Source organism: Dasypus novemcinctus, chromosome 14, assembly GCF_030445035.2.
Source record: "Dasypus novemcinctus isolate mDasNov1 chromosome 14, mDasNov1.1.hap2, whole genome shotgun sequence".
In the NCBI taxonomy this organism is placed as follows: Eukaryota; Metazoa; Chordata; class Mammalia; order Cingulata; family Dasypodidae; genus Dasypus; species Dasypus novemcinctus.
The window spans coordinates 87,103,620-87,175,708 of NC_080686.1; the positions used below are offsets into that span (position 1 = coordinate 87,103,620).

Sequence of the window (72,089 nt, forward strand, 5' to 3'; positions counted from 1 at the left end):
GTTAAGAACCCCTGCTCTGAGGTACAACATAATCCTTATGCTCATGGAACTTATAGTCTATTAGGGAAGGTATAAGAAAAAAATAAACAAGAAAAATAATTATAAATTGTGAAAAGAGCCACAAAGGAAGTAAAGTGTTGAGATAGACAATAATGGAGTTGGGACAGGGAGAAAGGGGCCAGATCCTACTTTGCATGGGGTAATAAAGGAAAGATTCTTTGAGGAGGATGTTTCAGCTGAGACAGGGTGTTGGGAGTGGGATGGCAGGGAGATCCTTCCAGGAGAAGAAACAACACGTAGGCTCTGAGGTGGGAGAAGAGCTTATCAAGTTCAAGGACCTGAAAGAGGATGAGTGTGGTTGGTGCATAACAAGGAGAGTGGGATGAGATGAGACTAGGAAGACAGGTAGTCTTAGATCATGAAGGCCTTATGGGTTCCTGGTAAGAAATTGGATTTTAGCCTAAGTATAATGGAACCCACCAAAGGGTCCTAAATAAGTGAAGGACTTTATCTGATTTGCTGCTGAGTGGAGAATGGACTAGACAGCACAAGAGTGACAGTTAGAAGGTTTTATGGTTGTCTTTGAAAAAGGCAACGTTGGCTTGGACCAATCATCAGCTGTGGAGAGAGTAAGACATGGGTGGAACTGGGAATTGATAATACTTGAAGAAGGATTTGGTGTGGAAGGTGAGGAAAAAGGGAGAAATTAAGGATGACTTCTAGATTTCAATTTAAATGCATACAGTCCAATGGATATTATAGTAATAAATATGTAAAATCATTACTATTTACTCAGTTTTTGTTAGGTTAGGTTCCAGTAACAAATTAATACCCCTTCCCCCATTCTCTGTGTCTTACACAATAAAGGTTTATTGTGGCTTCTTCAATCAGGATCTGGGCTAAAGAAGGCAGCCTCTCTCTGGGACGTGCCAATCTTGTGGCAGAGGAAGAAAAGCTGTGGTGGAACTGTACAATAGCTCTGCAAACATCTGTTTGAAGTCACACATGTCTCTTCTGCTTACATTATAGTGACAAAAGTGAGTCACACAAGCCTGATATCAATGGGGATAAGGCAGTATCATCATCTCACCTGGTGGGAATGCAAATAATTTGGAACAATAATATAATATACCCAAATTTCAAATTATATTATGGGATTCATCACTAGGCATAGACCTCTATGCCAAGAATTTCTATGTGCCTTACCATAAAGATGACAAGGTGATGTTTTAGTTTACTAGACTGCTCAAGCAAATACCATGAAATGGGCTGGCTTAAACAATGGGAATTCATTAGCTTATGATTTTGAGGCTAAAAGAAAGTCCAAATCAAGGCATCATCGAAGTGATGCATTCTCCTCAAAGGCTACAGTGTTCTGGGACTGGCTGTTGGCAACCCTTGGTTCCTCTATCCCATGGCAAGGCACGTGGCAGCAACTCCTGGTTTCTCCCTTCTCTTCTGAGTTCCATTAATGCAGCTTCTTACTTTCTTTTTTTCTTTTAACAAATCAATATTATTGATACATATTAATAAAGCATACGATTCATCCAAAGTATACGCTCAGTGGTATTTGGTATAAACACATAATTGTGCATTCATCACTTCAATCATTATTTGAGCATTTTCCTTATTTCAATAATAATAATAAACAGAAAACAGAGACTTCTTACTTTCTGTGGCTTTCTCTGTCTGAATTTCGTTCAGCTAGTGATAGGATTAAGACCCATCTTAACTGAGATGGGTCACATCTTAACTGAAGTAGCCTCATCAAAAGGTGCTAGTTACAATGGGTTCACACCTACAGGAATGGATTAAATTTAAGAACATGTTTTTCTGGGGTAGTTACAGCTTCAAACCACCAGAGATGGCGTCTGGAATTTGGGAATGAGTAAATATTTCATTAATTCTTCTGAAGAGAGTAAAAATAGTCAGTTTTTCTTTTTTTCTTTTTCTTTTAAATTTATTTTTGAACACATTATGAGTTTCTAAAATATAAAATTACAAAAAATGTATGCAGTGGAAAGTCTCCTCTTATTTCTGGGCCTCAAATAGTGACCCTTTGTTAACCCAGTGTTAGTTTTTGTGTATCTTTCCAAAGATATTTTATGTATATATAAGAAAATATATTCCTTTCTCTTCCTTTTTTTTTTTGAACAAAAATAACTTTCAAACACACTGCTCTACATCTTGCCTTTTTCTCTTTTCTCTTACCAATATATCATTTTACATCAGTACTTAAAGAGCTTCCTCTTTATTACTTTTTAAAAAATTTAATTGTGACAACATATATGATATTTGCCATTTTAACCATTTTTAAGTGTGCAATTTAGTGGCATTAATTACACTTACAATGCTGTGCTACCATCAGTCCTCATTATTTTTTATAAGTACATAATATTTTATTGTGTGGATGTTCCATACTTAATTAACTATTCATAACAAACCAACCCAAACTTAGCATAAAATCAAAGCCATTTTCTTACACTCAGAGATTCTATGGGTCAAGTTTTTGGGCTTGGCACAGTAGAAATGGCTTGTTTCTGTGTTGTGATGTCCAGAGTTGTTTTAGTTTGCTAAAGGCTGCTGGGAGGGAAGCGGACTTGGCTCAATGGATAGAGTGTCCGCCTACCACATGGGAGGCCCGTGGTTCAAACCCTGGGCCTCCTTGATCCTCGTGGAGCTGGCCCACGTGCAGTGCTGATGCGTGCAAGGAGCGCTGTGCCATGCAGGGGTGTCCCCCATGTAGGGGAGCCCCACGTGCAAGGAGCGCACCCCATAAGGAGAGCTGCCCGCGCGAAAGAAAGTTCAGCCTGCCCAGGAGTGACACCGCACACATGGAGGGCTGTCTCAGCAAGACGACACAACAAAGAGAGACACAGATTCCTGGTGCTGCTGACAAGAATACAGGTGGACACAGAAGAACACACAGTGAAGGACACAGAGAACAGACAACTGGGGTGGAGGTGGGGGTGGGGGGAGAAATAAATAACAGATCTTAAAAAAAAAAAAAGCTGCTGGGAGCAATATATCAGAAATAGATTTGCTTTTATGATGGAAATTTATTGGGTTAAAAGCCCTCAGTTCTGAGGCTGTGAAAATGTCCAAATCAAGGCATCATCAGAAATGCTGTCTCACTGAAGGTTGGCTTCTGGCAGTCCTAGACTCCTGTCATGTGGCAGGACATAGTGATGGCTCTGCTGGTCTAGTCACTGCCTTCTCCCTCAGGCTTACTTTCTTCCCGAGCTCAGCTGTGAGAAATCAGGCATATGGATCATCTCGCCCCTCTCCTCCAGGCCCCCTCTTCTTTTTCAATCTCTTGGGAGCCTCTTTCTGAGCCTCTGTGCTCTGCTGATTCTAGCCTCCGGCTTCCAGGACCTCTCTTTCAGATCTTAGGGTTTCTCTGTCTTTGCTGCTTTTTCCTGTACATCTGCTGCTTTTAGTCCTTCATTTTTAAAGGACTCCAGAAAAAGATTAAGACCCATCCAGGGTCACCCATGGTGACCAAAGCCTTAATCAAAGGCCCTTAACAGAAGTAATTTAATCAAGAGTTCCCACCTAACAATAGGTTTCCATGCACGGGAATTAATTGATTAGCTCTAAGGACATGATCTTTTCTGGGATCCACAAAAAGCTTCAAACTGTCACAGGAGTTTTAGCTGGGAAGACTCAGATACCTGGGGTGATTTAAATGGCTGAGAATTCTTTGCTTACAAGTGTGATGTCTGACCTAGGATGACTAGAATTCTGGGTTCAGTTGGGACTGCTGAACAGAGTGTCTACACAAGCCCTCTTCCTATGACTTGTATTTCTTACGTTGTTGTGGCTAAATTTGCAGAGGAAGGAACTCAGGAGGGATATACAGAGAGCAAGCATTCCAGGAAACCCGGGCACAAAATGCAAGGCTTTCTCTGACCTCACTCTGAAATCATGCGGTCCATTCCACCTCATTCTATTGGATATAAATGATTCATGAAGGCAGATTAGATTCAAGGGAAGGGGAATTTAACTAAACTTCTTAATAGGGGATTGTCCAGCTCACTCCAAAGAAAAGCATGTGGGATGGTGTCATGGCCATCTTTGGAAAACACAGTCTGCCAGAGACTCCTCCCCCCAATATTTTGTTTATACAAAAATGCAGCAATGAATAATTAACCTTGTACAAGTGTTACTATAGGATGAATTCCTAAAGTGGGTCAAAGAATGTTGGTATTTATAACTTTGTATATAATGTCAAATTGTTCTAGAAGTTCTAGCTGCTTACATGTTCATCAACATTGAATAAAGCATGCATTTCCTTAGGAAAAGCTGATTAGCCAACTTATTAGTGACCTTAATTACACCTGCAAAATCCCTTCACCTTTGCCATACAATGTAACATAATCACAGGAGCCATATTCCATCATATTTGCCATATTTAAGTGGTTAAAGGCAAGTCACAGGTCCTGCACACACACTCAAGGGTGAAGGATTATATAAGGGCATGGAGACTACAGGGCAGAAATCCTACCCTAAGTGTGTCTACCAGAAGCATGTTTATCATATTTTTTTAATATCTGCCAGGGCTAGTCCTCTAATTACTTTTCTTTTTCATAATTTTCATGGCAGTTCTTGCTTATTTTTCTACTTAAATTTTAGAATCTGCTAAAAAATTAAATCTGATTTAAAAAATAAATCCTGTTGACATTTTTATTGGGATTGAATTAAATGTATGATAAACTTAGGAGAAATGGCATGTTTGTAATGATGAAATCTTTCTACCTAAGTACTTGGTCTTTACAGAACTTAACTTCTCTGCAGGATTCAACACTCTTCAACCCTCCTTATCAGTAAGCTAAAGGGCCAGGGAGTTTTACAGACATCAGTGTCTCCTGGTTTTCTTCCTGTTCCTCTAACTGCTCATTCATAGACTTCTTCCCTAGATCTTTTATTCTCCTACTCTCATAATTGTGAATTCCCCTCCTCATGTTAAATTCTACAGAGAAATCAAGTTCTGTAAAGACTGAGGAAAGTTAATTCATGCCACACTCTTGGATCAAAAGATTCAGCATCAGAAAGATATTATTTTTCCCATGGGGCCACCAGACAACTCTGCCTTGATGTGTAATAGACAAATGCAACCTGGCCCAAAATGGAACTCATCATTCCTCCCAAATATACTCTTCCTTTGCCTTGATGGTAACACCAGCATCATCATTTTGCCATTTTGCCTTTTTTCCCATCATCCTTCACATCCCATCAGAAGGCCCTTTTGATCTTTCCTCTTGACCATTCCTGGATCCATCCTTCCTACCTGGCTCTACCCAGGCTTTAGTTCATGCTTTCATGGCCTCTTACCTGAACAAATGCCTTTGCCTCCTGCAGTTACTCAGTCTTTATTCGTTGGACCCACATTACATGCAGGGACTGTGCTGGGCACTGATGGTCATGAAGGTGAACAAGGTACAGTTCCTGTCCTCAAGGAAATGATAGGCTAGGTGGGAGTTAGGTAAACAGGAAAGTCTGAAACAGTTTAAGTGCAGGTAAATGTGGGGTAATGAGTGTCAGTTTGGGTTCAGGAAAACAGAAACTATTCTGGATATTTGCAGCACAAAGGGTTTAATACAAGGACTTCAGTGCTACAAAGCCTCAAGAGTAGAAAATTGCTAAAATACAATAATGGAAAAGAGACACACAAATGATCCTTAATTATTTGTCCATTTTTCTGTTTTCAGCAGAATCTGACCTTGATTATGTTACCTGTAACTTCAGAGCTAAAGGGACCTTAGAGATAACAAGGCATCTCCATTATGGATGAAGATATTGAGGCAGAGAAAAGCAATTTGTTTATTTTTCGTTTTCCAAACTGGTTGTTGATAGAGCCAGAACGAATAGCCAGATGTCCTGACGCCTGTAACCGGGCTCTTCTCGAGCACAATTACAGCGAGAAGGACAGTGTTGGGTGGTTCAAGTAAAACAACCAGGGACATTAATGACATGACAATTGGCTTTGACAGTCCAGGTCACAGTGGGCACTATGAAAATCTAGATAAAGGGTCAGCAAACTAGGGCCTGCAGCCAAATCCAGCCCGAGGCCTGTTTTTGAATATAGCCTGTAAGCTAAGAATGGCTTATAATTTTTAGAGGATTGTGAAAAAAAAAACTAAGGAGGAAGGAGAAGAGGAGGAGGAGCAGGAGAAGAAAAAGAAGAAGGAAAACAAGTAGAAGCAGGAAAAGGAGGAAAAGCAGGAGGAAAATTAGAAGTGACAGAGATTGCATGTAACACACAAAATCTAAAATATTTACTATCTGGTTATTTACAGAAAAAGTTTGTGACCCCTGGTCTATTATCATTCTAGAACACTTGGCAGAAAAAATTCTACCAATACACTTTGACGGCCATAGTCATAGATCTTAAAAATTATGTTGCTCAGCCTTCTTGTGGCAGTTTTAAAGCATGTCTTCAAATTCTTTGGCATTCTTTGCATGGAGAGTTAAGAGTCTGGGCCCCCTTCTCTTGAATCTAGATGGGTGTGTGGTTTTTCACCCAACAGAGCAAGGGGAAAGTGACTTCTGATGACTTCTGGTGGCATGGGTCAAAAGGGAATATTGGAAACCTGGGTGTGCTCTGTAAGTCACCCACTCATCCCAATTTCCTGCCTTCTTGGGAAGAAGTGAAAAGGGAGGGCCCAGAATAGAAAATGTTCCTGGCAAATCACAGCACCCATCCACCCCCAGCCATTCCCATGCCTCCAATTCAAGCAGCCTAGCTCTCAGGGAGGACAAGCAAGGGTGTGTGGTGCCATGGAAGGCAGTGGAAGGACAAGCAAGGGTGTGTGGTGCCATGGAAGGCAGTGGAAGGACATCTTGAGGAAGAAGAAGTGGTTCATGTTGTCAAATGTTTCTGAGAGTGCATCTCGATATAGAAACTCTGATCCCTAGAGACCAGCATAAGTTCAAGAATAAATGTATACAAAATGAACCCATTTCCTCTTTTTGAATGTTATGAGACTGCTTAGAAAGGAGAATGCCCAGAGTGTGGTGCTTCTTGATTTCACTGTAGCAACTGGCACAGACCCTCATGATATGTATGTGTGTGAGATGGAGAGATACGGCTGTTCAATCACAGCGGCTGTTAAATCACAGCGGCTATTTCCAAGACTGGTGAAACTACCACACTCCAAGGTGCCAATTCACAGATGGAGAACTTGCTGATGGATTTTGTCCCTTGGTCCCATCCACTTCAATATATTCTCTTGCTAACTTGAATGAAGACCCAGAAAGGAAGCTTTTCATATCTAAAGGTGAAAGAGAGATGACAGAAACAAGATACCAAAAAATCTTGAGAGGCGTGAAAGAGAGATGGAAACTAGGACAATCTGTAATATTGATGAAAATGTGAAGTCAGATACCTATGCCTAGATTTTAAAAAAAGTAATTCAACATGATAGGAAGCTGGAAATTCCAGCCTTTTAGTTGACAGGGTGCATAATATAGGTCAAGGTCAACAGTAGGTCATTATTGTTCCAAATCATCAAGTCACTCCCGCCCCCCAGATGGCTCCCTCATCTGTTTGCCCGTTATTTTATTCATTGTTTTTGCTTATTGTCTGCTAGTTGTCTGTTCTTACTTTAGGAGGCAGTGGGAACTGAACCCAGGACCTCCCATGTAGGGGGTGGGCACTCAACTGCTTGAGCCACATCTGCTCCCTGCTTGTTTATTTTTTCTCATTGTCTGCTTATTGTTTGGCTTGTTGATTTTGCTCATTGTCTGCTTGTTGTTTTTGCTCGATGTCTGCTCGTTTGTTTGTCTTCTTCAGGAGTCACCAGGGACTGAACCCAGGACCTTCCATGTGGAAGGTGGGTGCTCAACTTCTTGAGCCACATCCGCTCCCAATTCACTCTTAATATATAAATTAAAATATAATTTATTAATATATATTAAGTGTTCAGCAAAGGGGAGGGTATGGGTTGTCCCGTGTTCTGTACTGTTTGTACCACTTCAACTGTGTACTCTTTATTTCTGGTTCCTGGGTTTTGAGAAGGACATTGACATTCTGGAAGCTTTCAGAAGGAGAAAAGGATGGCAAAAGGCTTGGAAATCATCGTGGAACTCTCAGAGGTACTGGGCAGTTCATTCTGAAGAAGAGGACTTATAGCAGAAGGTACAAGAGCCATCTTCCAATATTTGTTTTTATTTTTTTTTTAAAGATTTATGTATGTATGTATGTATGTATGTATGTATTCCCCCCCCTCCCCTTCTCCCGCCCTGCTGTTTTTTTTCTGTCTATGTTGTGTCAATTGTACCACCTCAGTTCCTGGTTTCTTTTCTTTTTTTTTTTAATTTTAAAAAAAGATTTTATTTATTTATTTATTTCTCTCCCCTTCCCCTTCCCTACCCCGGTTGTCTGTTCTCTGTGTCTATTTGCTGCATCTTTTTTGTCTGCTTCTGTTGTTGTCAGCAGCACAGGAATCTGTGTCTCTTTTTGTTGAGTCATCTGGCTGCAGTGAGCTCTCCGTGTGGGAGGCGCTATTCCTGGGCAGGCTGCACTTTCTTTCGCGCTGGGCGGCTCTCCTTACGGGGCGCACTCCTTGCACGTGGGGCTCCCTTACGCGGGGCACACCCCTGCATGGCAGGGCACTCCTTGCGCGCATCAGCACTGCACATGGGCCAGCTCCACACGGGTCAAGGAGGCCTGGGGTTTGAACCGTGGACCTCCCATGTGGTAGACGGATGCCCTAACCACTGGGCCAAGTCCGCCTCCTCAGTTCCTGGTTTCTGCTGTGCTTCATCTTGACTCTCGCCTTGTCTCTCTTTTGATGAGTCATCATCTTGCTGCATGACTCAGTTGCACGGGGCACTGGCTCACCACATGGGAACTCGCATGGGCACTTGTGCTGGCATTGGTTCACCACATGGGCACTTGCACGGGCACTGGCTTGCCGCGTGGGCACTGGCTTGCCACGTGGGCATGCTTTCTCTTCTTCTTTTTCACCAGGAGGCCCCAGGGATTGAACCCAGGTCCTCCCATATGGTAGGTGAAAGCTCTATCACTTAAGGCACATCCGCTTCCCCATCTACAGATATTTGAAGGGCTGGAGTGTGGAAGTGGAATTAGACCAGAATTCATCTTGCATTTTATATCTCCTGGGATCAGAACCGGATTGATGAGCAGATATCATAGAGAGGGAGTTTTGAGCACGGCCCAGTGAAAAGCTTTCTCCCAGAGCTGTTGTTAAATAGTCTGCTTTGTGTCACTGGGCACCAATGCCAATGAGATCAAAGCAGAACCTGAATGATCAAGTATTAGAGATGTTGGAGATGAAAGAACTTTCCTTAAGTAGGGAAGGAGGTTTTTTCACCATGGCCTGGAAGGAGGGGTGACTAGAACCCAGTGAGGAAGCTACACAGAGAGGGTCAACTGCTCATGTGGTCTTCAGAAGAGGGAAGCAGCTACCCTGTGGCCTGGCAAGGAGGCGTCAGCAGGAATAAATACTGTTCTGGTCATCCCTCCCACTGACCAGAGCTACCCAGAAGCTAGAGGTAAGGGAGCTCCCAGATGCAGTTCATATGGGCCAGCCTCGCATGGCACATGGGATGGAGAAGGTGGGAAGTAGATATGGAATAGCAAATGGAAAATATCCAACCCAGCGTGGCTGCCAAGGTGAGAAGCTTGCTCAAAGCAGGGCTTCTGGAGTGGCACCCTTGCTTATCTCTGTGCTCTCTTTTATGAGTTCTTGCTGGTATAATCTGATGTCTTCTCATATTTTTATAATGAAGATAAATGATGTCAATGTTCCCTTTCTAATATGTAAGTCACCCCTCAGTGTGGTGCAGCAAATTTTCAATGTAGATGCTCTAAATTAAAGTTAGTCCATTATTTACTATGAGTGTGAGACCAAAACGCAGATGACATACAGGATCATGAAAGAATTTCCCCAAATTCTTCTGGGGTTCATATTTACCCCTAAAGTAGGAGTTCTAAAACATGCATCTTTGACATTAGTATTCCCTGAGATGTTTTAGGATTTTACAGACTTTGGTTTCCACTCTTGGAGATTCTGGTGTAGAAAGCCTGGGTTGAGGCCTGCGAATCTGTTTTTTTAAGTGCCCCAGAATCTATCAAGGGCAACAGGTGCCCTAGACTTAGACCACTTAGATAAACTCTATAGACTCACGGCTTCCATATTGTTTGAAGGGAATCTTTTATTAGTTTCAGAGGTGCCTTCTTCTACAGCTTACCTAGTTCTGCTTCCAGTAAGTGGGATTTTGATTGTAATTAACTCATGAAACACAGTATTGTGTGGACAGGAAAATCTATTCATTTTAGTTAACCTGCATAAGTGTATCCATTAATTTAATGAACCACTATGACGTGGCAATCACTGAGGTAGGCACCGGAGATAGAAAAATGAATGAATGTTAATGCAAGGATTCAAGGATTTAGTCTAGTGGGAGGGACAGTTCTGCAAACAAATAATTCTAGTGAAACCAGTAGCATGACAGAGGCATGCAAATGGAACCTCAGGAGTAGAGAAAGGGGTGATTTGGGGGGTGGTGCTCAGAGAAGCCTTTACAGGGCAAACGCATTTGAGTAGGGCCTTGTAGGAAGAGGAGGGGTTCACCAGGCAGACAAGGAAGGGAAGGGCATTCCAGGCAGTGGGGCTAGGACTTGAAAAGGCCCAGAGGCATGACGTTAGCTGGCTAGCTCAGGGAACTGCAAGTGGTCTGGTGTGGCTGGAGCAGAGGCTGTGGGTGGCTCGTGATCAGGCTTTGGGGTGGCGGGGGGGACGACGACGACACCTGGTTATCACCTGCTCTGCTGCAATGGGAGTGAGTTTGAGTGTTAGACCAGGCTTAATAGGAAGCTAGGAAATGATTTAAAAAATCATAAAAATGACAAAAGTAACTCTTGCCAAACTTTCAAATAACAGAGTTATTTTATAGTTAAAAAGAGTGAATTTCGCCTTGCACCACTGTCTTCTGTGTCTGTCCAAGTCCTCTCCCCAGAGGTGGCCATTGTACATGGTCTGGGGCATTCCCATTGATGCATGACGAATTTTGCTATGTAAAATTTCAGACCTAGCAAACCTAGCAAATCTAGTGAAAAAGGAAAGTTCTCTGAGTCATCAGCCCGATGGTGATTAATTAGACATGTGTTCTGGAAAGACCCCTTGTCCAGCAAAGTGGATGGACCGGAGGGGTTCAGCCTGCAGAGGGGAGACAGGTGGAGCACCTCTGCAGACTTCCAGGCCAGAGATGCTGAGAGCTCGAGTCAGGGCGGAGAGGAGCAGGGGCTGGTCAGGGAGAGATTTATGAGGAGAATCGGTGGGCCACACGCTACATGAGACTAATCACATGTGTGTATTATTGTGTTTCTTTGAATCTCAGATGTTGTGGATTGTAAGAAAGATGCAGACTGAATTCAAAGATGTTGAAAATGAAGAAAAACGTTAACCTTAGGACCGATGAAATGCAGTAGAATGAAAAGCTGGGACCACCTACCCGGCTTGAGGACACTGGATGAAACGCGCCGTTATTAGCTGCCTGGAGAAGCCAGGTTTCGGTATCTGGAATCCTGCCACACAGTACAGAGTTATGAACATGTCTTGTTTAGGCTTCTCCACTTGAACTCTTGCTGTTCTTGATTAAGGGACATGTCTTGAGGAATTTGTGTGGTTTGGAACTTTCTAGGAGCCTCTCCGTTTAACAAAATGCTCATCAGATGGGATGGAGTCACTGACGGGGCCGTGGCTGTGCTCAGCTTGGGGGCAGCCAGAGCTGCTCATTTAATAAAAACGCATGTTTTGAATGGCGGTGCTGGGGACGTGGCCGGCTGCCTCCTCTTCCAGGAGCTTCCCTGAGCCGTCGGAGGGAGCTTGGCTTCCACAGGCAGAGGGCGCTGTTAGCCGTGTGTTCCCTCCCCGCCAGGGCTCTGGAGCCCGTGTTTTGAAGCTGGCGCGGTTATGTAAACACCACGGGCAAGCGAGCGTGGCTGCCCAGGCCCACTGTGAGAATCGAGACTCCGCTGAAGAGGGCGTGGCATCCGAACCAACCAGTCCCCGCTGCGGGAGGGACCGGGCTCTCTGCGCAGGAGCTGGACGCCGGGTGCAGGGATCAGCCCGCCAGCACGGCCTCACCGCCAGTGAACTCACACCTGCCCACTTGGGCCCGTGATAAATTTGAGTCTTTTCTGGTTTGAAATTGGATTGAACATTCATGTGACTGTTTTTTTAGAAAGTTCTGAGAGCTATTTTAGGACTACATTTTATTGGTGGCTTTTTGGAAAAAGGACCTTTGCCTTTGCATTTCGGGAAATGCCCAGCAAAACTGGCCACTCTTGATGCCCATGCTGCATTGTGTGTGTGGGCTCGGGATTTAGCCTAAGTTTGAATCCCAGTTCCGCCGTGTGTCACTGGGCAAGTTGCTTATCCTTCCTGGGCCTCAGTCGTCTCCTCTGCAAAATGGGAATAATAAATAGTCCTGTGAGAGGTTTGCAATAATTAACAAGCTGTAGCTCAGTTTCCCCTGATATCATTGGGGAAAGGCTAACCCCACCCCCATAAGCCTACGTGACCAAGGGCACGGCCCTTCCCCACAGCTTAAATAAAGAAACCACAGAGAGATGGGAGTTAGGGGAAATGGAAACCTTCCCTACCTACGCATCAGAGGGAGATAACATTCCTACAAAACAAAGAAACATCTGCTCCTGCAGCATTCCAAGAAACCTTAGCTCCCTAACCCACTATCTTCTAGTCACTATCAGGAAAAGTTCCACCTCTAAGGGCTTCCCATTGGCCCCTGCGCTTCCCTCGGACCAGCGACCGCCTCCCACCAACTATCATTTCCCCACCTAAGAAAGTTCTGTATAAGTTCAAATCCCCTCCTTCCAGGAGTGTGCTGAAGTCTCTCTTCAGACCCCCTCCGTTGGGAAAGCTTCTCAATAAGTCTTTGTCTATAGTCAATCAGTCTCCATGTCCCAGTAAGCTCCGTATTTTCTCCAACAAGTTCCCACTTCGTAGACTTGTGGAGATCATTAAATTAGTTAATGTATTTGACAGGCTTAGAACAGCGCCTGAGCATTCAACATAAAAAAAATAATAGTGACAATACTGAACGCTAACAAGTGCTGCCCTGCTCTGGGCCAGGTACTATTCTACATAAAACAGCACGTTTGGGAAGAGAGTGACACAGCAAGATGGTGCAACAAAAAGAGACACAGATTCTCGGTGCTGCTGACAAGAATCCAAGAAGAGCACACAGCACATGGACACAGAGAACAGACAATGGGGGGGTGGGGGAAAAGAAATAAAAAAACAACAGCACGTTTATCCCTCCCACCAACCCTGTGAGGTAGGTGCTTTTATTATCCCCATTTATAGGTGAGGAAACTGAAACTCAGCAAAGTCTACCCCATGTCCGTTAAGCACTCTTGAGTCTCTGATGACCCTCATGTAGTACTGGGCTACAGAGTACCTAGATTACTACTTTACTTGCTCTGCGCTCCCCCATGTGCCTGTGGGTCCCTCAATGCTGAGACTCTAGCTGCCTTGTCCCTCCCAACAGCCCCAGTGCCAGCCAGGCACGCAGGACGTGCTCGGTCAATACCATTGAGTAAATTGGAACTAGCTTATTGCGAAGTCTCAATTAGGGATGTAAAGATGACAAGTTTACTCTTTTCCCGGATTGTTGGCTCCTGACCATATTTCATGGTACACCCTTCTGGGGGCTTAATGGGGAACAGTGTCCCTGATGACGTTGTGGCCAAACTTCATGGTTTTCCAGTTCCCGTTGGTGACTAGAGGTCTCTTGTCAGTTCCAGAGCCACATCCTGGTTTATCTGATATCCTCTCCCTCAGATTTGATCCTTACCTCTCCTCCCTGCCAGTGCGGGTGGGTGGCGGTGGCTGCAGCTGCCAGTCTCCTCAGGGCCGCGGGCTCCCCGGAGCTTAGGCAGGGAGGGATAGGGGTCGGCAGTGGTGCCTCCGCAGCTCTCCAGGGCGACATTTCCATCCTCCCCGCAGATTTGTGCTGCTTCTCTGGCTGACTGATTTGCTCCCTGTTCTCTCTGGGAAGGATGTCCAAAGCTGGCTCTCCCATGGTGCATGTGAGTCTCTCCTTATGCATTTCCTTGACCTGAGATGTGGCTCCAGCTCAACCTCTTCCCTGCTGTCCTGCTTCAGTCCCACCGCTTCGGTGGCCCACTCCACAGCCTCACTGCTGGGGCCACTGGCCCGGCGAACAGCCCTTAGTGCTATGGCATGAGCCCAGCTAACTTCTTGGTGCCCAGCTGACCCATGGAAAACTTGCACATGATGAGGACAGGGCAAGCTGCTTTACTTCCTCAAATTCTGCCTTCTTGGTAATCCCTGAAGGATAGTCTGGCCCCAGCGGTTAAACTAGAATGCCAGGATATGCTTAGTGCCATTTGCCCTCTCCTTTGGGTTTAAACAAAAATTCTGGGACAACAAAAGAAAGTCATTCAACACTGTTACAATAATTAGTAAATTATAGAGATGATTCTCTATTAAGCATTTTGGGCAGATCAGTAACATTTGTATGTTTCAGTTGTCTCTCTGTGAACTAGGGGGTACACCTGTAGGAAGATGATGGGAACTGGACCAGATCACCTCTTTTTATTTTTTTTTAAAGATTTGTATTTATTTCTCTCCCCTTCCTTGCCGCCCCCCCCCCCAGTTGTCTGCTCTTTGTGTTCATTCGCTGTGTGTTCTTCTGTGTCTGCTTATATTTTTGTCAGCAGCACCAGGAATCTGTCTCTTTTTGTTTAATCATCTTGCTGCATCAGCTCTCCGTGTGTGTGGCGCCATTCCTGGGCAGGCTGCGCTTTTTTCGTGCTGGGTGGCTCTCCTTATGGGGCGTACTCCTTGAACATGGGGGTCCCCTACACGGGGGACACCCCTGTATGGCAGGGCACTCCTTGTGCGCATCAGCACTGCATGTGGGCAGCTCACCACACAGGCCAGGAGGCCCTGGGTTTGAATCTTGGACATCTTATCTAGTAGGCAGATGCCCTATCCGTTGAGCCAAATCCTCTTCTCTGATCACCCCTTGACAGCTCTGTAACGTTTTATGTCATTGAGTGTATGGAGTTCATAGCTTCAGAGTTGCCTGAAATCAAGCCTTTATATTCCCCCTCTCTTTTGTTTTGCTTCAAGTTAAATCTCATTGTCAAAGCACTTCATGATTGTAAAATGCATAACCTAGGAAGAGGAACAATGTTAAAAAACAAAACAAAACAAAGAACTCTTTTTTAAAAAGCCCTGATGGCAAGGATCAAAATCTGGGAGAAAAGATATCAGATTGGCACTTGCCAATTTCTGTGGTGTAAATACTCCCACAATGGCAGATTTCAAGTTATCATTATGTCACTGATTTGTGGAGTTGGAAAGAGATACATACAATAAGCTCAGCTACCATGAACTAGCCCCAGCACATTACTTTGCGTGATTTTGAACAAATCATTTAATTTCTCTGAGTTTCCCTTGGTTTCCATATTTGTAAAATATGGATAATACCAGTACCTACCTTATACAGTCACTGTGAGAATTATAAAGAACAATGCATTTGAAAGCACTTGGCAAAGAGTAGGATTCAATTTATTGTTAATATTTACATTGCATAATCTCAGCTTTCTCATTCTTATTACCTAGGAGTTGGTAAAATTTAAAGGATTCCATCCCTCCAAAATTCGACAAGTCAATGGAAGGGGTTTATGTGTGATGGTCGGGTGGGAGGAGAGAAGGGTGTTTTGTGTTCTGGGAAAGAAGAAAAACAAGAAATAAAACAAAAATATAAAATAACATGGTTTCATCTGAAGTAATATATGACCTAAAATCACCAAAGGATATTTGAACTAAAAAGGACCTAGAGACTAGCTAATCCAGCACACTGTCACATTACAGATGAGGAAACCAAGAGGGGAATTGAAGCAGCTTCCTACAGGCTCAGACAGGCAGTGACAGAACTCTGAGTAGAAGCTGGGTCTGGCTATCCAGGGCACATTCTGACGGCCCACTCCTTCTAGCAGGTATTTCTGTCCTGAGAAGCAAGGATAGTCCCTGAAGGTCAGTGGGAGAGAAGGGGACTCTAAGGCTGACATTCACACTGGTGAGAAGTGATTTGGCTCAATTGTCAGAATAACTCTTTAAACCATTGGTCTCCCAAGTGAACTGCACTTTGGAAGAGAAAAAGTAAAACTTGACTTATTTTAATCTAAATGATGTCAGAAATAAAGCAATTATCAATGAGCTTCCTGGCAGGAAATAATACTCCGCTTGTTTCAATGAAGGGAATTTAATGGAGCGGGGTCCCATGGTACTATTTGGGAGGCCAGGGAACACAAAGGGCTATTGAGGTCCCCAGAGATGAGCAACAGTGAGAATTGCTTTCCCTAGGCCTGGAGGGGAGCCCAGTGATAGCTGGAGCTGATGGAGGAGGGACGCGGTCTTGGCCAAAGGCCAGTTGCCAAAACCAAGCGAGAGCAGGAAGCAATACCCCGAACTCTGTCCCTGTGCTCTCCTGTCACCTGCCAGCATCTCCCATTGGACAAACTTAACCAGAAACTACCTGGTGAGGGAGTCTGGGGCATGCAGTCCTTTGGGGTCAGCCTCTGGAGAGAAGTGGAAAAGGGCTCTTTGGGGACAGAGAACAACCAGCACAAAAGCCTTACAACTATTTTGCTCTCTGATTGACAATGGCCCTCCCCACCCACTCATCAGACATCAAGTGTCATGGCAGGTAGCCGAGGCACCTTGACCCCAGTTTGGAGTGGAGCCTGGTGGCACCTTCAGTGGGTCATTTATTTTCAGCTTACTGTGACATGTTGCAACTTCTCCATGCTTGGCTACATGGTTTAATGGATATATTATCTATTTTTTTAAACTTACTTTTTTCATTAGAGAAGTTGTAGATGTATAGAAAAATAATGCAGAAAATACAGAGTTCCCAAATACCCACCTCACACACACATTTTCCCCTATTACTAACATTTTGCATTAGTGGGGTACCTTTGTTACAACTGATGAAACAATACTGTTATCATTGTACTACTGACTATATTACGAAGTTTTAATTAAAGTAATTCTCATAAAATGGACAAGGGCTTTAAAAAGATTCTTATGGAGAAATAGCGGATTAAACTATTTCAGGCACAAAAGAAGAAGAAAAGGTCAGCACCAATCCTACTCTTCCTAGAAGACCTCTTCACTGGCCATTTTATAAGATAAAAACAGTGATAAACTAATGAGATCTGATAAAAATTGCCCAAATTTCAAAATTTGAAATATGGATTTATATCTATTATTACTAACGAGGACTATTCTCCTAGCTATAAATTATGCTTTGCAGTATTAATTAATGATAGTAGTGCCTATATAGATTTCGCAGATAAATAAATGCATAAATACACTTGTATTCATGATAAGAAATGTTTACTGATGAGATGGTTGGAGACCCTGGTTTAAAAATAAGCATGGCGGCGGACTTGGCCCAGTGGTTAGGGCGTCCGTCTACCACATGGGAGGTCCAAGGTTCAAACCCCGGGCCTCCTTGACCTGTGTGGAGCTGGCCCATGCACAGTGCTGATGCGCGCAAGGAGTGCCCTGCCACGCAGGGGTGTCCCCTGCGTAGGGGAGCCCCACGCACAAGCAGTGCGCCCCGTAAGGAGAGCCGCCCAGCGCAAAAGAAAGTTCAGCCTGCCCAGGAATGGTGCCGCACACACGAAGAGCTGACACAACAAGGTGACGCAACAAAAAAAGAAACACAGATTCCTGTGCCACTGACAACAACAGAAGCGGACAAAGAAGACACAGCAAATGGACACAGAGAACAGACAACCAGGGTGGGGGGAGGGGAAGGGGAGAGAAATAAATCTTTAAAAAAAAAAAACAATAAGCAAAGGCTGGAATTGCGGGGGTCTTTGATTTAGTCATTAAGTCTTCACTCTATAGATGGAGAAGGCTACACGGTTTTTCTGCCTAGAGGGAATGAAGCAAAACCAGAAAACAGAAAGTGGATTTAGTGAATAGTAGTAGCGAATGTTTATTGAAAGCTTATTATGTGTCAGGCGCTGCTCTAACTATGTAAAATGCATAAACTCAGTGGTTCCTCACAGCAATTCTACTACGTAGGTACCGTCATCATAACCATTTTACAGATGAGGGGACTGAGGCATGTCAGGTTTCATACACTGACCGACCGGGCCAGCAAGCAGCAGCTGGCTTCAGATTCTGTGCTGCCTCTCCAAAAGACGTAAGGGCTCCTTGGAAGTAGTAATACTTTCGAAATTAAACACACACACACCAAAACTAAAATAGTGAAATGTAATTAAAATAATGGGACACAAATTTCTAAAAGGACAAACACTTTTCGCGGGTAACGAGTGACTATTTTGTTGCCCTCTTTGGCATCTGCCAAACATGAATTCTCAGGATGTGGTAGTTAGCCAACTGCCCCTTGCAGCCAGTAGATTTTGCTCTACCTGTTTTTTCTCCTTTCACCACTGCCCTCTGAAGTCCTCCTCTAGACTTTCCCTGTGTTTTCTTTCTAGTTGTTCCTTGATGAGCCTTGGGGTTCGTTGGGCTTCTGATAGTTTTCTAGAACTCTGATGAGGCTCATATACAAGAACTCATAAAGGGAAATCTGCCCAAACTTCAAGGAGTGGTCCCCCCAACTCATCCAACCCCTATCCCCTGTCCCCCTTCCCCCACCAAAAAATCCAAACCTACCAACAGACTCCACAGAATGGTAAATCCTGGCTTCTGGATTCCAAGGGAGGAGCCCTTGTTTACACTGAATCAGGATGAGAGTGTCATGGACGTCTGTCTGACCCACCTTGCTCCTCTTTTCAGAAGCATGAACTGATTTCTCCTTTCTCCCCACATGAGCTCCTCTAGTGCTTTGCACGTCGCCTGGGGGCCTTGGGACTTTGGATCTTGTGTTGCAGTTGATAAGACATTTTCCCCCCCTTCCATTCACTCGCTACCAGGTCAGTAAGTCCCTTGAGGGCACAGGCTGTACTCCTGCTTCTGAACAGCCCCTCCAGTGACCAGGACACCGCTGCTTTGTAATTTTTGCTCAATGGAGAGAATCTGAAACTCTGACTCATGCAGTTATTTGAGCAGAATCGTGATTTGCTGTCAGCCTCAATGAGGCAACTACAAAGTGGGGAACTTTACACCTGCCCCTGTCAAAAGTCAGGAGAGGGCTGACTCTTGTCCCATTTTCGGTTCCACACATTTGGACAATCAAGTACAACTCTTGCTTCTGAGTCAGGCTGTGAAAAAGGTTGTCCCTCATTTGCAGGCAGACCCTTGCCCAGCTTGGGGTGAGGGACATGCAGCCTGTCAGTGGAAGTTCATCTGTAAGGACAGAACTATTGGGGAGAAGCTTTGCAGGCATGGACTGCTAGACCTACTAGAGAATTGTCAGGTTAGTGGTGTAAGTTTCCTACGGCATAAATTTAGTGACCTGAGACAACACAAATGTATTATTTTATAGTTCGGGAGGTCAGAAGTCTGGCACATGTCCACTGTGCTAAAGCCAAGGGTTGGGCTCCTTTCTGGAGGCTCTAAGGATCTGCTTGACCTTTTTTGCCTTCTAGAGGCTGCCACATTCCTTGGCTCATGGTCCCTTCCTCCATCTTCAAAGCCACAATGATTGGTGGAGACCTTTTCAGAGTCCATCGATCTGCTTTCTTCTGTCTCCCTCTTCTGCTTTTAACTTAAACTTGCCATTATGGGTCTACTCAGATGATCCAAAATAATCTCCCCATCACAAGGCCCACTACCTTAGCCATATCTGCAGTGTTCCCTTTGCCATGTAGCATAATATATTCACAGGTTCTGTGAATGTAAAAGGGACATTCGTGAGGAGCCATTGTTCTGCCTTATGATTTTAATTTAAAATATGTAATTAATGTAAGATATGGTTGTAAGTTGATATAGTAATTTCACTAATTTTAACAATTAGAGCTTTTTAGAGAATTTCAGATGCAATATATATTGAATTTATCAAGTTTATAAAAGCTATTAATTTACTTGGGAATGTTTAAGGTTGTAAACTTATCTGGTCAGGCATTTGAAAAGCTTAAAAAGAAAAACAAATGCATTGGATTTAAAATTTCAGTTTAAAAATGTTTAAAGGGATTTTCACTATGTTTGTAAAAGGGACTTATTTTTAAAAGGACATTAGTATGTTCAATTTGAGTTTAGTCAACATATAAAAAGCTCTCTTATTTTGTATGAAATTGCATATTAATTCTAAATTGAGTATCGAGATTTGTTAGCTGAACCTGAAGGCTTAATGAAAACTGGGTCTCTACATTTGCTGTCTTAGCAACTAACATTCATTTTAAACCAAGAAATTAAATAATTCTGCCTTTGCACATAAACTCATTTTGATCCTTGTTCTAGTCTAGGGTAAATATGTGAATACAAGAGAGATTTACAAAAGCAGTTTTTGGATGTACTTATGGAATTATTAATTCATTCAGCCCTGGCACTCTGCTAGGTACTGATGATACAGCCACACAGAAGGCACAATACAGCAAAACTGAAATGCAGAAAAGTGTGATGGGAGGTAGATTGATCAGTGGGGGAAAGCTTGGGAAGGAAGCCGCCCTGAGGAACAGCAGCAGCTTTCCAAGCAGGGTGTGGTGGTGGAAGAGCATTCCAGAGAGGCATACAAGTGTGAGTGAAGGATGGGTGGGATATTTAGGGAAGGATGAGATTTTGTGATTCTGGTGGAAGTTAAGATAATTATCTCAAATTACTCTTATGTGCCTTTTATGTCAACGTCTGATGGTTGGCAGGATGAGGATGTGTTCTAGAAAGTACTGAGTATGTCAGTAGAGTAAATCCCACCCAGCTGGAAACGTAGTGCAATTCCTAACCCAATGCTCAGATTCCTATTGTTCGGGAACTAATAATAAACACTTACTGAGTTCATGTTATACGCCAGCTCTAAGCACTTTACATGGATTAGTTCGTTGAACCCTCACAACCACATGAGATAGATGCTATTATTATCACCATTTTAGAGTCAAGGAAATTGAGACGCAGGGGTTAAGTACGGGGACAAAGTTCATGCCTCAGGTAAGTGGCAGGACTGGCACCTGACCTCGCACAAGCTGGTTCCTCTTCCTGGAATGCCCTTGCCCTCACTCTGGTGGAGCTGATACCTTCTCTTCATTCACATTTCAGCTCTAACATCATTTCTCAGAGGGGCCTTCTTCCAGCCTGCCTTAAGCAGTTCCCCTTGTTAATTATTCTGAATCTCAGCCCCTTGAGAATTCCCTTCCTAGCACTTACTACAAATCAGACGTTGTTCCTACTTGATTTTTTTGCTTTTCCCACTAGAATCTAAATTGCATTAAGGCAGGGGCCACATCTCTCTTGTCCCCTATCCTACTCCTCTTACCCAGCAAAGGGCCCAGCATATAATAGCTGTTCAGTCACGATGTGCTGTTTAGGGAGTGGATGTGGCTCAAGTGGTTGAGCACCTGCTTCCCACATGGGAGGTCCCGGGTTTGGTTCCCAGTGACTCCTAAAAACAAAACAAAACAAACAACAAGCAAACAAATGAAAAAACCAACCCTGGGAAGCTGATGTGGCTCAGTGGTACCCAGCCCCGGTACTAAAAAAAAAAAATGTGTTGGTTAAATAAACTCATAATTCATTTTCCTAATCATTCTACTCTATAAACAGTATATGGAAATTCCCTCATATAAGCATAATATTGTATTATTGGTTCAGGTTGGTACCCAGCAACAAGCTTGCTTTTCTGTGTATGCCTAGAAACTTTTAAACAATGGTAACAGATTTCTGGGAGAATAGGTAGATAAATATATTGAGGATGATTAAAACACCAACTGGAGTTTACACACAGAAACTGCACCGGTGTGTATTGCTGGAAAAACATTTATTGCGATTCAGTGTCAAAAAAATTTTTTTTTTACAAAAATATGCCACCGTCTGGTACAAACAACTATAAAAAAATCAGTTCATCATGCAAGAATAGTGTGCAAATAATTTATACAGAAGGACTCAGCTCACACAATATTAAATAAACATCTTTGTATATAATTGGTCTAACATTATACTTTTAGTTGCAATGTTCAACCCCTATAATATTTTCCATTAGAAAATTACATTAAAGCTTCTAAACTTAGGACACAGAATACAAGATACACCCCCTCTAGCCAGGGCGCATGGCACTTGGTAGAATAAAGATGGCGTCAAGGGTTCTCAAGTAGTACCTGGAGCCTTATGATTAAGAGACTTGTGCATTGTAAATTAAGCAAACATTATGTACACTCAAAGAAAGAAAAAGCCACATTTGAACTGTAGAAGTAAGGTTATAGCAGATGGAGTTTCAAGGGACTTCAGAGTTTTTGGAGCAGCTATTCACTTTTGACCAAGTGAAGCAGAACCTAACTTTTGAGAGATTTTTGGGGAAGCCTTGTAGGCTGTGTGAGTTCAAGGACACTGATGCCCACCAGACAAAGTCACAAATATCGTGGTCGCTTGCTGCCTCATGGAACAATTCCCCTTTGCTTAGTGAAGATAAAGTTTAGCAGAGAGTGAACGTCCCCTGAAATAGCAGCTCCTGGGCTCTCGTGGCTGGTACTGGAGGGTGGGGAGATGGAGAGGATGGATGAAATATTCCTCTTAGCCTGAGGGGAGAGGAAATACCTGCTTGTTGCCATCAGAAGCCTCCGTTTCTAGAAAGTAAGCCAGCTGCTCAGCCCTTATCTTCAAATTAAAGTCCTTATCTTTGTGATTAAAATCTTAAGTATCCAGGGGGAGAAAATGAATGCCTCAAATCACGCTGCTTACTTCATGGCAAACAGGTTGTATCACTACAAGATGTCTATTAAAAAGTTGTGTCTCCTTCTCCAGTAAGAATCAGGGCCTGGAAACACCTGACACACATCCCCTGAACACAGTGGGTGTGTTTCCTTGAAAAGCAGCAGGGGTGTCAGGCTCCACCATCTCTAACGTTCCTCCCAGCTCTAACGACTGGGGTAGGAGTTTTCTTCCTTGAAAACCACCAAGGGTTTACTCTCCTTAAAACAGAGAAGAAAACAACGACGCCAAGAGTCGAGTATACAGGGATCGCGATCTGTTTGTTAAAGACATCAAGGGCCCAAGATGTATCAAAGAGCAACATCTCTGCCTTTGCCTGGAGGTTTCAGGGTATTTCTGAGGTCTGTTTTAAAGACTAAAAGGATTTTAGGCCAGCATCCAGGCAGGAGGGATGGTTCACAGACTCAGATACTTGGAAAAAGATAAAAAACAACAGATGTCAACATATAAAGCAATGCTAAAGTTCAGTTAAAAAATCACCCATGAAATTACAGTTAAAAAATTTCACACACAAAAGAGAGTGTTTGCATAGCAAGACATTATTGCCCTATGGCCTGGCAGAAAAATATAAACTCAGGTGCGTATTTTATAACAAACATTGTATTGAAAACTAAGAGTTAGGTACTGTTGAACATCTCTTGAAATCATTTCCCTCCTTGTAAATCACACCACTTTGCTTAGACAAATGAAATTCCAAGCGCTTTCTTTTCTTCCATATAAAAACAACAGACACAAGGAGCCTCTCTGTTCATAGCAAGCTCCTCATGTGAAACTGTTTGTAAATCCACAATGATGAGAACCGTGGCAGTAACACAATACACACCCATTACCTTACTTCACAATCACAAGTGAAGTCAGCTCTTGCGTTGAGAGTTTTGCAATATAAACCCAGTCCTTCTAAAATATGTCCTCCAACCCACTTCAATACAAAATTGATCATCATTGAAGAAATGTCATCTCACAACAGACACACCCGGGACCTTTTTGTAACCTTGTGTTTTGTTAGCTTCTGCCACCCTCCTATTCAACTGATCATCTGTTCAATATAACAGCATTGAGGAACAATATAGACTGGTTAAAAATGTCATTGGACTATTTAATAGAACATTCTATAAAGTGAGCACTCCTAAACATCACACCATGTCCTTTCCCCAAACGCTGTGCCTTGCTCTCAAGACTCTCGGCACACCGTTCATAAACCTTTGAGCTGGACCATGCCGTAACGGCCCTGTGGATCTGCTCACACTGCCCTGAACAGAACTCTTTCCTTATCTGGAAGTCTGAGTTACTTCGTTTTTGACATCACTTTCAAATTCTACTCTACAAAGTTGGGGAGGGGTGGGGGGGCAACAGGAGAGAGAGTAGAGCATTCCATCTCTTCCAGCAAATTCCATTACAAGGCCCCTTCTGGCTTTTGGACTAGCCATTCTCAGACAGGGATTCCTTGTTTTTGCTTTTCAGGTCAGGTTGTTTTGGGAAGGCTTGTCAGTACAAATTCTATAGACTATTAGTGCCCAGGGAGCAAGAGTTTTGTCTTTTTAACTCATTTTACTTACATGTGACCATGTGTCCATGCTTAACAGACACCACATGGCACTAACACAGATACTTTGTGCCTTCTGTGACCTTCGCCTTCATCCCCACACAAACCACAGCATAAAAGAGCTTCCATTCCTTTCCCTCTCCCTCTCCACCTGCCATTTCTTTCCTTATTCTCCTCTTTCAATAAAAGAGGACCACAATAGAAAAAAAAAAGGACCACAAATGTTTTTTTTCCCCTTCAAAAAAAAATGCCTTGATTCTGTCACACACCACCTCCAATAATTCCAAAGGAGCTGGAGAGAGCCCAAAGCCAGCAGAACTCTGTCACTTGGGGTAGGGATAATTTTGTATAAGTGTGCACTATTGCTGGGGTGTGAAATCATCTGCACTGCTGACAGTGCAAATAAGACTAGTTGTCTGGTTTTGTGCCAGCTGACCAAAGCTGGCAATATTTCTGGGAGTGCAAACCTGAAGGTGTCTAGAACTTTCCACCTGCTTGGTCAGCAGGAAGGGGAAGATCCAGAGCTGGTGGGAAAACGTGGAAGGTCATGAACTCCTGAACCTAAAAATGTCACTCACAATCAAAGGTTCTGGAGTTCTTACCTTTGCCAGACTTGGCTCCATGCCACATTTTTAGAGGAAGCTGAGAAATTTGAGAGAACCTGGCTGGATTATGGAAGAGCAAGCTTTTTACTTGGTAGTCTCGGCCATGTGTTCTCAACGTCAATACTGTTTCTTGGAGAAGGAGGGACAAATAAAAATCTTAGATATTACAATGGTCTGTGGTCCTTCAAACTTAGCCCTAGACAAAATTTTACTCCTTAGAATTTATTTTTCTTATTAGGGAGAATTCAATTCAATTTAATTTTTTTTCTTAGGAGCTAATAATGAAAACAATGATTGAGAAATGCTGGTCTAGGCACAAACATTGTGAAGTGAGGAGAACAGAATAGTGGTCCTTGGCTTGTGCATTATTGACCCGAAGGGCTTGAAGAGGACATTGCAGCACCAGCTTGTCCCTTGTCTTGATTCTGTCCCTTGTCCCTCTTCCCGATCACCCCAATTTCAGTTCAACCCTTGAAGACTTGCTGTTCCTCAACATGAATGTGAACCAAGTTCCTATTCCTGCTTCACATCTTTGCCATGCATACGGAGGGTGGCAACTTATTTGCCAAAAAATAATAATAATAAAAAGCAAATATAACTGCAAAATATGTACATTGTTGTAGAAAAGCAAAGTTCTATAAAAAGTAAAAAACGAAAACACCCCTCCCCCAGGAATATTTGACAATGAACTCGAGTCCTGAGATTTCCTTTCTTTCACATATTTGCCTTGCAAGAACCGCTGGAGTAGATTTTACCTAGCCAGCCCTGAAGTGGGTTGAAGATGAATTCACAGTCTCCCCCATCCTTCCTATTTGGCTGGAGCTCCAGGCTTTATTTTATCAACCTGGCAAGAAGGCCCTAAAATGCAGGTTGAACAAATTTTGAATTGGGGCATAGATAAAAAAGCAGACTCCTCAGTCCAGTCACCCCACCAAGGGGACAGCAGCTGGTAAAATGTTTCATCAGCCGCTATGGAGAACCTGGCTTGAAAGCCTTCAGCCGCTCTGGTGCTCCAACCTGTCCACTGAGGATCCACAAAGACACCCAAGGAAGCCCAGACAAGGAAGGTGAACCGAATAGGGAAGTCTTCACAGCTCCCGGTGTCTAATTCTCTCTTTTCTGCAGCAGGACTTCCTCTGAGCCTGTCTTTAATTGTCCCTCAGTTTCCCCGAATGAACAACAACGTGAAAGGAAAAAAGGCAAATGTGCTTTGGAGTTGTCCTCGGAAAGAGATAACTCCCAAGAGGGCTCCGTCCGCCTGAAAAGGAAGTCTGAAACAAGATGGACTGCTTCCAACATGCCCAACATCTCTGATCTCTTTTAAATCACTCCTTATAGTGACAGGAAAACTTACACAAAAAACAGACACCGCCTACTGGGTTACGTACTTTGTCAGAAAGAGCACTGTATGCTTTCTGAGGTAGACTATTGTGTGGTATCTTTGTCAGAGAAGGCCCTACACGTCTGGCAGTTTCAGATGGGTGGTGCTTCATTTGCCTTATCAAAACAAACACAAAATCAAAACCCAAGCCCAGGGATTTCTCATACGTAGCTTCTCTCCCTTCTTTTTTGAAAAATTTCACATCGTAAGCAAAAAGTATTCTTATATGCAGGTTATGCTTTTTTCCTTCCCATCCCCAGGGAACTATAAAGGAGTTTCCGTGAGCACAAAGAAAATCCCAACTTCATCGATGAAACAGAATTCCTGTCCTTACGGTCTTGCTGGCAAATCATTAGAAAAAAAAGTTTATTTACAGGCTTTCGGCTTTTCCATACCAATTCTAACGAGAAGTCCATATTCTTAAATGCCCAGTCGGCAGCTGCATCTTTCTTCTCCAATGTCCTCTCAATGACTTATCTCAGGAGTTTCGAGCTACGGTTTAAATGTACACTATTTACAAACCAAGTGTCCACACACCGTATTCCCAACAAGGTGATCAGCAGGGGACACTGAAGTGTTATCCTGTGCTGGGATTCAGAACTTGAATAGGTTGATAAAGTCCTGGGGTGAAAGTGAAACGGAGCAGCTGTCTGGGTTATTGGCCGTGCACGGGTGGTCAGTGCCCTGGAAAGGAATATCGCGGTTAGGCTGGCGCTCACGGAGGCACTGCACTGGCTTTTAGCAACCTAAGGTGGTGACCAACCTCAAAACAGCACTCAGCTGTCAAGAACACTGCAGGTCTGGACAGGCTGGAAGAGCTGTGTGCACCGGGGCATGTGTGTATATAAGTGTGCATGCAGTGAAAGGAGAACCTGGGGGTGTGGGAGTTGTAGTAAGATGTAAATATAAGGGGTGAAAGGGATTAATGTCTTGGCAAGTTTCTCTGCACAGGGACTGAATCAGTGTTCTTTTTGTCTCCTGGGGCTGCAATCAGGATGCACAGGAAAGGGTTTGGTGTTCTCAGGGGGTGGGCTAGGGGACTGCGGCAGCTGGCCCGAGACACGTACCTTCCAGGAAAGGATGTGGCAGTGTCTGCAAAGCTGAAGGGTGTCTCCATACTGCTCCTTCCTTGGGTAACATCGCACAAGTTTAAAATACATCTTCTTCCAATCCAGCTGCCCTTTGTCTGACAAAATTAACCGCTTGCGGATCTGAAAATCAAATGAATAAGAGTAGTTGGAGTCCACTTCACCGAGAAGATGGTTGGAGGTTTTCTGGTTATGAACAGTTTTGCTGCCGTGCCCTTTCCCCGTTTTCATCTCTACCCTGCAAAAGCCAGGGGGAAAAAACAGCCAAGGAAGAAAGGACTTCCTTCTTGGCTCCCCTCACTTACATGGTAGCTTTTAACCCATCTTTAAAAGAAACAGGCGACTGGTGACATCCTACTAGTGAGCTTGCCTGAATGGCATATGGATGGTCCTTTAAAGTTTGGGTGAGCTTGATAAACAGTTACATCTTTTCTTTGCTATACACTTGAGTGAAAATTTCCAGGAAGGGGCAGTAACTGCTTGGCACTGCGGCTGTATTTTGTACCTAAACATCAGTGGCTTCATGAACAGAACTTGAACCGAAATGTCTATATAAAGAAGTCGGGGGCGGAAATTTTTGAGGTAGTGTGGCCCAGAGCTGCGTCAGAAGCCCAAATTCAAATTCAAGGCCAGTTTCCTCACCCAGGGCGCTGCTTAATCAATGTGGCTATGTCTCTTGGCTGTTTTTGGCTTTAGTCTCTTCATGTTTTACATGGGCATAATGATACTTGCCTTCAGAATAAAATGAAATAATGTCTATAAATGATTTTAACTGTAAAGTACAATAAAAATGTAACTTATTTTTTTATAGAAAAAAGAACTGGAGCCAATTTATGAGTTTTTTTTTTGAATGAGTAATGAAATGTGAATTGAAGGTAAGATTTCCCCCCCATCCAAACCATCTGAAAAACCGACACCTCTACCCACACCTCCACCCACAAAGGCAGAGGAGAAAGGAGGGAGTGGAGAAAGGAGGGCGGGCAGGAAAGGCCGCTCGGCACCACCCACCTGGCGCTCGGAGAAGTGGTACTGGCAGAGCTTCTTCCACAGCAGCCGGTCCTCGCTGAGCACGTGCAGGTCGGGGGCTGCCTGGCCCAGGCTGACCAGGTCGCGCCCGTCACTCAGCCTCTGCATGATGTTGAGTTGTAGACACAAGGGCAGGTCGGTGAAGGTGAGGCCTCGGAAGGCAGGCTGGGGGGAGAGGACAGGGTTACACTGGGGACCGGGGGTGGAAAGACGTTCACCAGGTGACACCCGCCAAGCACGCCGTTGCCCCCCTCATCCTCCACCTTCAAGCTGGGGTGCTGATCAGAGACCCAAAGCAGTGATTCTCCCCATCCTAAATGCAGAAACAGGACCCTCGGCCAAGACCAACAGAACAGTCGAGGGCGCCTTGAGCTGACTGGTGCCGGAGGGTTTTCTTAAGTTTCTCAAAGCTTTATTCTTTGACCCCTAAAGACACGCCAAACGGCACAAAAACTGGAATCTTATGCTTGTCTCAGTTTCCAAAGAACTCGCTGCCCGGGATGCCGTCCCCCGCCTGCCACCCAGCCTCGCGTCTCGCTGTCCCCCTCATGATCTCTGATCCCTCCAAGCAGGTGGACTCCCGGGCACCTTACCACGCCTTGTTCACCCTGCCCAGGATGCCCTTGCCCTCCTCAGATCCAGTTCACACCCACGTCCTCTGAAAGGCTTTCCCTGCTTTTCTGACCACCTTAGGCCTTATTCATTCCACCTTCCTAGAGTTCCTATGACCGCCCCCCCCTTAGATACCTTTTGCAACACCCTCCTCTTTTGTTACATATTGCAATCCTTTTCTAAGGGAAACATTGAATGGAATGTTCCTGCTAGAACTTAAGCTCCATGAAGGCAGAAATTTCTGCCTTTTTTCACTGCTATATCCCCAGCACAGATTAGGCTCTTAATAAATATCTGTGGAATAAATGCAACCCAGTGGCAAAAAATACACAAAAGACAAAAAAGAGGAGGAGACCCTGGTAGCGTGTTTGTGCGTGCATGTGTGTGTCAGGAATGGTTGGTCCAGAGCCCCTTGGCCTAAGCTCTACCCCACATGGAGGCATCTTGGATCAAACTTAGCCCTCCATGGACAGTTTGTGGATAAGATATTGGCAATTAATCATGAACTTCAGCAGGAGTGTCTTCTACTACACCCTGACTTTTATTGACGCCCTTTATTCTTGTTGAAATTTTGAGGAGCTCTTGTCTGTGACCCCACCCAGACCTCTGTCATTATATCCCTATACCACCATGGCCTGGAGTTGTTACAATGGGCTCACTGGGCTGGTGGGAGACCCAGAAACATAAGCAAATAATTACAAACAATATGTGACATGCCATCAAGGAGGTAGGCACGGGGTGCTATGGGAATACCTTGTACATAGTAGGTCCTCAACAGTATAAGCTGATATGTCTTACCATGTTGCCACCTGGATAGGAAGTCAACAAACCTTCTGCGACAGTGGCTCATTGTCCTTCCTAAGCCAGTCCTGGGTGAGCTCTGAATTGGGGACGGCTGACTTTTTTAGGCCAATGTTTTATCACCTCTGAGAAGTCACAGGTTAAAAACATAATATGAAGAAGCCCTTCCCTCGATCAGTGGAAAGTATCTGGGGAACTGGCATCAACTTCCCTTAGTTTTTTAGGGAACTAGACTCTGTATGAGGCCCATCAAAACCAAAATACACAAAGGACTCCAGGAGGACTGCTTGGTCTCGGCAATGCCCTCCCACATCCCCCACCGCGTACGGCAGGGTATAGAGGGAAGGAAGACGGTGGCAAGGGGACAGGTCAAACTAGTGAAAAGAATGAGACGTAGCATGGAAAGAACCTCCAGGAGCCAGCCGCAGATCTGGACTGCAGGCACCCAGGGGGTCTTGGTTTCCCCAAGTACAAAATGAATGGTCTTAGAAGACTCTGAAGATCCCTCCCAGCTCTAACAAAGAGACTTGGAGTGGCGTCAGAATCCTATTTCATCAGACAGGTATCTATGACCTGACAATTTCTACTGCTAGGTTCTACCTCAGGCCGCCAGGCTGAACTTCGAATAGTCTGCAAAATTCCCAACTTTGTTGGATTGCAGAATGCCTTAGACCTATTTGTCATTTATCATCTGCTGCTAATCATATGAACTAATAAAACTGCCATGAGATTTTCTTTTTGTTTGTAGCACTTCAAAGCATCTACTTTTTTGGTTAAAACTTCCAGGCCAATTATTACATTAACTCCTATTAAAGGCAAGCCCACTTGGCAGAAGGCACTCTTGTCAAATTTTCAAAACCCCAACTTTTCCAAAAACCTTGCCCAGACCCCTTGCCGAGCCTTACTCCTGATAAATGGTTAACTGCTTGCATACTTTCTTCCTTTTGACTATAGACACATAAAAGAAAAAAACAAAGTCACTTTTACTCTTCCCTTCAAGCATTTGGCTAAAATCCACAGAGGTCCAACCTTGCTTCCCACACTTCCAAACACTGCCCTTTGCCCACGGCACACTCGGTATATTTACTTTCTTTTCCACAAGCCAGTTCTCTTAATTTTTTTGTTCATCCTTCATTATATTAATAATTTTGCCAAATAAAAATTGGCTCCATAGAATTAGATATGGAAATTTTGCAGGAAAACAAGATTATGAGCCAGGAAGACACTGATAGGACTCTGGCAAATAGAAAGCAATTACTGGGGAGTGGATGTAGCTCAAGTGGTTGAGCGCCTGCTTCCCATATACAAGGTCCTGGGTTTGATCCCAGGTACCTCCTTAAAAACAAAGCAATTACGGTAAATGTCACCTGAACATTTTTGTGTAATAACATACTTCTCTTTGGTCCAAACTGCTAAAGAGTAAGTTTTGAAATGGGATCCAGACTGGAGTAATTAAGTCTTCTATTTTGTTTTTTCTTTCCTTTGTGTGAACAGCCCTTCAGGGCTCCCTGCCCTTCCAGCACAGACCTCACCATAAGGTGGCTCAGAAGCAAGGAGGGTTGGGACCCAGGGGCCCTGAGGCAGTAGGGTGGTAGGTTAAACGCATAGCTTCTGGGCTCAGACCCTAGGTTACATTTAATGGGCTGTGAAGCACAGGCCAAATGAGTCTACTCAGTCTAATTTTTCTCATTTATAAAATGGGGAAATGCATATCTCATAGATTGCTGGACAGACTGGATGAGATAATGCATATAAGCACTTAGCACAGAATCTAATAAATATTAGCTATTATAATGACCGCTACTTACAATTATTCATTTGATGAGTTAATTAATACCCTAAAGCACCCAGAAGAGTGTCTGCCCCAGAGCAAACCCAAATAATAACAGCCAACACATTTACAATAGTTACTACACACTGGGCTCTGCTCTAAGAGCTGTCTATATATTAACTAATTAAATCTCACACCAGGGTTACGAGGTAGGTATTATTGTCCCAGTTTTCCTACTGAGGAAATTGAGGTACAGAGAAGTTGAATAAATCATCACTGTCATCCACAATACAGGAATAGTTTCCAATTCTGTTCCTCTCCAGGTGGGAGGAGACTCCCCTTCAACCATGTATTTGTTCAGGTAAAATTTATGGGCAGCTTCTATTCTGCCAGCTGCTGGGGAGAGAGCTGGGAACAAGATGGTAGCGTCCTTTCTTCGTGACATTTACAAGCCAGTGGATGGAGGCAGAAGGGTAAATACACATCCAAGATCTCTTCAGATCTCAGAATAAGAGGGGCTCTGAAGACGGTGACATGATAGTGGCTTATTGGCCTGATGTCAAGAATGCCACTCTGAGGAGGTGTCATTTGACCTCAGTCCCAAATACGAAGCAGCAGCCATGCAAAGATGAAGGGAAAGAAATTCCCAGGCATGGTGGAGGGAACGGTGATCTTAAAAGCCCCCAGGCAGGAACAAGCTTGGAGAGTGCAAAGAAGTGGCTGGCATGGCTGGGGGCACAGTGAGCAGAGGGGAGCACGGGATGGACTTCAGGACTGCGTCTGTTCTGCTTGGGATTCCACTGGATTAAAAAGGTTTGACAAAAGCGGGATCACTGGATAAATAGCTGGAAGAAAGCTGAATTGGAAAGATTTAGAAATCACTGATGTGAAGCAAACCTCACCATTTTAGGAATAAGGAGCCCAGGGCCCTGGCCCCAGTTCTGCATAACTCTGGAAAGTTGCTGGGCTTCTCCAGGCCTCGCCCCCACCCCGCCCCCACCCCATCCACCCAATGAAGGGGTGAGAGCAATGCAATGGCTGCTTCCCAAGAGTGTTTGTGTGTCAACTGAGTAAGTCTGTGCAAGTACAAGGAATGGGGGCAGATGTGGGCAAGGGAGCTCCTAAGATGTGGATGGAGGAAATGGGGGGAAGCTCCGGGCAAGCAAGGCCATCTAGAAGGGTACCAGAGTTGCTGCAAGGGAAGATGTCCTTGGGGAAAATTAGCCTTACTCATTTACATTGCTGACTGGGTAATTCTCTCAGGGGCACAGAAAAAAGCAGTTAAGTATTAAGTCCAGGTCACAGAGAGAATGCCAGAAATCAGGCAGAAGGTAGAAGTGGGTATAACTGGGAATTTGGACTTCAAATTTATATTGCCAATCTATGCCCCTTCTTGAGAGATGGGGACAGGGTAAATTATCAGAATAAATCAGGTAAATGTTCATAATAAATACTCACAGTCTCTTAAAATAATCAAATAATTGAGATTTTGGGGGGAAAAATTACCTGTGCTGAGCTCTGCTCTGTGTGCATGCATGTGAAGGTGTGTGCATGGTATGCGTGTGTGAGTGTGTGTGCTGCAGGCACAGCGACTCTTGGGAAGGCAAATAACTCTGAGGGTCCTAATTGTTTCCTCCATTTTAGAGCTTAAACTGAGGCACAGAGAGGTTATTAACAGGAAACTCAAGGATGCTACCTTTTGAAAACTTCACAGAGTAGAGTCATTTAAAAGAGGTCAAAGAGGCTTCCTCAAGCTACCTTCTTTCTCGAGATGCGGCAGCACCAAACTTTATCAGCTTGGGTCCCGGAAACCACTTAGGGTAGCCGTGGTCAGTGATTAGATAAGTTACCAAAGTGCTAACTGAGCTGCCCAAGAGCATGTGTCCATTAGTGAACCTAAGAGATTAGACCCACATCTTTCTCACATTCTTTGTGTCCCTTAGTCCTGCCCACTATTGTGAGGACAAAAGCTGGGGGCCAACTTAGGTTTTGAAAGCAAAAAGAAACTACAGATAGAGGCAGCCATGCTTAATTGGGACTAGGGCTTTTTTTTTCCTTTGAGTGAGATCTGCTCATCTCTTTTCCTAAATGTGTGCTCACAGTCTATAATCAAAAGCTTCCTTTGTCATAACTACCAGTCATTAGAACTAGAAACTTAAAAGGCTGGTACCAGCTCTCCAAGTCATCACAGTTCCATTGTACTTGCAGGCAGCATCCTAAAGCTGTAAACAAGCTGTAAGAGGAAATGGGCCAAGAGGAGATATCTTTCTCCAAACCCCACTAAGGATTGTAATGGTACAGCCAGCATCTCCCAAAATGCAAGCTTCCAGTTTCCCCGTGAGGTCTCAGTTGACTGTCATCCTTCACGTCCTTGTATCCCATTTGGTCCTCCCTTAATCAGAGTGTCCTCCACCCCACCGCCAGCATCCACTGTAAAGCATCACATCGGAACAGTCCAGGCTCCTTCACCAGCACAGGGGATTTAAGATCCAGCCTGGCTGTGGAGGAACCAACTGAACCCTCTCCTGCTGGGAGAAGCATGCGCGTGCCTGCTTACCCTGGTGATCTGGATGTTGTTGAGCTGCTGCTGCCAGTGCAGAATCGACTCCATCCGGTGCACCCACATGTTAATGTTCCCGACCAGCACAGACTTGCCCACTCTCTGGACCAGCGTACACAAGGACGTGTAGAGGGTCTGCAGCAGTTCCCTGATTAGTCTAATGTTCTGCTGGTCTTCGAGCACTTGAGTGGGGAAGAAAAAAAATGATAAAGGTTATGATGCTGGAGCCCCCTCTTTTATAAGTGGGTTTTTCTTCTTGTCCATTCTGTTCCTGTTACCCAGGCATTGCCTCTGGGACATGGTTTTCTTTCCTGCAGGTGTTTATTCTATACTTGGCCTAGCTCCTGCACTTGAGGTTAATGGCTGGAGTTTCCATTATCCAGGTCCCTCTTTGTTCTCTGCGCGCCAGTTTTCTATAAAGCCTCTTTCGCTTTTCATTGTTCCACCAATACCCTGGGCTCATCTGATCTGAAAGCTGTTTCTTCTGTCCAGCAGCAACATCCTGTTTAGGTGGTCATTGGAAGGGACCCTTGTTCCAGAGTTTGGGACTCACCTAGACCTATCTAGTTGACTCTCTGTGTGGTCATGGACAGATCACTTCCTCCCATGGGCCTCAGTTTTCCCTAATGCACAAGGAGTCGGTTGAACCTGAGATCTAAGGTTCCTTCCAGCTCATATGGCCCATGAAACTAAAACTATTTTGCCTATTCCCAGCTCGATTTTCTAGGAATTTGGACCCTGAGGCTCAGAGGAAGTCTGCAGTGAGAAGCCTGAGAAACTCATGGTGGGGTAAATGTCCAATGAAAGGACAGGCAAGTGATGGTCTCACTCTTTGCTCTGAGCATGAGTTGTGTGGAGCCTGTACTTATTCATTTCCATCTATCACATTCTTTTATAGCTAATGACATGTCCACTCTATTGGAACCCCCAACCCCCTCATCCCATGCCTATAGAAAGGGGTGAGAGAGTGCGAGAAGAGTTCACCTTTCAGTACCACTTTTTCCAAAATGTTCATGAAGTTCTTTTGAGCGATGCCACTCAGGGACGTGAGCTGTGACTTTGCTATCAGTTCCAACAGCTGTGGATAAAAATAGAAGTTGCCAGGCTTAGAATACAGAGATATTTTTCTCCTCTAATCTTCACTTTTGAGTCACATGACATGTAGATACAGACAGACGCAGAGAGATAAATGGCAAGCAGGCATTTGGAAACGAGGTAACGGAAAACAGAAACAGGGAAAGACAAATGGGGCAATGCAAAGCTCAGGAATGATGGTGAATATTTAATGCCTTTTTGTCTTTTAAATATTAACTGTTTTGGCTTCAGCCTGGGCTAATCTATCCTACTTGTCCCACTTCAGTAAGTGAAGCTGACGTCCTGTGAAGGGCACCCCTCTCATATATGGGGTATAATTCCCAGTGGGAATTCTGCCCCCACTTGAACTTCTTCCCCGCTGGCACTGCCTGCTCTTGGAGCACCTGAAAGCTCATGTTCTGCAACGATGTGCCCCACCCGAGTAGGTGGCAATTCTTATCCAGATAACTCCTGCAGATGCAGTGTTCAAGAACAGCATCCTATTAATTAGACTCTCCCATTGCACTTAACTTTCTAGAGAAAGAGGCCAATCATAGAAAGATATAGAACATTCAGGGATGTATAGTATGTGCATGGACACAGATTTCTACTTAGGTTCAAGTCTTGATTTGTCTACTTATTAGTTCTGCGACTATGGGCAAGGGACAAGATTTCTTGGTGCCCCAGTTTCTTCATCTGTACTAATAATACTTAGAGATCCTGAGATTGTTGTGAGCTGTGAAAGAATGCGTATACACCTCTTATCACAGTGCCTGGCACAAAGTGGTGCTAAAGGTTGCTTGGCTTATTGAAGGCATATGTCCCATTCCCAACATCCCCATCATCTTCAAACAAAAAGGGATACAGAGATTAACTTAAGTGGTGTTCCAGGGTTGATGGATTCTTAGCTCAATCTTTAGTTTCCTTCTAGAGCAAAACTCTTTACAGATGTGGCACGATTTTTAAAAAAGAAATCAAATATTCTATTGCTGAAAAATAAAACTTCAGACTGGAAGGGGTCTTAGAGATCATCCAGTTCAACCCACCTAAGAGATAAGCAAAGAGAGGCTCAAAAGACTGAAATAGTAACAGCTGCCCCACAACTGGCAAAGGGACCCAGCAAAGTCTTTCTTAAACGGAAGCCCGGCTTCAGGCTTTCGGGGAGTTGTCAAACAGAAGAAGTTGACATAAGGTGAAAATAAGTAATTTCACCAGAACCCACCAGACCCTCAACCATAGTTTAGAAAGTAAACGAGATGTAGAGAACCAAGTCTCCTTTACGGTAAAGTCTGAATCTCTGCTTCCATGAAACTACCAAGGAAGTTTCATTGCTTTGCCAGGCCTCAGCTTGGGTCAGTGAGTGCCAAGTATGACCTTGTGCTGGGCACTGGAACAAGGCTGAGAGGACGGGCAGAGGGAAAGAGTTAAAAACTGAGCTGTGGAGGAGACAGGTAATAGTTGGATCAAAGCCCAGGCAATTCAGAGCACCTCTGCTTCCAAGATGATAGTTTAGAAGTTTTGTCTCCATGGAGCCCTTTAGGAAGCTGTCAAACTGCATGTAGACTTTCAGTTTCCTGAACGTAATTTTACTTTAAGTTAGAAAAACAAAATAAAACCCTGTTCCTGCCTGTCTTATAGATCTTTCACATACGCAGTAGGAGGAGGAGGCGAGAAAAGCGTGAGGCTCCTTTGCTAAGGTTAGAGCTGATGATCCAAGGTTGAGAAGTCAGGAGCTGACTGGGTATCCCCTAAGAGGTATCCACAAAACACTGTGGAGGCTACACCACAGGCAGTGACCGCACAGAATGCCCACTGCCTGTCTGCATCAACTCTGCCACCAACTAGCAGTGACATCCAAGAGAGGAGGGAACAATGGCAAGAAGGCACTGGCCAAACCTTCCATTGATCTCGCGGAACAACAGGGTGATTTGGAAGACTGAGCCCATGATCTATTCATATCCTGAGCCTCACATGCTCAGTACAAAGCAAGATGACAGCAAACAAAGGCCTAGAGTCGGCTCCCGGAAGGGCAGTCAGTTGTGCCCTGTGACTCATGGTTGGGTGGGGGGATGGGTTCAGGGGATGGGAGGAGGGAGGGGGCGGAGCTCTGACTGCTGACTGAAATCCATCCAAAACCCAGATGCCATGTGACTACCATCTCATGAGGGTGTCAGTTTTAATCTTGTCTAAAAATGCACCCATCACAAGGACAAAACACTCTCATGGCTATGACTATGCATTTGAGGGGACAAAAAAGCCCTTTGGGCTGAACTGATTATCTTCTGTCTCTAAGGGGGAAGAGGACTACAGCAGGAAAAATCTATCAATTGGCAGAATGACATGTCAAGTACTCCATGTTTAAGGGAAAGTCCCTCTTTCCACTGCCAGGCAGCTGTGGGGTCAGGACACAACATCCCAGAAAGGAGGAGACCTGGATTCTCTAGCTGGGTGACCTTTATAACTATCATTCATTTAGCAAGTATTTACTGAGTCCCCGCTCTATCCTAGCCTTGTTACTGTTACCAGGGCTATGATGATAAAGACACAGTCCCTAGACTCCTGGAGTTTATTATCTAGGCTGTGGTGTAAGTCATTTAACCACTCTGAAATACAGTTTATCTCTAAAATGGAAATAAAAAGACTTTGCCTACTTTACAAGTTTATGAGAGTCAAATTAGATATATAAAAAGCCACAGTAAACACCAACTCTAAGACATTATTTATAAAGTATTGTTTATTTTCCTCCCAAACCTTAATTTCTCAGTGGGGTTTAAAAGTTGCTATCAGCAGCCAGCAAACTCTTTTTCTGAAAAGGGCCAGAGAGTAAATATTTTAGGGCTTGTGTGTCATATGGTCTCTGTTGCAGTGATTTAGCTCTGTTGCTGAAATGCAAAAGTGGCCATACCTAACATGTAAGCAAGTGGGTATGGCCACGTTCCAATAAAACTTTATTTACAAAAGCAGGGGGAGGGCCAGATTTGGCCCTTGGACCGTAGCTTTGCTGACCTCTGGCTTATATGATAGAGTTTAAAGTGGAGGACTCCAGAGCCAGCTGCCTGCCTCGGTTTCCCCAACTGTAAAATGTGCATACTAATAGTGCTTACCTCCCAGGAGCTGTGAAGATTAAACATGTTTGTAAAGCACTCATAACAGTGCCTGGTACAAAGAATATATGCAATAAATTTTTATCATTAGCCTTTATCATAATATAGAGGGCATTGGTGGGCAAAATTACTGTCCTTCAGGGAACTGCGGATTAATAGGGCAAAGTACAGCTGGCATAAAGACCTTTAAAATTACTGTGTTTCAATTTTATGTATCATTAACCAAACACATAAATGCTTTCCAATTTTAATATTCCTTTTTGCCTTTTTAATTATATTTGTGATAAGTTAATGCTGATACATTTTTTTACCTTACATAGTTACATCTACCATGAACCCTTATTTTGTGAACAATAATGGGCATTTAACTATGTGCCAGTGACTGTGCTAAGTACTCTACACACATGACCTTGTTTACTCTTCAATGGCAAACCAATAGAATAGGTTCTGTTATTAACCCCACTTGACATATGAGGATACTGAGGCTCAGAGAAATTAAGTAACTTAGCTACAGCAGTAGCGAACGATGGAGCCAGGACTTGAGACCAGGTATGTCTAACAGGGATCATGTGTTTTGATTGCTTAAGGACTTTGGTTTGTCAGGGCCAATCGACTTTGCATCAGGGGCCAAATTTTACTTTAAAAATAGCAAGATCATGTATTATTATCTTCTGGGGAAATAGAGCCTGGAAATTGTATATGAACATTACATCATGGCTGGTAATCGGCTTTTACCATCAAGGGAGAAATAATATCCAGCAAGTGTTACTAGACCATTTAGGATGAGGAAGTTGCTTTGGGTAAACCACTCTGGTCTACTCTCCACGTCAGTGGTAACTCGAGAGGCTCAGAACCAGTAAGTAGCACTGTATGGGATTAGTAGCAAAGAGGACAGAACTGATTAATTTTATTTCTGTGTTAAAAGAGCTGTGCTCCTGGGGGAGTAGATTTGTATTGAGCAATTTGCTTACCCAGATGACTTAGCCAATTAGGTTCTACCACAAGAGAAAAGCAGAGCAGAGGAAAATGTCTGGTCTGGAAATGGCTGGTTTCTGCAGGGCAAATTTTTAGCACAGGTGCCAGTAATTTGTGGCTGTTTTTTTTAAGGAGGGGGTTGTGAAGGGGAAGTGGGAGAAGGCCTGGCTTCTGCTGAATTCCATGGTATCATTACAGCGTGGGCAGCCTGGCTATCCAGCATGATTTATGGTGACGACATCGGAGGAAGGGATGGTGGTCACTGCCCACCGAGACCACATCCTGCCTTTCAGCCTGGGCTCGTGCTAGTTTTGGAGGTTTTTGAGCAGGAGAAAAACTTAGTTGTAAGCAATATCATAAGGCAAATCCTGAAGCGGATATCAACCTCCTCTCGAAGCGAATGGGCAGGATCAGTGGGCTTCCCTCTGATCCCACGTGGCCTGCATAAGGAGGAGGTGTCTCCTCCTTTCAATTCACCTTAGCATCCATTCATATTGTGAAAGCTACATCAGCTCACCTTACTTCTATGCTTGAAGTTCTCAAATGGCTTCCCTTAAATTCAGAAGACAATCAGAGTCCTCAGTGGGACCAACCTGCTCCTTTCCTCACGCCCTCTCTGGCCTTGTCTTGCCCGGCACTTCCCATACTCCTCCGCTCCAGCCACACCAGCCGACTGTTGTTCCTCCAAGAGGCCAAGCTCATTCTCACCTCCCAGCCTTTGTCTTGCCTGAGATCCACATACTCACGGGGTTGGCTCTGACTCATCTGTGGTCCAATGCCACCTGCTCTGAGTCCAGAGAGCCCTTCCCTGACCACCCTGCACGGAAACCTCCCGGCAGCTTTCGTTAACCTTACTATAGTGCCTTTGTTCTTCATGGCACTTGCACAACGCCTGAAATTAGCTTGTTTATTTATTTGCTTGTTATCTAATTAGGATATAAATTCCAAACAGCAGAAGCTTGTGTTGTTCACCACTCTGTGTCCAGCCTGGAATATATGGTAGGCACTCAACAAATACTTGTTTTTGTTGTTGTTTTAAAAAATACATTTGTCTTTTCAAATCATGGAATGTTAGAGCTGGAAGAGACCTGAGAAATGATTTACCCAAATTCCCTCTTGCTATAGAGAAGGAAGCTTATCACGGTCCAGTGACACAACCAAGGTCAACCGTAGATTGCCTGGACTGCTGGGCAGGGATTTGCACAGGGTCTAGTCCCACACTGATGCCCAAGAGCGGCACCTGGGCCTAGGAGGAAACTGCTTATAAAGCAAACATATCGCAAGCACCTTCCAGGTAGCTAAGCAGTCGAGGTCTAGAGGGTGCTAAATAACCAGGGTTTCAGAAGCAACAACAGAAACAATAGCTTCTCCTGCCCATTAGTTTAATGAGACAGAAGCCACACCATGGTTGATCATGAGGCTGTTGCTAAGCAAACTCTGTCTTATAGATTGACGTAACTTATCCCCAAATTCCTCCATCTTCTATGACAGTGGGACTTCACAGCCTAAAGAGTATGTCTTCACAGGGTTATCAAAGGCTGGAAAGAGTCCAGCTTTAAAAAGCCCCTTCCATGTCTCACTTTCAATACCCAAGTTAGATGCCCATTATGTCTTTTGCAACAAAACCCTTGGTTACATTTGGCAATGATCTGCCTATACTGAAAGCTATGTACTTCCAACACCTTTATTTATTCAATGGATTACACAGATTAAAATTCTGGAAAGTTTTGTCCTGACTTTGAGCTTGAACACTGACAGACTGGACAAGGAAAATTTTCAACTACATTAATAATCTTCAGGCGTGTCAAGATTGGGTAAATATTATTCGCCAGTGAAACATCTCTCTGAGGGAGTTAAAATATGAAGGACAGCCAAGTTTACACAAATTAATTGTATTCTCAGCTGAGAGACACTTGCCTCTCTGACTTCCCTCTATCCAGATACTTCTGAACTTCTTATGAAACCCTACTCCTCACTGCATCGGTCTGAGCAGATCTGTTTGGGTCAGTGGTCCTGTTAAACTGAGCTTCCCTTCTACACCAGCATTCTCTATCTCTACCCCATGAATCTATGAAGCTGAATGTTACATTGTCCTCTGTCTCTAGAACCTGCCCACCCCCTCCTGTACTTTCCCATCTCTAGGTTTCTGCTCATGCCATTTGTCCCTGAAAAGCCTTCCACTGTGGGATGGTTAATTCTATGTGTCACACTTGGTTATACTGGCTGGTTGTTTGACCAAACACTGACGTAGATGTTGCTGTGAAGTGTTTTGCAGATGTCATTACATTCTAAAATCAGTTGACTTTAAGTAAAGGAGATTACTTGTGATAATGTGGGTGGGCCTCATCCAATCAGTTGAAGGACTTAGGAACCAAAGGAGGAGGTTTCCAGAGAAGGAGGAATTCTGCCTCAAGATGACACCATCTATACCCCTCTGAGTTTCCAGTCTGCTAGTCTTCCCTACAGATTCTGGACTCAAGACTTCAACATCAACTCTTACTGGAATTTCCAGTTTGCTTGCCAGCCCGCACAGTCATCAGAGCCAATTCCTTAAAATAAATCTCTAAATACACACATACACACATTCTATTGGTTCTGTTTCTCTGGAGAACCCTGACTAACCCAACCTGTCTCTCCACTGGCCAAATCCCATCCATCCTTCCAGGAAGATGAATCTCAGGTTCTCCCTATCTCCAGTGCTCTCTTTCCTGACCTTTTTGCCAGGGCAAATTCAATTTGCTACTTATGCAGTTGTACCTGCCCCCCAAAGGAGCTCAGAAGCTCCTGACAAGCAGGGGCCAGCTCTTACATATTTGTTGATTCTACTCAAGTAGCAGTGCATTATTGGGTATATGTAATGGGCTTAATACAGAAATACCTGCTGAGGGATTCACAAGCATTCACTCAATGCATATTCGCTATGTATGGGGACCTACCAGGAGGATGTGTTGACGCTCTTCTCCTTCCTTTAATGGAATCAAGGGGTCTTTGCATCCTAGCTCATAGATATTTAAAATAAGCCTCTTGTCCTACCCCGAATCAGAGCAACTCAGGATAGCAAGCGGGCAATGAGTCAAAGACTCTTGGGAATATCTCTTCTTGGATGGGAAAGCCCACTGAAACAGCATTTAAAACTTGTCTCACCTGTTCTATTTCAACAATTAAATCACTTGAAGGGAGTACTCAGCACATCCCCCTGGATAATAAGCAAATGACTTAGCCTAGAAATGCCGGTACAATTTTAGTATAAAATTGTATATTTTATACTTTGGTAGCATATGTTTAGATTGAAGAAAGGAGTCTTTTCAAGAATCTTCAAGAAAAAAGTGGGCACACTCTTGATCCAGTGGTCTCCAAAGTGAGATGGCAAAGACAATAGGGTAGAAGAATATTAGAACATTAACTGATACATTTTATTTAGTCTTTAATTCCTATTTCTGTGTGTTTTCCAATGCTCATAATTAGGAGCCTAAAGATGGTGATGATAGTAATAGTCATTATTTATTGTAGACCAGGCACTGAATCAAAACACTTTGCAAATTCATGCTCAGTTTAATATTCATAGTAACACTATAGTATCATTATCAGTCTCTTACAGGTATGTGATTGACAAATGAATTCATGAATAGACAAAAATTGAGACTACATGCTTAAATTATTATTTTTTAACTGTGAGGGGCCCATTATAAAAAAAACACCACTGTGCTGATCTTTTAGCCTTCCCGCATTCCCCCAGGAGGGGCCCCCACCCTTCTACAGGTGCCCCCACTTCTGCATGTGCCCCACCCCCATGTCTGCAGGCACCCGACACTGCAGGACCTGCTTGCCTGAATGCTTATTACGTCTGAGAAGGCTAGGTATTCTGAGAAATGCTGGCTTTCTCCTAAAAATCATGAGCAGCCCAAGTAGCGCTCACCCAAGGACCCACCCTGTGCTCTCTACGTTAATCCCCCGGCAGTCGAGTCTCATGATACAGTCATTGGTGCGACTCACTTTCAAATCGGCTCACAGCTCTGTTCGCTTGCTTTTTTTACTTTTATCTCCGTCCCTCTGCCCCGGCTTCTCTGTCCCAGTGGAAAATGATACTATAAGTTTTGAGACTCAGGTGGCAGAGGCCACCTTCCACCAGAGGAAGGGCACTGAGTGTGAGCCACACCACACTGGGTCCCAGGTCACTGCAGCAGAGGGACCTGCGTGATGGCAGCTCCACACTCACCACCCACCACAGGCTTGGCAATAGCCTGCCCTTAATTGAAGGCACTGGGTTTAAATTTGACTCACAGTGCCATAGCTTTTGTTTGCCAAACCACTAGTCGACTTAAACTAAAACACGTTTTTGGAAAATGCTTTTAAGGGTGGTAGGAATGCAGTTACTTGCTGGAAACATTCAAATGGGCTAGGGTGGTAATGTAGGAAAAAAAAAAAGAATGTGTGTCGATTTGGGTGGTGATGTTTTCTCGCTGCAGAGGGCAAAGAAAGTGGGCTGCAAGCTCTATTTGTCCTTCCTGATCCATTAGCATTAGGGGTCAATTTATTCCAGTGAAGAAACTGGTACCCAAGTTCTCCCTGAACTTCCTCAGTGTGATGATATTGGCTACAGCTACTGGACAGTTGGCCTTGTTCTCATCCCATAGACAGAGCTGGGAGTGACCGAGCAAAGGTCACTCTGCCATTAAGGCCCTTTCCTGAGAGGGTACGTGTGTGTGCGCAAGCATACGCATGCCTGTATTTCAGTGATGATAAAGCAGGCAGGCTCCTTTTGGCATTTTGCCATCCAGGCAATGTAATGGAGGGAAGAGAACACTAGACCGGGAGCTGGAGAGCACGGTTAAGCACCACCTCTACCATGCACCCCCGTCCTAGCTATGCGACCTTGTACAAACCACTCAGTTCCCTACCTCTGCTTCATTTCTAAAAGGGTTAACAGCATCTGCCTACTTCACAGCCTGACTGTGCTCATCAATAGGGACATAATTAGTAAACTGCAAAGTGATATCCTTGTAATTTGATAGTTGATGACACCTGGGGTGCCAGAAGTCATTCTGAGCGAGGGAGTCATCAAGTCTTGACTTTCTAAAACACATATAAAAAGCAGGTAGGAAGCTGTCTTAGCCCAAGAGCCCTAGTTTTCCTGATCCCTGCTTTAAAGCAGGACCCTGTCTACTTCACCTTTCTACTTCCCTCAGCGGCTAGTGGCAGAGCCTAGTGGAAATAATGCAGGTTTCAGCGTAATACACGAGTTCAAGTTCTACTGTACTTCACATTGTATTCAAGAATAACAGATACTTAGCAACTGTTGATTTCCTATCCTTTTAAGCCACATTTTTTAGTAAGGCTCAGTTTTTATCTTAATTGCATCCCATCTCAATAATGTAGTTTCCTCCACTGACATACTGGGGAACAGGGATAGTTTGGGTAAATGATGTTTTGTGTCATTGAGCCTCACCAAGGACAGCATACAGATTTTTAAAATTTAAGACAATGCTAAACACTTCAGAAGTTCCACTGCAAATAGGCAAGTCTTTGCCTCAACTGTGTCTGGCCTATTGAGACGAGATCTCCATCATCCAGGAGACTTAAATCCTACTTCCTTTCTGAAAAATAAGCTACAGTGCATTTCAAAATTTAGATATCATTTTCATATTCATTACTTTTCCCCCATTACATTTTTTTCAGTCTCACAAAATGAGTCAATACAGATCTGATTATTTTAGTTGTACAGATTGTAGAGAGAAAGTAATTTGCAGAAGGTCCCACAGCTAATAAGCCTTGAACTTTAAGTTGGAATCACTCAGTTCAACTTTAAATCTCTGTGGGTGGGACTATTTCTTTTACGTGACTGATTTCCTGAGAGATGAAATCATATCTAGAACATATTGCCTCAGTGTGTCTTGTTTAAAAACTCCTTAGGCAAAATTGGGCTCCAGAGCAGCTTTTTTTTTTTTAAACTTTTTAATTGTAGTAACTGATAGAAAGCACAAAATTTCCCATTTTAACCACATTCAAGTGTACAATTAGGAGGATTAATTATATTCACAATACTGTGCTACCGTTACTAACATCCATTGCCTCTCCTTTTTCACAGCCTCAAACAGAAACTACTCACGCATTAAGCTGTACTGCTTCTTCCCGCAGCAACCCCGCCCCCCTGCTCCTGATAAACTATTACCCACCACCTGCCTCTCTGGGGATGGCTGCCAACTTGAGGCGCACTGCAATCACCTGGGGGATTTTGAAGACAAATGCCAATGCCTGGCCATCACCCTACACTGATTACATGAGAAGCATAAGAGGTAGGGCCCTGGCTTTCTTATTCTAGAAGGCTCCAGCAGTCACTCTCATATGCAGCCAGGGCTGGTAGCCGCAGGGCCACAGCAGGCTCACTGAGGCCGCCAGGCTGTGGGTGGTCTCTGAAACCCTCTCCCGGCTCACGTGGAGACCCACTTTCTCCCTGGCCTCTGCGTGCCCTGGGTTAGTCAGCACTTGCCTCGTGGTTACCAAGCTCCAACCCCACAACCAGCCCAGCCCTTGGACTCCTCTCCAGCTTCCTAGGGGAATTTCCAAAATGTGTTGCTCTTGAGGGACAGGATAAAGCTTTTTTTTTTTTTTAAATGGCTTTCCACAAATGGGTAACTTGCTGTTTCTAAAAATTTTAAATCACCTTAAAACCCACAGTAAAAATGGTATTTAAGTTATTGGAGGTGTGTAGGGGAAGGAGGCAGGGACGAGTGTAGCCTGCAGCCAATTCAAATAAGGCACAAATGCTATATAAAAACCCCTCCAATTTATATTCAGCATTTTTCTGATTCCAAAAATTCCACGGAATTTTTGTGCTAGCTGATAAAAATCACAATATTTTAAGATAGCAGTGTTGAGCATCTCTTTTATTACTTCTGCATGTCTCTTTTTAAAAGATGACAGCCAGTATAAACACTACAAAGTTTTAAAAAATGTACTTTGGTTTTAAAGAGATTAAAAAATAAAACTTAAAAAACAATGGTACTCATAGTTGGTTTAGTTGGTTAATGGAACTAAGGAATTGTAGTAGTAAAACACCATTAGGTCAAAGTAGTAAGATAGGGGTAACATACTGGTGTACTCTTCAGAGTTGGTTTAAGGGTAAAAATAATATATGCGAAATGTATTAAATTCCTTAGAAGAAAAACCTCAAAACACAGTGTCGATCACTAAAATGTTTTAAGCTCTTTGTAAAAATAACATATTATTTCTCAAATTACAGGGGGACTGTAACAGTGAAGGAAAAAAAAAAGGTTGTTCTTTCCATAATAGGAATAATCCTTCACTATTTCTGAACCTAATAACTTTGAAAAGCATTCAGCAGTTTCTCTAACTTTAAGATTTAAGGGAAAATACCTGAGATTGATTTAACAATTAGATACTATCAGATACAAATTCTGTGTGCTGAGTCTTGATCAAATGCAAGATTCCCTAATAATATTTTTTAAATATGAAAACATTTTTTGAATCAACTAAATGGAAAAGGCATCTAAGTTTAGGGGAAATCAATAGTAAGTGGAAGTGGGCAATAATAAAGATTAGTCGCTAACTGCAGGGTGGATTCTAGTTGGCATAGTACTTCCTATATGTGCTGTGTCCCGGAGCTCTATAGCTATACTATGAAGTTTAGAGTAGGTCCCTCTTACAGAGGAAGAAACTGAGTTGTTGAGAGGCTGACATAGCTTGCAGGTAGTGGAGCTGGTATCTGACCTCACTCTGCCTTTCTTCAAATCCTGGGCTGATCTATCTCTGCTAACATAGAACATATTGTAGTAGTTAAGGGTGTGGACTGTGACACAGGTTTCAAATCCTGCTTTCTGCACTTTATGTAGCTTTGTGACTTTGGAGAAGTAAAATGACTCGCTACATCTCCTTTTCTTTAAATGGAGATGATGAAAGTATCTACATTTCATAGGGTTATTGAAAGAATAAAATGAGATAATGCACAAAAAGTGCATGAAATAGATTTTAGCTACTATGATCCTTATTTCTTTGTGGAAGGAAAAATAGATAGGAAGAGGAACCATCTGAAAACAGACTGTTTTGATGGTTAGTTTCTAATAGAGCCAAAGATCATCCTTGAACATCTAGAAGGTAGAAACTGTTTATATTCTCAACAACAGAGTTTTCCAGATCTTTCAGAGCCTGCTCCCACCAGCCTGGACTTGGTCACAGCAGCAATGACCTTCCTGAACTGGCAGAACCACACAGATAATGTGAACTTTTTGCCCAAGAAGTTATCTTATTTTCGTCCCTTTTGGACTGGAAAAAGGGCTCAGGTGAAGAGCAGAGCGGTCAGCCCCCATGGTCATGGGCTCCACTCAGAGCTCCTAACGTACAAGGCCAAGGTTTTCGTCAGGTCAGGTCAGACAGCCAGGCTTGCATCTGCCCAGATGACAGGTGAGTGATCCAGGCCCCACGGGGGGATTAAATGTCATCGCTCTGGCTGAGCCTTTGGAATCATCTGACCCGATGACATGGCACTCAGAAGCACAACAACCCAGGAAAAAGAAAACAAAAACCCAACCAACCCACACCCACAGGGGGGAAATTCCCTCCTACTTCAGAACTTAAAACCCAAACAGCTGCTACCTCCCAGGTTGAACCACTATCAAAAATGCACAAGGGAGCTTAGGGAGAAAAACAACAATAAACCGATTGAAAAAAAAAATCACTGACTTCAAAAGTCATAGTTAAAATGAATTGCTTTACTACCGTCATCATTAATATTTTGCTAAATCTCATTTAAAATGCTTTTTAAAGTTTTCCAAAATAAGGTTAAAAATGGAAAGCAACTGACCTTAACAGGTAGTTTCAGCCTTTAGGCAAACATAGAACTGAATACTGTTATTACACGGGGGTGGGGGCGGGAGAGGGAGGGCAGGGAAGGAAAGGCCTAGGTGCTTTGTTCTCACGAGGTTTTGTGGCCAAGTCAAGAATGCCTTGGGATTCACGCAAAGTCAGCTGAAGCAGGACAAGAAGGGGTTCAGCGAGAACAATCAGAGGTATAGAATGTTTTTCTCTAACAGTCCCCAGTGCTTCACGGCTTGCTTCCCACAGAACTCTCTTGCTAACATGGTGGCCATAGCCTATGTGGCTTGTTCCCATAATGCTCGGGTCAGGCTGGGCAGGGGGCAGGGAACAAACATTTCTCTCAAGAGGACTGATGAGGTGCCACGGTGTTCACTGTTGAGCCAAACTCAGGTTCCCATAAGACCTTAATGTGAGGGCCCAGCAGGGTTGAGGGGTCTGCTATTTGCTTTCCTGAAAATTCTCAGGGTCCCAAAGAAGTTATTTTGGGTGGAAACTACTTTAGGGTATCCCAAGGAGACAATACAACTTGAGAGGGAGTCTGAATAAACCTTTGGGTTCTTGAGACTTACCCGTACCACATAGTTAAATCGCCTGGAATCCAGAATAGCAGTTGAGAAATCCAGTCTGTTGAAAGCTTCCCCCAGAGTGCAATAGCCATGGCGCTGAACACGAAAACAGAGGGTGCAGTGGTTATTCCAGTCACACCGAGGTCATTCTCCATAACAATCTTCCTGGACCCTTGAACAAGCCTGATGACTGCCTGAGTGGACCTATGGCCATATGTTTCCCCCATGGTTGGCTCCTTCTGGGAATCCCCATGAGCCGCAAAGATGGGTAATGCAGCCAGCAGCTGCTCTAGTCAGTGACTCACACATTAACACTCTTTTTTCGTGACTTGTACCACTTGGGCCCTTGCTCTCTGTACGCTCTTGCCTGGGAAAATCAAAAGTAGGAAACATTGGGAGCTGGACTTATGATGTGTAGTCTACGGTGATTGTAACCTACTCCTGGGAGGATGATTAGAAATGCCTGCACCAACTCTGCCCACCACCAGGCCTTGCGTCTCTAGTGCTTTTCCCATTGTGTGTCTCAAGAGTTTTTAAGGCTTCACGAGGAAGCAAAAGAAGTTTTGACCTTCTTTCTATGGGTGCACAAGGAATTGTGAGTATGGAGCCCTGGTCTGCTCTGAGTACCTGGGAGATGGGAGGTCTATCACCCACCCTAGTTGGGCCTCAAGTTTCTGAACTAGATGCTCCTCAAGGTCCCTGATGGGGATGGAAATTCCAACTTTGACGCATACTGCCCCTTATCATGGTTATCTTGGCAGATACCTGTGCAGGGAGAAAATGTTCCTAAAAGGATTTTCTGAGGTGCCATATACATGCAGTTATTATACTATGCTGCCCTCTTCCACATCTATCCAGCACCTCCCCCTGAACAAGTACAGAAGACTTCAGCTCTATTTATTTTCCAGGGCTAAAAGGCATCTGAGTTGAAATCCAAAGAGATCTTAGAACAGAAGGGAGATAGAGTCCTGAGGCAATGCCTCGGGCTTTATAACAACACATTTGAGATGGTCGTGTGGACCTGCTTATGCCTTGTCTCACCAAATGACTGCACAGGCTACCTAGAGACTTTCACTTCTTTCTCTGTCTCTCTGTAGCCCCACACTCTGCTGGCTGGCTAGGTAGCTGGCTGCTAGCCACCTCCACCCACACCCGAAGACGGCAGTCACAGGCACATGATCTGAGGTAACGCTGTTGCCCAATTCCCCCCCTACCCTCCCATGGGGAGGCGTCAGGCTAAGCCTAACTGTTTCATAAAAGGACGGCTGCTCACCTCTTTTGTACTTCCTTTGTGAACATAGATCCATTTTTCTTGGTGGAAATCTACAGAGACAAAAAACAAATTTACAGTTTTATAATTTGCAACATGCCCAAGATTTTAAACATGCTTTTTCATTTATTCCAAACTTTAAAAAGTTTTGACAAAAAAATACAAAGACTCTACAATCTAAGATGATGCAAATACCTAATTTTTGCAGTGTATAAATACTACAGCTATAACTGGCTTTGTTTGAAGCACGTCAAATCTCTGATAGCCAGATTTAGGATAATGAAACTCCAAATTAAAAGAAAAATTCTAATACCAAATACAAGTTTATTTTAAGTGCCAAACCTAAATATTATACAAGGCCATAAAAGGTAGACATAAAATAGATAAAGTAACGTGAAGAAATCAAGCAGTACAGATGGATTAAAGTAAAGGTCATGCTTATTAATAAACTCTATACTCTCTGAATACTTACATGAAGCATCTAGAAATGTTAATAGTATTTATACAAGGAAAGAGAGGAAACAAAAGCCTTTTTCAAGACCTCAAAACACAATTCAAAATAAAAGTAAATTCAAGAATTTAATCGGCTGACCATGTCACTATATAATAACTATATTCCCTATGCTAGATATAAGTGACAAATAAGGGAAAAACCCAACTAGCAAATGACTTATAAACAAGACCATAACGAACACATGAATGGCCTTTGTAAAATACACAGCATGTCTTTGAGTGCAAAGATCCCAGTAACCTCTGTCAGTGACAGTAAACATTAAGGCAGACGTTTAACAAGCAAGGTATGATTCCACCCCCCCCCCCCGCCCCCCAACAAGAACCAGTCATAACTATCTTCAAACAGCTTTCTTCTTAAGTTCAAAACAAATGGCTTACACTGAGTTTTGGTTTTGCTATTCAGCATATCCTTCTTTCTCTTCTTGGCCGCAACATCATAATTCAGGCTGTTGAAAAGATTCTCCTTATTGTATACCTCCTTGTTGCAGTAACTATGAGTAACAGAAAACAGGAGAGGATGAGTGTAACAGAGAAGTTTCAATAGGCGCTGTTTCTATAAATAGCTTACTGGGCTACAAAACACACACACTTCTCAAATAAACAAAAAATAAAATAATCACTCAAAAGAAGTTTATACATGCACAGACCTTTCTTTTAGGGTGAAATATTGTCTCATCTGTGTGGAAGGCAGGGATGGGGGCCTTTACTTCTTCTGAGTTCCCCAACAGTGCCTGCCATTGTTTTCAACACACAGCACACACTGTTTAACCACGAGAAATGCAGGGTACTACAATATTACTTTAAGCAAAAATGATAAAGGCAGGGGGTGATTACTGGTATTACTGTAATACATAATGCCTTCATTTTGCAAAAGCCCAAGTAGTTTTCTCCAACCCCCCACCCTGAAACAGCTTCATTGAGATACAGTTCACCTACCACACAGTCCACACACTTAAAGTGTACCCAAACTTCTTTCAAACTTGCGTGTACCTATCATGTCTTTAAAACATCACCTTTACAGCTCTCTGACTTACCAACCCCATCTCCAGGGCACGGCTGGTGTCTAGCACCAGCTGTTTAGGTTTCACGTAGTCCCTTGACTAGTACTAGGTGCCATGCTGCAAGGTGAAGAGCTCGGCCCCTCATCAAAACTAGCTAAATTCATAATTCACAAATTCATGAGGGCTTCCCAATTCACGGGTCATTGAAGGGTGGGCAGGTTGAACTCGGGTCAGGTGCACTGTTCCTTTAGCTGGCTGAGCTATTACTCGGTGGGGGTAGGGCTGATTGAGTTCTATTGTACTATACGAGGTCAAGGTAAATCTCGGAACAGTTTCCACAGAAGGAAAAGGGATGCAGGAGAAATATGAAGGTATAATGAAAAGATAGCTTCCCCACTTACCCAACTCCCATGGGGTATATACAGTCAAGGCAGGATTTAGAATGCTGACCAGTAAATCACAAATTAGAGGGGTTTTGTTACACAACCAATATATTGGAGTTCCCCGGCTGGATTAAAAATGTGATAAGATTTATATCTTTTTCTTTTTTTAAAGGAGCACCAGGGATTGAACCCGGGACCTCACACATGGGAAGCAGGTGCTCAACCACTAAGCTACACCCACTCCCTGATTTATATCTATTATGGCCATATAGTTGTTGGGTAAAATGAGATATACCTGTACTTCCCTATTCCATTGGCACTGTGTAAATGGTAGAAAAGAGGGTTTGAAACAATTTCCAGTATTCTGTTATAATGAGCTCTCAAGTAGCACATCCGTTAGTACCATAAATATCTTGCTAAAATGCTTACATATGACATCACCCAAACTCAGGGTTGCTTTTCTTTACCCAGAAAAGAAGCTTGATGGACAACCAATCATTAGTCTTTATTCATTAGACCATGCTTGATACCACAATTGAATTTCCTAATCTTTAGCCTTTTAATTCAGGGAAACAGGATATTTTTAGGTTTCAGCTGGATTATAGCAGAAAGCTCCTTCTCTTGGTGGCACTTAAGCAAGGGGGTGGTGGTGTGAGTTTTGGGGCCAGGCTTTGTTTAACTGAGTGTTTGTCTACTAGTTCCTACAAGGGTAGGGAATTACCCACCAGTCAGTTATCTGCTCCACAATCAGTAGGAAAAGAGGAGGAGAACAAAGGGAGAATGGAACTCTTAGTCCCCCAGGTTAATTTAAGAAATTTCAATCAAAGTTGAGGAAAAAGGGAAAAGAAGGAAGGTTACTTGATTGGTCCAATGTACCAAGGCCTTGACAGCTTTAGAAAGCAAAGCTAGAACATTCTGCAGGCCAAAACACTACACCAAAGGCTTATTTCTAAGAGAAAACACACACACGCACACCACAAACAAAAACCTACAGTATAAATTCTACATACAAATAACCATAAAATGAAGCTCACACTTAAGGTTCAGCAGAAAATTTTTGTAGCCTGGATCCTAGATTGTGACCATTCCTTAGACATTTTAAATATATTTCATCTTATTCTTTTCTAATCAAAAACATTCCTCAGAGGAATTTGAGCACTAGCTTTCCTTACAGAAACAACAATAACCTGCCTTAAGCCAGAGTGAGTCATTTCAAATGCTAGTGTAAGAAGAACTTTACATAATTGATGATGCTCTCCCACTGAATGCAGAAAAGCTTTAACCAAAGAGAAACCCTGTATTTTTTGCCTGGTATTAGGTTTTGGACTCTGGAGATAGGGTTTGGAAGGAAGGGCCATGGAGTTTATGTGTTGCTTGCTTTTATGTTTTCTTTTAAACAATAATATATTCAGTTAGAGGCTATTTTGAGATTTCAGTTATGTCCATTTCAAGGAACTGCAAAGCCAATGGAAAATTACAACTGATTTTTTAACAAGAAAAGCCACTGCCATTTAGGAACCACAGCATTTCATTTTTTTTTTTACAATAAGAAGTAAGCATATCCATCTTAAAGAGGATGCTTTCGTCACTAAATTCGATAATAGCCAACAAGTTATCATTTTGTAGTCAGTTCTTACGAAACCTGATTTTTTATAGGGCTGTGCCTGGAATAGGAAAAAGATCTCCCGCCCACCCCCCTAACCCCCATACAACTTTAGAAAAGGTAGAAAGACTTCAAAATAAGACAACTTTAGCAGCAGAGACAAAGGAAGGGAAGGGAGAAAATAGAGCTCTATTTCTCACTTTGATTGCAATAACCTGCCATTTGAAAGCGGGGCCTGCCCTGAAAGACTGTAACTGCCCTATTTAAAGCTGTAAGGCCTTGATTAAGGCCAATGAGATTCCTATGCTAATTTGCTCCGATACCTACTCAAATTGCCAAAATTACAAGTCCATACCTGGATTACGCTGGTGAAACAATCTAGCGTGTTAAACTCTTAAAACAGTGCCTTGCCACAGTAAGCGCTCTATAAAATCTTGATGATGGCTATTCTTTTATTACACATCACTCATCCTGAGCACCAGAGTAAACTTCCTGCTTCCTGGTTCAGCCTTAGCTGCACAGTAATGCCACAGGGTTTCCGACTGCAGAGTGTGGGCTTGGAGAAGCTGGCTGGGGCTCAGATAGCTTCGATTACTCATACTGGGGGTGGAGTGGGGAGTGGGACTTCCGGGTGTGAGGAAGGCTGGGAGCGCGGGCGCCTCAACCTCTACTTCCTCGAGGCATTCTTGGAGCACCCCAACTCATGCTCTGGCCCCCTGCTCTTGAAATTTTTTAATCTGTCCCATCAGATTTGACAGTTGTTGTTCCCCTTCTAATTTACATTGTCTCAACTTTTTGAGAGAAGGGGCCCCGCTTCCTGCTTATCTTAAATCCTCCCCTATCTCAGTTCTGGGCACTTTAGTGATGTGCTGCTGGAAGGCCACAGCGGGCGTGGCAGGGAGGTCAGGACAGGTGTGCTGTGCAGCCCAGCTGGGGCCAACACTATGCAATGTGCCCAGGCTGAAAGACACCCAATGTGCTCTTCGTTGGCTCTTGTTTGGGCAGCTCACGGGACTGTGCCTGAATTAGAGAAGAATATATACCATGCCTCTGTAGTCCTCTTTTTTACAACCACCACCCCCCTCCCTTGAAGGGCCCGCCTTTTGTTTTCTCACAACAGAAGAGGTATTCAGCATCACCTGCATCGGCAGGCACTCAGCCCAAACCTGACCTCAGAGACAAGTGACACCAACGCGGAAAACTGGGGATACTTGAGATCACCAGCCTGGGCCTCAGAAGGCCAAAAGCTTTTAAGAAGTTGGCAGGCTTCTCATGCTAAGCAGGGAAGGGTTTGTTTACAATTGCTGGGGGAAAAAAACACAACCCTGCAAACAGTCAGCTGCTTTGCTGGGAGGCTTCTAAAAGTTTCCTAAACGCTGACTCACCCAAGGACCACAGGTGGTCCCTCCGTTGATCACCTTTGACTGAGGTGAGTTTGACAGTGCTAGGTCGGAGGGTGCGAAATGGGAGGAAAAGGGGGGAAGAAAGTAGGCAAGGGGACAAGTACGGGATCAGTCACCCAATCCTGGCCTCGTTTGAACTGCGGTGGTAAGTTAACACTATCTTCAGGTCTGCCATACTGTGCGGAGAGAGAGGCGCCACTATTTATTTCTAAAGGAGAGTGATACCAGCTTATCTTCTGAGCAGGGACAGTGTGACTATTCATACAGCTAGAAGGGCTGCATGTTAAAGTCTCCCCTGCTGGACCCACTAAGGAGCATCCCATGATGACATGTGCCCACGCTGCTTGGAGTCCTACAAAGAACCTGAACCTTTGCACAGAAATAAAGTACCAAAATATTAGATCATTATTCCTTAGGAAAGAGAAGGAAGGATATTTTTACTCTACCCCTTCCTATTTTGTTGAGGGGGAATAATTTAGCCATAACTGGTCATTTGAGGCTCTAAAAGATATGGTCTGAAGACACCTTTTTTGCCTCTGCAAATAAATTAAATTATGATCATCCATAAGTAAGAATTTTTTTTTTTTTTACTATGTTCCCCAACCTCCCCTGGGGTTGCCTCAAAGCTTCTCTACTGTGAAAGACCCATAAACTCTGGTCTTTCCTGACAGACCCCCCGAATTAAATAATTTGTTTTCTCTTTGTTGGGAAACAAAGGGAGCCTGATATATGACAAATCACAGAGAAGGGGGTAGGGGCTCTGGGCGGCAAGCAGTAAATAACTCCATTTTCTTGCTAATTTTCTTAAAATTTACTGCTAACAGTTCAGCAAAACAGCCACTGTTACGGGCCAGCCGAGTACCTGGGGACCCCGCCCAGTCACAGAAGTCTCCACTGAAGTCAATTTAAGGGTGCGGGGCTGGTGGTTCTAACCCAAGGCTGTGGGAAAAGGCCCCCAAGGCCCACCTCGACAGCATCCATCCGCCTGAACCCACTTTCAACGCCCTTCTCGCGGGCCAATAGGCTGGGGTCCGCCGTCGCGGTCCGGGACGCACAGATACCAAACCGGAACTCAGAAACGCAGTACCGGGCTCAGCAGACCTTGGGTTTTCACCAGACTGACATAGCTCAGGTGAGACCTGCAGTCCAGAGGCTCACAGCAGCCAGGTGGGCCTTCTGCAGCGGACAAGCCCCAGGTGAAACGGGTTTGCACGCACTTTGTCGTGAGAAAGCAGACAGACCGAAAGGGTCGCCGAGCAAACAGGTGCACAGGCATCATCCTGCCAGAAGCAGAGGGCTGTGGGTTTTACCCCTGGTCATTACCACCGCTTCCAAGACCCCCGGCAAGCGCTCGGCCCCAAGGACCATCTGGCCCGTCCTGTCGCCGCCGTTTCCCGGTTACTCATAACTCCCGGCCCACCCCGCGGTCGCCGGTGCGTGGGAAGAGCCCGGGAGCGCTGCAGGCAGGACCAGCGCCGAGTCTCACCTCCCGACCTGTGCCCACTGCGCCCCGGGCGCCGGAGCCCCGCCAACCCCGGCGGTGAAAGGCACGCAGCCCACTCGCCCGCGCCCCCCGACTCACGCAAATTGCAGCCACTCCGAGGTCGCCAGTGCAGGGGTCCTAATCTGGGTTCGGGAACCCCTGAGTTAATGTGCTTAAGTTGGGGCAAGTGGGGACAAGATACGCGATTGTCAGCAGATTCTCGCTGGGATCCGGGGTTCTGTAAGGAGCGGTGTCCACTTGGGGACGCTGACCTTGAAGGGTAAGATAAACCAAACTCCGGGCTCCAGTGGTCCGGCCACCTCTGCAGAAATACGAGCACCTCGCCCCTGGTCAGGGCTCCCTCCTCGCCCTGTCGCAGCCCTGCCTGCCCCCCATCTCCCATTCCCCTGCCCCGCGACCCCAGACCAGCCAGGGTCGTTTTTGCGGGGCTGGAAGCACTTGCTGGCGGGACCCCTCACCTGCTGAGGTCGCTCACGTAGCTGCCGCTCTTCTCATCCAGGAAGCGCTTCCAGCCGTCGGCCGTTTTCACCCAGCTTTGCCCGGGGGACCGCCAGTCCTGCCCGAGGAACGGCATGGCACCCGCGAGAGGACGCGACGGACGGAGTGATGGACGCGACCGGACCGGCGGCCTGGAGCTGATGCTCAGGGTCCTGGGGGTGGGGAGGCGGCCAGGAGAGCGGGTGCAGAGAACCGAAGTAGGGGGCTGCGGGTTTAGAAGTGCGGAGTGGGGCGTCCTGGGCTCGCAGAGGGCGCTGTCGCTGGCGAAGGCGGCACGGGGGTGGCGCTCGCTCCAGTGCACCGCGGCGGCGGCGGCGCAGTATTTATCGCAGCGGCTGGCGGCAGCGCTTTGTTGCCGGAAGAGCCGCCTGCTCAGAGCCCGCCCCCCGCCGCCCGCCCCCCGGGCGGCCGCGAGCCCACGTGGCTTTGTTTATGCGCTCTGCCTGTTTTCCGCGGCGCGGGTGGCTCCCGCTCTTGCACAATCGCGCGCGGGTGGAAACTTGAAGCCGAGCTGCGAGGCCCGGTCTCCCAGCGCCGCTCCTGCCCCCTGGCACCTCCGCGCCCCCTCCTGCCCTCTCTGCCTCACTCGGGAGCAGCTGCCCCAGGGCTGGAGAAGCGGCGCCCCGTCCTCCTGCCGCTCAGGGGCTGGCGGGAACGTGCAACGGAGGAGGAGGCCGGAGTGGCGTCTGGGTCACTGCGGGGCAGGGGTGGGGAGCAAGGACAGCCCCCCTCCCACCGCAAGTGTCCTAATCGAACTCCAAAGTCAGATCAGCCCTCGGGGGCGTTGGTGGAGTGGCGGCCCGACCCAGCGCCGCCAACAGCAGGAAAGGGGGGCGCAGCCGCCTGGCCTCTCCTGCTACCCAAACCCGCTCTAGGGCGTCCTGGTTGGGGGATGAGGGGCGGGGGAAAATCACCGCTAGGCAGGAGTGGAAAGAGGGACAGCCCCCACCCATCTTGTCTCCAGGTTGTCATTAGCGAGTCTGCGGTCAGACCTGCCTCCGTGGCAAAGGAAAGGAAAGGAAAGGGACCCGGCGTCTGCTCCCCGCGGGGTGGGAATGGAGAGCAGAGACAACACCCCACCCCCAGCACCCTCAGCAAGCAGCGCCGAAGTCGGCGGCGCGTGTCCTGGCACAGCACCGCCAGGGAGTGGGTTTGGGTCTCCTGACACCTCTCCCTGTCCAACCTGTCCAAATCCTGCTCTTGGGCCCTGGGCCCTGACTTTCCTTTGAGCAGCTCTTGTGCCGCACCTTCCCCTTCCGCTCTTTCACATCCTCCCGGCTGAGCACTTTCAGAGGAGGATCAGGCCAGGAGCTTGGCTGGTTTTGGTGCGTGTCGGTAGGAAGTGGCCCGAAGGTTCTCCCTTACCCCGACTGATGGGGACTAAACAAACTGCCTGAATGTTTACAGTGCACTGGCGATGCCTGAAGGACTGTGTACCAGAGGCCTCACATACCTTGTTTTATTAACCCAATCCCCTTGACAGCGGAAGTTACTTTCCTGCTTGCAGATGAGGGGACTGAGAGCTTCAGAGAGGGGTAAAGCCAGTGATGCACCCAGGATCACGAAGCTCGTTTTTCACAACCCCTAGTGCAATCTGAAACTACCCTGTTTACTTTACTTTTTGGGTAACGGTTTACCCCTCTCAGCAGAACCTGTGCTCCATAGAGAAGGTCACTCTTGCTGGAGATTCATCCCAGCCCCAGCTAGGTGCCAGGTGCAGAACAGGCCTTCAAGAAATACTTGTTATAAGAATAAATGAATGGATGTGGGAGGCTCCTGGCATCACTGTGGCTTCTTGCCCTCCATGACCACTTACGATGCTTTCCAGTCTGATCCCTTTGGCAGGTGGATTGCACAGGGCAGTAGCAGCAGAGTGAAAATCCCATGCCAAGAATGAGCTTCAGATTTGATTCTTCCATGCTCTTTTTTCTGTGACTACCAATAGCTTCTGTTCCAGCGACTCTTTGGGCAATCTTTAGGGCTCAGAGTAGGCAAAGAAATTGTGCGTGCTCTGTAAGGGTGCTTGCTGGAGGGAAAAGGGGTTGTTTTTAATAAAGTCTGTTTTCAAGTAACTTGGGGTTTTCCCACCATAAATAATTTATTAGTGTAGTAATAGTTAAAGAGCTTGTAAAAGCACTGCAGAAGGTCCTAAGCGAATGGTAAACACTGTGGTCATGCTAACAGATGAGGCAATGTTGTGTCTGGTCTTTGTTGGAGGAAATCAATTTCTGTAAGGATGCATAATTCAAGGATGTGATTATTAAAGATGCATGCTAATTACATGTCAGTAAGCTACATCCCAGTGGCAACCACTGAGGCCTAGAAGGCGGAGGATTTGAACTCTAATTCTGCTGGAACAATTTATTCCCTGCCTGACATTGGATGAATGACTTAACTCCTGAGCTCAATTTTTTCAGCTGTCAAGAAAAAATGGAGCCAATGATACCTTCCTTTCAGGAATGTTTAGAAAGTGTGGCAGATTGGCTTCTTGGTACCAGTTCTTCTTTCCTTTTCAGTCGTGCTATCCACCTGTACCCTTACAAAGGCCTCATGTTGGGCGATATGAATTCCCTGATCCTGGACATTGGGCTTGGCCATGTAACTTGCGTTGGCCAATGGGAGATTAATGGATGTGATTTGACCAGAGGACAAGGTGTTTGTTTGCGTGGTTAGGCTCGTCCTCTTGAGCTTCTACCAACAGGAAAAACAGAACCCCTGGGTAGCCACTGTCCATCTTGCCTCAGTTCCAGGATGAGATACATGGAGCAGATACCTCAGTAGATCCACAGATGTATTAGCAAGAAATTAGTGTTTATTGTTGAATGCCACTAAGATTTTTGTGGTTGTTTGTTACACAACATTATTGTGTCAGTAGCTGACTATTACAAAGGATTGAATGAAAGTTGGTGAAAGTTTTTATAACCTACAGAATTCAAGCTCAAGTTGGAAATACAATTGTTTTTTGTCCTTATCTTTTGTCTAAGAATTAATCTCAGGAAACTTCAGTGTTCATCTCTAGTCCCTCTCTCTTCTCCTCTTCCTCCTCAAAAAATAATGTTGTGGCTATCTTATTTTAACAAGTCTTTTTCCGAAGTATGAGCAACTGCTTTAGGTTTCCCACACCATTAAAAATCTAACTCAACACTTCCTCAAACATGGATTTTACTAGGAAGCCTTGTAATGCTGAGCCCCTCAAGATAAAGAATGTGCTAGACTATATCCAGATCAGTTACCTTTGAGTCAGATGTTGGCTTGACTTTGCAAAGGCTCTATGATTGGGAGCCTGATCATGGTTGAATGTGTGAGAATCACTAAAGGCAGAGGATCTCTATTGTATCTTCAGGCTGAAGATACAGAGGCAGATGAAAACCCAGAAGATTTTGTAAGAGACAGACTGGTTTGGACCCAGTGTGGCCTGATGAGCAGTACACCTAATGTGGGCTCCATTGCCCGGACACTTAGCTGCTGTGTCTCCTGCACAGTTTTGCTACAACAGATTGTCCGGATTGCATGCTGGGTGTTTGACTTTGGCCCATGGGACCAAGAGCTCCTCAATGGTAGGACTGGGTCTTATCGGTTTAGGTACCAGAGTATCTAACGTGGTGCTTGGTACATGACAAATAATTGATAAATAGCTCAATAAATGTTTGTTAAACTGACCTAGACAGCTGTTATTCTCTGTTGACTTCTTACTGCTTCTCGGGACCTAGCAGGTGCCTGGAAGGAGGAGGCTGGCACAACCTAATCTCACTGGCATAGCCACCTTCTCCAACAATGGTGCTTTACCAGTTGATAAGGCAAATAGGGAAGCTGGTCAAAAGCACCTTAGAGAAAAAGAATGTTTTAATATGCTTGCTCCTCTGATGGCAGATGCTAGCTTGTTTCTGCCAAGGATTATCATCTCTCACTTTCTGGAGACATTTGGCATTTGGAAAACATAACCCCGTTTAATACTCCTCACAGCAAGCCTGTGAGATAGGAATTATTATTCCAGTTTTATAGATGAGGGAAGTTAAGTACCCTTCCTACTATCACTCAGCTAGTCTGCAACAGAACTGGTATTCAGGTCTATCCCTACGTAGCCCCTGCTGGAGTCAGGCTTCCTTGTTTCGAATTATGGTTCCCCATTTAACTAGCTGTTTGACCTCGGGCAAGTACTCTGTGCCATACTTTTCTCATCTGTAAAATGGGAATGATTATAGTACCTACCTCAGAGGATTTATTGAGTTAATATGTGTAAAATATTTATAACAATACTTATGTCAATGGTTGCTATTAAGATTTATGCAGTTTGTACCTCTATTTTTTTTTTTTTTAACTTGCTTGAGTCCATGTGCATCTTCTCTATTTAACTGTAAGTCTTGAGGGCAAGTTGCATGGCTCACTTAGCTAATTTCCAGATGGGGCAAAACATGTCCATTGAAATAAAAGTATAATGAAGGAGAGTTTGCATATTATTAGTTACTACTTATTGCACTTGAATGGCAGAAAGGAAACTTATTCTGTTCAGAAGACTATTTTTCAAAGGTAGACCTGGAATGAATTTAGTCTGCCCACTGCCTTGTAAGGCTACAAGGCTGTTTAGAGAAATTGTAGAAAGGAGTAAGAAAACTTGATAAATATGAATTGCTCTGTTGCTTCTAAATCAACATGACATACATTTATGGCTTTGGCTGAGGGACTGACTACTCGCTGAAGTGCAGTGGTATTTTGTTTTCTCATAGTTTCTCCTTCTGGAAGTGTTTTTTATTGTGAAAAATACTTATCAGTGGTAGTTGTAAGTTAAAAATAATTTTAGCTTATGGAGGGAGGTACGGACAGGAATCAACCAAATCTGTCCATTTACCCTGGTCAAGTTAGAATGAATTTTAAGTTGGAGCTAGAGGAACTCAGTAGATTAAATTCAGCCTGCCAGGATTGTCACAAGGAATGTATGTTTAATGTCTCAACAATTTGCATATGACCTTACACCCTTGTTTGTCTAGGGTGGGGCATCCTTGAAACAGTGTGAAATTCGCCTGTTAGGTGTGTTTGAGGAGGAACTGCCAGCTGTGGGTTATTTTTGGGTCTCTGGTTGCTAGGAGTCCTGCCAACTAAATTAAAGTTGGTCAGACACATGTCACTGAAAATATGCTCATTCCTTTAATGAGAATGATTTGGCGTCCTCAAATGTGGGCCTGGTTGTGTTTTCAAGAGGGGGTCAAGGGCGTTTTGCTATAATCCTGCTTCATCCATTTGCTCAGTTTTAATGAGAATTCTCTCTTTATAATAAGCAGCAGAAAGGAACTGGACACAAGTCTGCTGCTAACTTTTGTATAATGCAGGGAAATGGATGAAAGGGCAACATTTACATCAATAGACATTTTAAAATGAGGATGTTGAGTATGTTATAGGTATAAAGCTTTAAACGCAATCTTTTTTTTTAATGAAAGAAGTTGTTGATGTGGGAAAAGTGGGGGTGTGGGGAGTGGGGAATATGGGAACCTCCTATTTTTTAAAAAAAATTAATTAATTTATTTTATTTTTATTTATTTCTCTCCCCCCCCCCCCTCAGTTGTCTGCTCTCTTGTATCCATTCGCCGTGTGTTCTTCTGTGACCATTTCTATCCTTATCAGCAGCACCAGGAATCGGTGTTTCTTTTTGTTGTGCCATCTTGCTGTGTCAGCTCTCCATGTGTGTGGTGCCATTCTTGGGCAGGCTGTACTTTTTACGCACTGGACAGCTTTCCTTAAGGGGCGCACTCCTCGTGGGGCTCCCCTACGCGGGGGTCACCCCTGCGTGGCACGGCACTCCTTGTGTGCATCAGCACTGCGCATGGGCCAGCTCCATATGGGTCAAGGAGGCCCGGGGTTTGAACCGTGGACTTTCCATGTGGTAGGCGGATGCCCTATCCATTGGGCCAAGTCTGCTTCCCTCCTATATTTTTTAATGTAACATTTTGTGCGATCTATGTATTTTTTAAAAATAAATTAAAAATATATTTAAAAAAATGCAATCTAATGCCTGAAATTGGTTAATGCCAGTCTATCTACAATCCCTCAGATGATAGATTTAATGATTGAGTAGCAAAATTTAGTACTGAGAATTCTCATATGCAAAAATAGCTTTGACTAAAAGTCATCTAGACATTGTATCTGGTGGTTTACTTATTTATTATCACTGTTTGCATAACCTTGCAAAGTAGGTATTTTTATCCCGTTTTAAGATGAAGAGACTGAGGCTCAGATACATTGACAACTTACTCAAAGGTTTGTTCAAAAGGCAGGACAAACCACAGAGATTACCTAGTTCAGTGCCTTGCTTTTACCCATAAGAAGGCCAAGGTCCAAAGAAAAGAGACTCATCTGGAAACAGACCTAGTCAGTAGTGGTCCTGGGAATAGGGCCCTACTTGCTCACAGAGCACGTGAAACCAAACCAAGTTTAAAAGATTTTATCTAACCGCGCTGTATGCTGACCAATATCTCTAAGAAATGTAAATTTCAAAGTAAAATTCAAGTCCTTTCATTCACACATTTGAGTGATTGGATTTTATCAGTTCTTCTCATCAAATGAATGTAGTCCAAAGAGTATAAGAAAAACAATAAGAATAAAAGGGGGAAATGGCAAAGACAAATGAGTTTATATGGCTAAGAGGCTTCAAAAAAGAGTCTGGAGGTCATCAAAGGGGTCATGCTTAAGCACACCTCAGCAGGACCCCAGAAAAAGCCAAAGTAGATACAACCGTAAATACTGGTTTTCCTGAAGGCTGTGGAGACCCACAGGGTACATGGTCATGGCAGATGGATTTGCAGTTCTGTGCCATGTCTGAGGACCCTACTTTGGAATTTGTGCTCCTGAGTGTGATGGAACTAGAGTCAGATGTGACCTTTGTACACATGCGTCTTTTGTCACTTTTACTGAACCTGTGGTTGGTGCTAGGGATGGTGTATACACAGGGGACTTGAATCTCTGGACTGCCCATGTGCCAGCTGGGCCCTGAGCCTCAGCAGAGTGGCGACTCCTACTTTCAGGTTCGTTGGACTTACCCAGGTCGGCTAACAGGGAGGTGAAGAAGGTCAACCACCACACCAGGGAATCAAGAGTGCCTACAACTACAAGCAGAAGAATGCATCCATCTAAGCCCCATCTTGATCTGTAGGTCGAATGGACATCACCATCCCAGAGTACACAGAATGGAGGAATAAAATATGTATTAGAGTGGACTTACTGATATTCTACTATAAAAATATTGTGGCTAGTACTAGAAGGAATTGTAGCACTGAGGTGGAGAAAGTGGCCACAGGAGTTGCTGAGGGCAGGGAGAGGGAAGAATGGATGTGATGTGGGGGCATTTTTGGGACTTGGAGTAGTCCTAACTGATATTGCAGGGTCAGATACTGGACTTTGTATATCTTGCCATAACCCACTGAAAGTACTGGGGGAGAGTGTGAACTATAGGATAAACTATTATCCATGTGGTGCAGCAGTCCTCCAAAATATGTTCACCAAGTGGGAAGAGTGTGCCACAATGATGGGGGAGATTGTTGGTGTGGGAGGAGTGGGGTGGGGAAGTGAGGTGTATACGGGAACCTCTTATGTGTTTTAATGTAACATTTTTTGAGATGTATATATCTTCAAATAAATAAAATTTACAAAAATGATGAGGGTGAGGGGGTGGGGAGTGGGTTATATGGGAACTTCTTGTGTTTTTTATCATAATGTTCTTTGTGATCTATTAACTTTAATAAAAAAAGTGTTAAATAAAAATAAAACAAACCACATACACACACAAAAGAAAAACAACTGGTATTCGAGCTCCTAAAGAGGGTACTCCTTCAAAGTCAACCAGAATCCTAAAGAAAGAGCAGATTTGAAACACCAGGTACCTGTGAGTCCTTACCTGACCACCAGGCTAAATGCAGAACTGCTGGTTGTTATTTTTTTTAACAAATCGTAATCACTGCATGTCTTGACATGTCAACCCTAACCTGGCATAGTGATTGGAGAAGCATTTTGTGAGTCATGTTAAATGTGTTTCCTCATATGAGCCAGCTGCTGATTTGTCTAACCTGTTCAGTGATCGGTTTTCCCATTTACACATACAAGTGTTTAGCAAAGGTCGTATGAGTCTTTGACATCATTGGTTGAAGGGTGATTGTTAACAATAAATCAAATTTACTTTGGGAAATGGAAAAACAAATATTCCCCCATCTTTTTTCTCAGGTAATTTGTATATCTCTGCCTGTCTTACCTGTCAATATTCCTCAGAAAGCAAAAGTTTAGAGGTTTATTCTACCTGCTGTTGTCTACCTGGCACCTGGGCACACATGAGGTCTTAGTGTATATGGAATTGGACTTCTTAGTTCTAGCCTAACAATTGAGGTCCATGAATTGCAAACTACTTTACTGCTTGTTACAGACAATTCAATTAAAGTAACAGGAAAATGAACAATGATTTTTTTTTTTTAAACAACAGTACATTCATTTCAGGAAGAAGAAAGTAATTTTAAAAAGAAGTACAGAATGTTCATCTTCTTTTCCTTTCTGATTATAGCCTGAGAAATTCAGTCCCTTAAGGGACACAATATTTTCAACCAGGGTTTGCTGCTGATATTAAGAAATAATTAGGGCTTTTAAACATCTGTTTTGCTAAAAATAGTTTTCCATAAAAACTTTGCTGAATGTCTTCAAATTGTATTTATTAAAAGGATAATGTATAAATTAGATATTTTTCCATCCTTTTTCAACTAAGCAAAAGGAGTGATTATCTTTAATTCTGTCTTTGATTATTTTATGTGCTGCAACATATATTATGGAATAGTATTCATAAAAAAAGAGTATTATTCATTCATTGTCTTAACAGGGATACATCATGCCCTTGTTATGTTGCTGGTACTCTTCTAAGCAGCTTTGGGAACAACTCTGGGAACAGAAAGATGAGCCCTTACCTTCAGGGAGTGTATAGGCCATAAGGGTAGTCTTGTGAGTTGAATTGTGTCTCCCCCAAATGATATATACATCTTAACCTCTGCTACCTGTGAAGGTGATCTTATTTGGAAATAGGGTCTTTGCAGATGTAATCAAGATAAACTGAGGTTATAATGGATTAGGATGGGCCCTAATCCAATGATTGATATCCTTATAAGAAGAGGGAAATTTGAAAATAGACACACAGGGAGAACAGCATGTAACCTCAGAGACAAAGACTGGAGTGATGCTTCTACAAACCAAGGAATTCCAAGGACTGCCGGCAACCACCCAAAGACAGGAAGAGGCAAAGAAGGATCTTCTCCTGCTGATATCTTGATTTCAGACTTCTGGCCCCCAGAACTGTGGGACAATAAATTTGTTTTTTAAGCCACCCAGTTTGTGATAATTTGTAACAGCAGCCTTAGGAACTAATACAGAGAGGTAGACATACAAATATGTATTCCTAAAACCATGCAGCATGTGTGGGAGTAGAGATGTGTGAGTATTGTGCCTGTAATAGTCAGGGGAGGCTTCCTGGAGTTGGTCTTGAACTAGGTCTTAAAGGATGAGTAGGAACTGACCAAGTGGAAGGAGGTAAGGATAGGAGTGGGGTGGGCATTCCAGGTAGAGGAGATGGCTAGAACAATGAAGTAGAGGAGAGGAATAGTGTGGGGTGTGATGTTGTTGAAGGGCAGAATGGGAAGCAGGGAGTGAGGACAGCTGGGGCTGGGGAAATAGATGAGGACTGGATTGGAGAGGGCCCTGTGTGCCTTGATAGGAAGCTTGGGCTTTAGGCTGAAGTAATGGGAGCCACCAAAGAGCTGGAAGCAGGAGGATTACAAGGTTAGATTGTATTGTAGGTCACTATCTCTTGGGGCAGTGATGGTGGTGGAGGGGTGGATTGAAGGACACAATAGGAGGCAGGAGACAAGTTAGGATGATGTTGTCATTTTGGGCAGGGGATAATGAGCACCAGAACCAGGAGAGTGATCATTCGAGTGGTGAGGAGGGGATGGACATGAGATGTGTGTAAGAGGCACACACTGCAGAATGTGGTGATTGATTGTATGCAAGGGATGAGGAAAGGGAAATGCCAAAAAGGACTTTCAAGATTCTAGTTTGGATGACTCTGTGACTGTGGCTTCACCAGTTGCTATGGATAACAGAGGACGCTCTTGGGAAGGTGGGCAGTGGAGCATTGGGATTTGGAAGTATCAAGTTGGAGGTGCTTGTGGAGTCCCAGATGGAGAAGTTAAGCTGAGTGTTGGACAGATGCACAGAGAAAAGGGCTGGATTGGAGCAAGTGTCTTTGATTTAGCAGTTGCTGAAATTATAATAGTTGAGACCACCCAGGGTGAGTGGGAGGAGTATGCCAAGGATGGAGTCTTGGAGAACATGTATTTAAGTGGGAGAAAGAGAAGTCCACTTAGGAGGCCAAAGAAAGAGATGGGAAGAAGTGAGGACAGCTTAGGGACCTGGGTATAGTGACCTTCAAGGAGGAGGGAGCGGTCTCTCTTGTCAGATTTGATGGAGGCATCCTCTGGGACCAGTGGGAGAGGAGGCCACTGGATTTGGCGAGCAAGAAGAGAAGGAGGAAGAGGAGGTCAAGATGACTAGAAAGGTTAGGTGACTTTGATAGAGAGGAAGAAGAGGCAGTCAGAGGTGGAGCCAGCATAGATTGATGACTCTTGAGAATTTATGTGTAGAAATGGAGGATGGTGGCTAGAGGGGCACTTGGGAAAGGGAGGAATTTTTTTAGTCTTGGAGCTACTTTAGAGTGTTTATTGATGGGAGAGGGGGCAAGTCAGTGGCAACAGATTAGCTGAGGAAATAAAGAAGAGACTAGGAATATATGACAGGATAAGAGCCTGGAGGAGGAGGAGGGATTGCAGCAAGAAGAATAGGTGGAAGAAAAGGAGAAGAACACTTCGGCCCCTGAGAGTAGAGAAGATATAGGAAAGGAGGAGGTGGTTGTGGGCATAGGACGTTGAGGGAGAGCAAAGCTGATGGCTTTATTGCAGTGGGTAGGCAGGAGATGGTTTTCTGTTAAGAAGGACATGGGAGTTGAGATCTGAAAAGGTGGATAAAGGTTTGGCATTGATATTCAGAAGAATGGGAGAAAGAAGGGGCCAAGGAGAGATGAACGGTCTGTCAGGCAGTACCAAGAGCCCAGATGAAGCCCTGACTTTGAGGAGGGCCCATGTGTACAGCTGTGCGGTGGATTAGTGTGGACTGATGTGGTGAAGGGTGGAAGGGTAGGAGAATAGAAGAGGCTGAAGAAGAGATTTTTCAAAGTGAAGTTAGGAGTCTAGCATCATCAGGAAGATAAGAAATTTCAGGAGATGACTAATAGCCTGTAAGAAAATGGGAGAAGAGACTAAAGGTCTTAGGGAGATGGAAGAGAAAATTCAGTAAGAGTGAAGGTATGAGAGAGAGGAAAGGATGAGGAGGTTGTGGTCAGAGAATGGGAGGTTGCAAGCTAAGAAGGCTAAGCTCCTGTGTGTACCCCAAGAGTAGATTGTCCTGTGGGGGATCAATGGAGTTGAGAGACCACAGACTGTGTGGCTAGGGTATTGAATGCACAGGTCACTTGGACTTTGAGGTATCTTGGGATTTTGTAGATGTTGGAGTGTAGATGAATTCAGTTTGGAACTGTTCTGAGTCTTCATTAAGAATAAGGGAACAGACTGGGTAAAGTCATGAGATGGGGCAGCTGAATGGCACGTATCTTGAAGGAGGACAAATGCTTGCATGAGTAGAATAATGATGGTCTGGAATTGCAGACCATCCTTCCTGTCTACTCCCCCTTTATTATTCAACAGTGTTTCCTACCAAATTTATTTAGTAACAAAATACATTTGATTAAACATTATCCAAGTTACAAAATTTTGATTTATGTACAACTTATTAAGGTGTGTCTCCATTAGTGATTATTGTACAAGATTTATGCCCAGGGTAGAGAGTGTGAGCATGCTTTCTGGGAAGCTGGGGTGAGGAATTTTTAGGGAGCCAGCACTACAAGGCAAGAGGGTTCAGGTGATGGAGAGCAACGAGAGCAGCTGGGGAGAGGGATCTTTAAACCCGTGAATGCTGCCTGTTGGGCCCTTCATCACCACTTACCTCTCCAATATCATCTTCAGTCATTCCCTCTTCACTCAGCCAATCTGAATCATTAAAGTTCCATCTCACACCTCTGGGTACATACTGTTTTTTCTTCTTCATTTTTCAACTGGCAAACTCCTCAACTCATACTAAAGGTCCCAGAGTAGGCAATGCTTTTTCCAGGGCTGAATTAAATGCCCCTACTGTTTGCTCCCAATGGACCCTGTGTTTGTCTCTGCCATAACTCTTCCAGCATTGTATTGGAATTGCCTGTGAATTTGTTTGCCTCCCCTTCAAATGCTTGGAGGCTTCAAGTGTGCTGAGGTCACTGCTGTATCCCAAGCAGCTGTCCTGCTATCTGGCTCAAAGAGGTGGCTCAATAACTGTTGAATGAACGAAGAAGTGAATGGTTGGGTGGAAGGCTGAGGAATAGCGTCTCATTGTTCTGAGTGAGACCTTGCTTTCATTGGTTTTAGGGCCAAGAACAGAAAAAAAACTCAGTGTTTCCTCTGCCCCCTGGGAAGGTTGCCTGTGTTTCTGGAAGGATTTCTTCCTAATTGCCCAGGCCTGCCCAGAGGAAGAGGCAGGAACTGCAATTGGAACAACATTCAGAAGGGATTTTCTCTTCTTTTCATCACCTACCTGATCCATGAATAAGATGGCTTTTCTCTGCCGGTGATTACTGCATTCTGAAATGCCGTCCTGTACATGCTCCATTTTCACATGCCCTAAGAAAAGTTACATAGTACTATATTATACTATTTTTAAAACTAAGAATAAATTAGAAAAGATTTTCTTTCAAGCATTAAGCAAAGAAAATTATCTAAAACCAAGTAGATGAACATGTGTTAAAAATTTGTCATTTTTTAAATCAATCAGTACCTTTTTCCTGCTAACCCCCTGATTTGGGGCAGTGCCTCACCGTGTGTAGTGTTGATAGAAGGTGATGCCCACTTCCCAATACAGGACCAATACAGACCTAAAGGTGCCAGATCATCACAGGTGAGTGACTTAGGCTTGACCAATCACGCGCTTTCCTGGGGGAGCAGTGGAAGGAGGTAGGTGGCTCGGCGTTGGACTGTGTTCCTGGCCATTCAGTGGAGGGCGCTGACCCTGGGGTTCCTGCTGCAGGAGCTTTGCAACTGTGCTTGCTGCCTGGTCTGCTAAGACTCACTTTCCACTTGTTTTTCAAGCCTGTTTCTTCAGCCTCTTGTCAATGCTATGGATACGGATGGTTTTTCAATAAAAGCTTTGTGCTTAAGATAGCCAGGGTAATTTCTATAGCCTGCAAGCAATAATCCCAACAGGGTAGGGCTTCCATGCAGAAGGGGTATCTCTTTCTCTCTCTCTGCTTTGCCCATCATCCCTTTATCCCTCTCCAGACCCAGGCCAAGGGTTAACTTGACTTAGACTAGAGAAGATGATTTGTAAGTAACAGGACTTACCAAAAGAAATCATCTGCTGAGAAAATTGGTCTCAAGCCCAGAGAAGGGATTTTGGTTTACGTAAAACTGGCAGATTTAGAAATACTGGAAAAGAGAAGAATGTTAACTGTCCATGTGTGAAAGTCAAAGATGAGGAATTGTGAAGCTTAGAGCTGTAGATTTTTCTTATAAATCCTTGGCATGGGCACCACAGGGACAGCAAGACTGAGCCCTGAGATAGGTGATCTGGTGATATTTTATAAATTTCCCTAAGTTATGTGTTTAGTTATAAACCTTTCCTAAAACCAATGTTTCAGATAAATTTTGCTTGAAGACAGGAAGAAGGGAGTAACAGCAATTGAATGTCTATTGTGTGCTTGACTCATTATCTACATTGTTTTATTAATTCACTCCAAACTCCTACAAGGTTTCTAGAAAAAGCAAGAGTTGCTACAATATTTAAATGATTTTGGTTTAGAAACATGTTCTACATGCAGCTTTCCAGAAAGATACCTTTAGGTAAAGTCATACCAGAAATAATAAAAAAAAAATAAGTGTGTTTCTATGGTATTTTATGTCTCTTTTACCTAAGGAACTTAGGCAAATGTAATTTCTTCCTAGCATTACTTATAGCAGTATGGTAGTTACCAAAGGGGTGCTGATGCAAAGTACCAAAAATCTGTTGGCTTTTATAAAGGCTATTTATTTGGGGTAAAAACTTACAGTTCCAAGGCCCTAAAAGTCCAACTCAAGGTTGCTCTCTCACCAAAGATGGTTGCTGATCTCTGCAAGGGTTCAGCCTTCCTCTTTCTCAGCTACAGGGTGGCATAGGTCTCTTTTCCTTCCGGGGCCTTGTCAGCTGCTCAGCTGCTCTTTCTCTTCAGCTGAAAACTATCAGGCAAATAGCTCATCTCTTCCTGGGGCCACAGGATCAAAGCTGACCAAGTTCTCTCCTCTGGTATCTATGGAGCTCTCACTCTTCCTGTGAGTGTCCATTTATATAGCTCATTAAGGGGGTGGGGACACAACCCTGAGTCACTCCCTACTGAAGTGGTTGAATCAAAGCCCTAATCTTAATAGGTAATTTAATCAAGACATGTCAACTGATTAAAACATAACTGATTACAAACATAATTTTTCTCTTTTTGAGGGATTCATAAATAATATTAAACTTCCATAGCAGGCTACATGATTTCCATGTTACAAATGATTTAAATGATTTGTACAGATGTGGTAGAATTTAGTTGTTACTCCACATTTTTCTATCTGCTCTCAACAAATTATAATCCTTTGGGATATGCAATAACTAAGTATTCATTTATTCCTTCTTCAAAATTTTATTTGGAATTTACTGAGTGTCACATGAAATACCTGCCATCGATGAAACAAAGATCAATAAGATTTGACCCAGGGAAGTGGACTTGGTCCAGTGGTTAGGGTGTCTGTCTACCACATGGGAGGTCCGCGGTTCAAACCCCGGGCCTCCTTGACCCGTGTGGAGCTGGCCCATGCGCAGTGCTGATGCGCACAAGGAGTGCCGTGCCACTCAGGGGTATCCCTGTGTAGGGGAGCCCCATGCACATGGAGTATGCCCTGTAAGGAGAGCTGCCCAGTACGAAAGAAAGTACAGCCTGCC

The 72,089-nt window shown here is 44.2% G+C and overlaps 1 protein-coding gene across 1 annotated transcript; it reads right to left on the reverse strand.

The window, feature by feature from the left end:
• Positions 1-21,898: 21,898 nt before the first annotated feature.
• Positions 21,899-57,663, reverse strand: FBXO32 (F-box protein 32). Its single transcript, XM_004469467.4, has 9 exons — positions 56,936-57,663; positions 50,962-51,074; positions 50,074-50,123; positions 48,804-48,896; positions 35,234-35,327; positions 34,247-34,431; positions 28,488-28,670; positions 27,459-27,602; positions 21,899-27,075 (listed from the first exon to the last, which is right to left on the reverse strand). Exons 1-9 carry the CDS (start codon positions 57,049-57,051, stop codon positions 26,986-26,988), a joined length of 1,068 nt encoding a protein of 355 aa, XP_004469524.1. The 5' UTR covers positions 57,052-57,663; the 3' UTR covers positions 21,899-26,985.
• Between the last annotated feature and the right edge of the window lie 14,426 nt (positions 57,664-72,089).

What these genes read in the sequence shown, in the direction of transcription:
- FBXO32 (XM_004469467.4), bottom strand. Translation starts at nt 57,051, where the DNA reads ATGCCGTTCCTCGGGCAGGACTGGCGGTCCCCCGGGCAAAGCTGGGTG. An exon ending in TACGTGAGCGACCTCAGCAG is followed by an intron (nt 51,075 to 56,935) that starts GTGAGGGGTCCC and finishes TGTTACTCATAG; the next exon opens with TTACTGCAACAAGGAGGTAT. An exon ending in ACAAAGGAAGTACAAAAGAG is followed by an intron (nt 48,897 to 50,073) that starts GTGAGCAGCCGT and finishes TTTCGTGTTCAG; the next exon opens with CGCCATGGCTATTGCACTCT.